Source organism: Sus scrofa, chromosome 6 (assembly GCF_000003025.6).
Source record: "Sus scrofa isolate TJ Tabasco breed Duroc chromosome 6, Sscrofa11.1, whole genome shotgun sequence".
Lineage (NCBI taxonomy): Eukaryota > Metazoa > Chordata > Mammalia > Artiodactyla > Suidae > Sus > Sus scrofa.
In genome coordinates this window covers 20,386,304-20,458,110 of record NC_010448.4, presented here as the reverse complement: position 1 = coordinate 20,458,110, position 71,807 = coordinate 20,386,304, and the positions used below count along the sequence as shown (strand labels likewise).

Sequence of the window (71,807 nt, the reverse complement as noted above, 5' to 3'; positions counted from 1 at the left end):
AGCTACAGCTGCCAGCCTACACCATAGCCACACCAACACAGGATCCAAGCCCCATTAGCGACCTACACCATAGTTCACAGCAACACCAGATCCTTAACCCACAACCTCATGGATATGAGTCAGGTTCTTAATCCACTAAGCCACAACGGGAGCTCCCTAAATTCTTGTTATGACAGTTTATGATAGGTTTTGTTAATCTAAAGAATGGGTTTGGGGAGGGTCCTTATGGCACAACAGGTTAAGAATCCAGGGTTGTCCCTGCAGCAGCTTGGGTCACTGCTGTGGGAGGGGTTCGATCCCTGGCCCAGGGCTCAGCCAAAAAAAAAAGAAAGAAAAAAAAAAGGAATGGGCTTTGATGCTGAGTTCTTATTATGACACTTTAGGGTGGGTTTTGCTAATAAGAGAAGAGGGATGAGGATGGTCAGGGGCTCCAGGCCAGGCATCCTCAGGGTCCTCAGCTGTTTTAGTCCAGACGGAAAAAGAAATGATTTCATTAGGGGGACAGAGCAGCTGTATGCAGATATGCAGGGCATTCGTTTTCTGGCTCTAGGGATCAGATGCAGGCCTCTGAAGAGAAGATACACAGACAGAGTTTATCTCACAAGGAAGAGCACTGTCCCATGTGGAACAGGGGGCCTCGTAAGGACATCAGTATTTGATGAGGTCCATAAGCAGGAAGCTCTTCCACAGGTGTGATATGCTATGCCAGATTCTAGATGCACAGTGGTCTCAGGCAAGCTGTCTCTGCCCTCTCGGGGTCCTCACAAAGAAAACAGATCAGGAAAAAAAAAAAAAACACATATGGCTTTAGGCATTCCCATCGTGGCTCAGTGATTAACAAATCTGACTAGCATCCATGAGGACGCAGTTTCCATCCCTGGCCTTGCTCAGTGGTTAAGGATCCAGCGTTGACATGAGCTGTGGTGTAGATCACAGACACAGCTTGGATCCTGCATTGCTGTGGCTGTAGCACAGGCCAGAGGCTACAGCTGTGATTCAAACCCCAGCCTGGGAACTTCCATATGCCACGGGTGCAACCCCAAAAAGCAAAAAACAAACAAAAAAACAAACAAACACACACGGTTTTAACTGCAAAGTATGAAATGTAGTGTAATAAGAAAAAGAGTTCAAAGGAGCCCATCCAAGGGGCACCTGACCCAGGCTCTGAGTACAGGGAAGGATCCCAGAGAAAGGTTACCTAATTTGAGACCTAAATAGTGAATGAGACCTCAGAGTTCCCGTCTTGGTGCAGGGGAAACAAATCCAACTAGGAACCGTGAGGTTGAGGGTTCGATCCCTGGCCTCGCTCAGTGGGTTAAGGATCCGGCGTTGCCATGAACTGTGGAGTAGGTCTCAGATGAGGCTCAGATCCGGCATTGCTGTGGCTCTGGTGTAGACCAGCTCCGATTAGACCCCTAGCCTGGGAACCTCCATGTGCCAAGGGTGAGGCCCTAAAAGGCAAAAAAAAAAAAAATTGTGAATGAGACCTAAATGAATAAAGAAAATAGGAGAAAGATAAGATTTTCCTCTGAACACAAGACTCCTTCCCAAGCACCGTTCTCTGTGAACTTCACATATGTGACCTTTATAAACACACGAAAAACAGCCTGTTGTTATCAGTTATCTGTTGCTACAGAACAAGCCATCTCAATATTTTATGGCTTAAAACTACCACCATGTACATGCTCATGACTGCATCTCGGTGGCTCCCTGGGCTCACTCAGGGGGCTGTAGTCATCTGATAGCTCCACTGGGGCAGACTTGCCAGGCGGCCTCAGCCCAGGCACCCTGGTTCTCCTCCCCTAGCCTCTGACCCTCCGGAAGCCTCGACAGAGCTTCTGTGCATGGTGGTCTCAGGGCTACATTCCAAGAGGACAAAGGACGTCAAGGCATCTGGGGACCTGGGCTCTGGAACTCATTCCTGGAGCCTCATTTCTGCCACATTCTATTGGTCAAAGCATGTCATAGGGCCAGTTCAGATTCAAAACATAGGGAAACTAAGTCTTCCTTTTGATGAAAAGAGCTGCAAAATAGGGAGTTCCCTGATGGTGCAGCAGGTTAAGGATCCAACACTGTCACTGCTGTGGCTTGGGTCATTGCTGTGGCTCAGGTTTGATCCCTGGCCTGGGAATTTCTGTATGCCACAGGTGCAGCCAAAAAAACGTGGCTCCGTTTTTCAACCTACCACAGGTATGCTGAGAAAACCCAAAATGGAAGAAATTAGGGAAGACTCCAGGGAAGAGATGGAGCTTGAGCTCAGTATTAGAAGATGAATGAGATTTTGCTGAGGACAAAGGGAGACGTGCTGAGCATGACAATGGCATGGAGGTGTCAGAGGGCACCTGTGACCTGCTTGGAGAACACAGGTTTCCACAGTGGACTCAGGGGACAAAATTGCGGGGAAAGACACATCTTCTGATGTGTCCAGAAAAGCATCATCACACCCAGCACTGTTCCCCATGCATGTGGCTGCTCATGACACCATTAATAAAGACTGCGTCCAATCAAGAACAAGATCATGATAAACGCAGGACTTTGCCGAGAAAAAAACTTTCAGTCGGGAGCTAGGCAATGAGACATTTCCTTGCATGTCTGAAATGTCATTTCGTAAACACTCTGCATCGAGTAGCATCCAAGCTATTGTGTTCCTGTGGATCTGGTCAAGACCCTCAACTCTCTATACTTCCTGTGTCCCCTAGACTTGATCATCTGTGTGAATTTGGATCCTTGTTTTTGGGGGTTGTTTGTTTGTTTGTTTTTGCTTTTTAGGGCTGCACTCGCGGCATATGAAGGTCCCTAGGCTAGGGGTCGAATCGAAGCTACGGCTGGGGGCCTACGTCACAGCCACAGCAACACAGGATCCCAGCTGCATCTGTGACCTACACCACAGCTCACGGCAACTCCAGATCCTTAACCCACTGAGCAAGGCCAGGGATCGAACCCACAACCTCATGGTTCCTAGGTAGATATGTTTCCCCTGCACCACAATGGGAACTCCCAGAGCCCTTGTTTTGATCACATCACTTCTCCCAGAGTAGAGGAAAAATGCAATATCCTCAACAATTGCAGAGACCCCGGAGTTCCCCTCGTGGCACAGTGGTTAATGAATCCGACTAGGAACCACGAGGTTGCGGGTTCAATTTTGCAACAAAGTACCAAAAATTTGTGGCTTAAAATAATGTTATATATAATATCTATCGATTTCAGTGTATCAGAAGTACAAATTGTTCTAGTTCTACTACAGCTGGTTCTTTGTGCTGGGTTTCACAAGGGTAAGGTCAACATGTCAGGAAGACTGTGTTCCTTCAATGAGGGTCTGGTAATAAATCCACACCAAACTTATTCAGGTTTGGCAGATTCAGTTCCATTTGTATTTTTTTTTTACATTTTATCAAATTTCTATAATGCATATTAGTAGAAAATGGCTGGATTCGCCTATCTGCCTCTGAAAAAATCCACTATGTACTTAAGAACTAAAAACTAGAGTAAAAGGCAGATAACACTGTATTAGTAGTAGTAGTATTAGTTCTAGCATTACACTTTTGATCCTATGGATCCCTTGAACGGGGCTCAGGGTTCCCCAGGAGTCCACAGAAAAAACTTTGGGAACCACTGTTCTAGGGGAACAATAGAAGAGATTACGTGATAGAGTGATAAATAAGGAAGAAGGTGATATAAAGTGTTCATTTGTGACTAAGGACCCAGATTATTACATTATGGAGGGCATCATTTGAAATATTAAGTTGTCCTCCCCAGTTCTGGGTATGAGAAGAAAAGATAAAAAACCCAGGGATGTATTTTTTTTTTTTGTCTTTTTTGTCTTTTTTGTTGTTGTTGTTGTTGTTGCTATTTCTTGGGCTGCTCCCGCGGCATATGGAGGTTCCCAGGCTAGGGGTCTAATTGGAGCTGTAGCCGCCGGCCTACGCCAGAGCCACAGCAACGCGGGATCCGGGCCGCGTCTGCAACCTACACCACAGCTCACGGCAACGCCGGATCGTTAACCCACTGAGCAAGGGCAGGGATCAAACCCGCAACCTCATGGTTCCTAGTCGGATTCGTTAACCACTGCGCCACGATGGGAACTCCCCAGGGATGTATTTTAATTTACTTTACAGTAAGTTTAAATTCCAATCTCTTAAAATTAGTTGTGTGGGAAAATGCATCAAAATTTCATTACTTTGATCTTTAGCAGTTTGTTTTTTAGGTTTCTGACCTGTAGTTTGGAAATGCTGATGTCTTAGGCTCTCAAATATGTTTAAAATCATTTTTTTTTCTCACAAAATTCTTAACAGGAATCAGGTTTTCTATTAGTGACGGGTGTAAGCTCTACCTACCTTCTATTTACAATAAGTTGTCCATAATTTTCTTAGAAAATACTTCGGGTCACTTCTTTTTTTCTCTGCAAAGAAAAAAGGAAAGACATTGGGTCAGTGAACATAATATTTTAGTGGGTAAATAATTTTCTTCATGATCACTGACAAAGTGGTCTTTGCCCTAAGCTCCACTGGTCAGAGTTCCATTAGAGTATTTAGTTCCTGAACATGATTTTCTAACTTTTAAGGAAAAAAATGAATCAAAAAACATAACGCCCATATATATTTAATTGCAATGATTTTGCACTCATATTACTAGTTTGTCAGGCCTTATACTCCATAATTTGTTTTATCTTCACCTATAATAAAGTGTGCTATGATTTATTTACTTACCTGACCTAACACTAGAATTCTTCACTTTGTTAAATGCCTTATAAACTAGAAAGTTAGGCATTGCTTAACATCCTTTGTAAATCATTAAAAAAAATGATGCTCTCAAAGCAGATGGGAAAAGAGCAACATTTACTAAGAAATGTGCACAGATACAGCACATGATGTTGGACAAAATATGTTCCAAAAATAAAGAAAATCAATTATAAATTACTCCCTTGATGTTGTAAGAGACTCCTTTGCCTGTTCATTTTCTTTGATTCATTAGCGATTTACTTATTTATTAACATCTCTCAGTCCTGGTTCCGGCACTGGGCTGGGCACCAAGATTATATTAGTAAGAAGACATACAATTAAGTCTTGCTAACTTAAGCTTGATGAGAGAACACCAAGCTGGTAGTATTCAAACTAAGTCTGGCCTAGAGATATCCTCAAACGCAGTACTTTGTGTATTAGATTTTTTAAGATTTTAATTTTTTAGATCAGTTTTAGTTTAACAGAAATATTGAGAAAAAGTAGATGTATATTTCCCATATATTCTCTGACCCAAAACACATGGAGCTTCGTCCATTATCAACATGACCCACCACAGTGGCACATTTGTTGCAATTGAGGTGCTATATTAACACATCTTCATTATCATCCAAAGTCCACAGTTTACACAAGAATTCATTCTTGGGGTTGTACATTCTATAGTTCTGGACCAATGTATAATTTCATATATCCACAATTATGGTATAATATAGAGTAGTTTCTCTGCCCTACAAATCCTCTGTGCTCCACTTACTCATTCTTCCCCTCCCTGCCCCTCAACCCCTGGCAACCACTGTTCTTTTTACTTTCTCAATATTTTTACCTTTTCCAGAATGTCACACAGTTGGAATCACATGGTATGTAGACTTGTCAGATTGGTTTCTTTAACTTACAATTAGTATTTAAGTTTCTTCTGTATCTTTTCGGGGCTTGATACATCATTTGTTTTTAGCCTTGACTAATATTCTATTGTTTAAATATATCCTAGTTTATTCATTCAGCTACTTAAAGACATCTTGGCTGCTTCCAAGTTTTGTCAATTATAAATAAAGCTACTATAAACATGTGAGTATAGGCTTTTGTGTGGACATAAGTTTTCAATTCCTTTAAGTAAATGCCAAGTAGCACAACTGCTGGTTTGTATGGTAAGAGTATGTTTAGTTTTGTAAGAAACTACTAACTGTCTTCCAAAGTGGCTGTAACATTTTACATTCCCACCAGCAATGAGAGTTCCTACTGCTCCATATCCTTGTTAGCATTTGTACTGTCTGTTTTCTAGATTTTAGCCATTCCAATAGGTGTGTAGTAGTTTCTTACTGTAGTTTTTATATGCATTTTCCTGATGATAGATGATGTGGGACATCTTTTAATATGCTTTTAACTATATGTATATCTGCTTTGAAGAGGTGTCTCTTAAAGTCTTTGGCCCATTTTTTAACTGGGTTGTTTGTATTCTTACTGTTGAGTTTTAGGAGTTCGTTTCATATTTTGGACAACAGTCCTTTATCAGATATTTATTTTGAAATATTTTCTCCCTGTAGATGGTTTATCTTTTTATTCTCTTGACACTGTCTTTTATAGAGCACAAGTTTTTAATTTTAATGAAGTTTATCTTGGACTGTACCCTTGGTGTTGTGTCAAAAGTCATCACCAAGCTCAAAGTCATCTAGATTTTCTCCTACAGTCTTGCATTTTACATATAGATCTGTGATCCATTTTGAGCTATTTTTGGGAAGAGTGTAAGGTCTGTGTATAGAATCTTTTTGTGTGTGTGTGTGTGTGTGTGTGTGCATGTGTAAGTCCATTTGTGCTAGCGCCATTTGTTGAAAAGATTATCTTTGTTCCACGGTATTACTTTTGCTTCTTTTTCAAAGATAAGTAAACTATATTTATGTGGGCATATTTTAAGGTTTCTATTCTGTTCCGCTGATTAGTTTGTCTATTCTTTCACCATCTTGTTTACTTAAGATTACTTTACAGTAATCTTAAAGTTGTTAGGGTAGTATTTGTTGATATTCACAAAATAACTTTCTGGGATTTTGATTGGGATTGCATTGAATCTATAGATCAAATTGAAGAAGTGACATCTTAAGAATACTGATTCTTACCACTCATTTTTTTTTTTAATTTAAGTACCTATAAGGGCTTTCTTTCTTTCACTTAAAATGTGTCCTCTGGACAAGCAGCACTGGCGTCAGCTAGGAACTCATGAGAAATGTAGACTCAAATAGCCCACACCACTTAGAAGTATGCGGCTGGGGAGACTGAAGTTGTCAGGGATCAATTTGTGAGCAGGAACAAAATTTGAAAGAGGCCAACATCAATAATGAAGGCAGTGAAATCTTATAGGATCTTGAAGTTTGTTTTTCTTTTGCTCGTTGTTCATATAATTGATACAATTATGAGGATTTCCATAAGTTATTATTTCTTTGTACTGATGAGATTGTGTTCTTATAGTGAGAGGAATGCTCTAATTTATTGTGCATTTGTAAAACCCTTCTACTGGTAATACAATGAGTTTCCTTTTACTTTGCTATTTTGCAAGACCTGTAAAATTGCTACATGATATTTTAGATGTTGTACATATGAATTAGTATTTCATGATGTCTCCAGACAATTGATTTAGCTCTGACTTTTCTTTCAGATTTGAGATTCTAGTTTCATATACTCACATGTCTCAAATATTTAAAACAAAGCAAAAGCAACAAAGACAATCATCCTTATTCCACAAAATATCAATGAGAAAAACTGAAGCTTCCAAGAAATGAAGGAATAAGTAGTACCTAAGAATGAAGCAAGTTTCCCCTTTGTTTTCTATCTCAAAATCCTGTTTCTTCCCTTTATGATGTTCACTAAATATGCAATTGTTATTTTCTTTTAAAAATTTTTGCCTTTCTTACCAGAATGCATATTCAAAGAGGTTTTGTGCTCTTTCTACTTTATTCATGATTGTATCCTGGACTTAGGTCATAGTAGGCACTTAACAAGTATGGTTTCATTGAGTTTAATATTTTAAACATAAAATTACCTTTATTAATATTTACCACTAGAGGGCATCTTCCTTCCACTTTACAATACTAGTTCTAGTCCTTGTTCTGTTTTTTAATTAGAGCTATTGAGCACACTTTATTAACCTGTAGAGATAAAATATTTCAATCTATCATATCAAAGTATTAAGAGCATAAATTCTTTATGGTACATATTATATTAAAATACATATATTAAAAAAAAAAGATTTTGTTTTTGTTTTCCACTTGCCCTCAGTCAGTAGAAAGACGTCATTTCACTGCTAAAAGGCTGCAGAGAGAAAGGACTGAGACTGAAATTCTGGAACTCATCAACTTTGGCAAAGTCACGACGGGATAAGTTGCCCCTGCAGTGGTACGGTCCCCAGGGTCACACGGACCCAGTGGTTTAAGCCACTAGGAACAGAGAATAACAGTTCCTCACATCTGCGGTTGCTCTGAGAGCAGGAACTAACATGACTCACAAAGTGTGGTCATAAAAGACCACGTATTAGTATTGAACGATTCCATCTGCAGGGAAAGATCCAGAAGAGGCAAATCTATAAAGACAGGAAGTAGATGAACGGTTACCTAGTACTGTGAGGGGTGAGGGGAAACGGAGGGCAGTTACTGAAGACACAGGGTTTCTTTCTTTTTGTTTTTTCTTTTTTTTGTTTTTGTTTTTGTTTGTACTTTTCTAGGGCCGCACCCATGACACATGGAGGTTCCCAGGCTAGGGGTCTAATCAGAGCTGTAGCCACCGGCCGACGCCAGAGCCACAGTAACACCAGATCCAAGCCGCGTCTATAACCTACACCACAGCTCACGGCAACGCCGGATCCTTAACCCACTGAGCAAGGCCAAGGATCAAACCTGAGCCCTCATGGATACTAGTCGGGTTCGTTAACCACTGAGCCAGGACGGGAACTCCAGACACAAAATTTCTTGGGGGGATGATAAAGACATTCAAAAATTGCACAACCAAGGAGTTCCTGTCGTGGCACAGAGGAAACGAATCCGACTAGGAACCATGAGGTTGGGGGTTCAATCCCTGGCCTCACTCAGTGGGTTAAGGATCCGGTGTTGCTGTGAACTGTGGTGTAGGTCACAGATGCAGCTCTGCAGATCTGGCCGTTGCTTCAGCTGTGGCACAGGCTGGTAGCTGTAGCTCCAATGAGACCCCTAGCCTGGGAACCTCCATATGCCAAGGGTGCGGCCCCAAAAAGACAAAAAAAAAAAAATTGTGCAACCAAGCAGGACCCTATGGGGCCTCCCCAGGATAGGACCCCCCCCATGTCCTCCACCTGCCTTTGTTTGTAGAAAAACTTTAGCCTCCTAGGCCTTCCCCCCCAGTGCCAAAGAATAAATTCAGAGAAGTAAAAAAGTACAGAAACAAAGGAAAACAGTCAAGCAAAACAAAATAATAATAGCTTAGCCATTAAACAAAATAAAGGACATTTAGTTCCTCCTCTAGGTACTGTAGATAATATTCTGAGTCACGCCCTTTGAGCTGTTTTGCAAACACTGAAACCTCAGCAGGTGGAAGAAGTTCACTATAGGCAGACCCCTGACCTGGTGGAGCCAGAAGGTTTATGATATTGACTCCTGATGACCTCACCACCAGCCAAACACATGAACGTCCACAAGCTGATCACACACACTGCAACCCTCTCCCTCACTGTCTAAACACTCACCGTCTAAACACTCACCGCCTTATCCTCTACCCCACTGTCTTGGGGAATCTCTCTAATGTAATCTGAATAAATCGGGGTTCGCAGTGCCCATCTCAGCTTGGTATGGCATTCAAGAAAACATACCCCACTTTAAATTACTTTAACATTCACTTGTCTTTTTTTTTTTTTTTTTTTTTTTTGCTTTTTAGGGCACTCGAGGCATATGGAGGTTCCCAGGCCAGGGATCAAATAAGAGCTGTTGCTGCTGGCCTACACCACAGCCACAGCAACGCCAGATCCAAGCCACATCTGTGACCTACACCCCAGCTCATGGCAACACCAGATCCTTAACCCACTGAGCAAGGCCAAGGATCAAACCTACGTCCTCATGGATGCTAGTCAGACTCGTTAACTGCTGAGCCACAGTGGGAACTCCTTCCTCACTGTCTTTAAAAACCACTCCCTGAAAGCCCTGGGGAATGTGGGCTTAGCTTACCTGCCTGGACTTCTTGCTCAGTGCCCTGCAATAAACACTGCACTTCCCTTCATCGCAAGCCAGTGTCAGTAGACGGACTTACTGCATGTGCACAAGCGGACCCTAGTTTGGTTTGGTAACAATTGTGGTGATGGTTATAAAACTCTGAATACACTAAAAATCATTGAATTGTACTCTTTAAATTGGGGAATATATGGTATATAAATGATGTCTCAATAAAGCCATTCCAAAAAACACTAAGCTAAATTAAAGCATAAACTCTCTTCATGCAAAACCTGTCCTTTGGTGGCTGGCTGGCAACCATCCTCTCATCTAACCTTTATGTTCAGAAAATCTTTTCAAAATCAAGAGGAGATTTATTCCCAGGGTAAAAACAAGTATAATAAATGCCTTCTGGAGTTCCCGTCGTGGCACAGTGGTTAACGAATCCGACTAGGAACCATGAGGTTGCAGGTTCAATCCCTGGCCTTGCTCAGTGGGTTAACGAGCCGGCGTTGCTGTGAGCTGTGGTGTAGGTTGCAGACGCGGCTCGGATCCTGCGTTGCTGTGGCTCTGGCGTAGGCCGGTGGCTACAGCTCCGATTCAACCCCTAGCCTGGGAACCTCCATATGCCGTGGGAGCGGCCCAAGAAATAGCAACAACAACAACAACAAAAAAGACAAAAAAAATAAAAATAAAAATAAATGCCTTCTGCTTCCTAATTATGTCCTTTTTTAAAGTATTATTTAATCCAAAGGGAGCATCTACAGAAATGCAGGTGAAAAATCCAATAAGTTCCGATAACTATCAACTGGAATTTACATTATCCAATTAATCTCAATGCTGGCAAAAACCACTCCTTTGTTTTGTTTTGTGGGGAGAAGTAAAATCTCTTGAGAGTGGCAGGAATGAAGACCTGTTCTTCAATGCACTTTGTGTTTGGTTAGTGAGACTGCAATGACACATCCCCGAGCCTCGGGCTGAGTGTTTTGCTAAAATAGGAAAAAATCAGAGTTCCCGTTGTGGCTCAGTGGTTAATGAACCCAATTAGTATCCATGAGGATGCAGGTTGGATCCCTGGCCTCACTCAGTGGGTTAAGGATCTGGTGTTGCTGTGAGCTGTGATGTAGGTCAAAGATGTGGCTTGGATCTGGCATTGCTGTGGCTGTGGTATAGGTCGTCAGCTACAGCTCTGATTCAATCCCTAGCCTGGGACCCTCCATCTGCCGCAGGTACGGCACTAAAAAGACAACAAAAAAAAGGAAAGAAAGAATCCCTCAGGGATACACAAGTCTGGGGTGGTACTTATGCTACAAGATGGGCTTCATCACTAGAATTATCTTTCTAACAAAGACAAATTACCTCCTAAGTTGTATAAGACCCTAAAGAATTAGACGACTGAATCTAAAGTCTGGCTAAGACTTGAGCTGAGATTCAGCAGGATGGCACCTGCCAGGAGACCCCTCTTGGCTGGTCTGCACAAAGGTGAGCAATGGCAGCCGTGATGGCACGTACTCCTCGAGGGACTGTCACACACCACGGTCTCATGTGATACACTCCACAGTCACTGCCGGGGAATAATTTAATTACATTTATTTGCAGATGCTGAAACTGCAGCTCAGGAGTTCCCATCATGGCTCAACAGTTAATGGATCTGACTAGTAACTGTGAGGAAGCAGGTTCGATCCCTGGCCTTGCTCAGTGGGTTAAAGATCCAGCATTGCCATGAGCTGTGGTGTAGGTGGCAGATGCGGCTCGGATCCCACATTGCTGTGGCTGTGGTGCAGGCCAGCGGCTACAGCCCCGATTTGACCCCTAGCCTGGGAACTTCCACATGCCACGGGTGTGGCCCTAAAAAAAGAAAAGAAAAGAAAAAAGAAAAGGAAAAAGAAAAGAAAGGAAAGGAAAGGAAAGGAAAGGAAAGGAAAGGAAAGGAAAAGAAAAAAGAAAAGAAAAGAAAAGAAAACGAAACTGTGGCTCAGAAACATCAGAATCACATAGTGGACGGGGCTTAGCCTTTTGTAGACAGAGCTCTTCGTTCAAATGCTTTAGTCCAACTTCTCAGCTCTATGACTTATGGCAAATTTTTAAGCCTGAGTTTCAATCTCTTCATCTTTATAGTGAAAATAAGAATGCCTCTCTCATAGGCTTGTGAGAACATGGGGTGAATTTACTCATACTCACACACACAAACACACACACACACACACACACACACAGAATGGCCTGGCACTTCAAAAGAGTTTAGCAAGTGGTTACTAAACTGTGGCCTTTTGAGTCCGACTACTTGGGTTAAAATGCCAGGCCTGCCCTCTGCTAAAATTTAGGAAGCTTGTTTTCCCTTATCTAGAAAATGGGGACAATGATAGCAGCTGTCTCATAGATTTGCTGTAACATTTTAACATGATAGAGGTACAGAAAGTCCATAATAAACAGTTGATAAGTGATGGAGACGAAGGGACAATGACAATAAAGGTAATGATTATCCTGACTCTCAAACAACCTGTTCAGGTCACATAACAGGTCCAGGCAGGGTGAAAGCAGATTCCAATTCTAGATCTTCTGACTTTAAACACTGATGTCTATTATTAGACAAGACCACAAAGTTAAGAGAAAGGGTGTGAAATATTTTGGGGTCCCAAGGGGTCTTTTTTGTTTGTTTGTTTTTTGGTTTTTTTTGTCTTTTGATGGCCGTACCCACAGCATATGGAGGTTCCCAGGCTAGGGGTCTAATCGGAGCTACAGCTGCAGGCCTAGGCCACAGACACAGCAATGCCAGATCTGAGCCACGCCTGCGACCTACGCCACAGCTCATGGCAACACCAGATCCTTAACCCACTGAGTGAGGCCAGGGATCGAACCCACAACCTCGTGGTTCCCAGTCGGATTTGTTTCTGCTGCACCATGACGGGAACTCCAAAAACCTCTTCTTAAAAAAAAGAAGGAAACACTTCCTAACTCACTGGAGGAGTTCAGCATTATCACCATGATTCCAAAACTAGACAAAGACATGACAGAAGAAGAAAACCACAGACCAATCTTTCATGAATATGGACAGAAAATCCTCAGCAAGAGTAGTAAAGTGAATCCAACAGCACATAAAAATAACTATATAGCATGACCAAGTGAAACTTATCTAAGTAATATAAGATCAGCTCATGACACAAAAACCCATCAAAATAATATACCACATATAGAATAAAAACAAAAGCCACATGACCATCTCTGTAGATTGAGAAAAAGCATTTGACAAAATCCAACACCCTTTTATGATAAAAACACTCAACAGGAGTTCCTGCTCTGGCACAGTGGGTTAAGTATCTGACTGCAGAGGCTCAGGTCACTGCAGAAGCATTGGTTTGATCCCCAGACTGCACAGTGGGCTCAAGGATCCTACGTTTCCGCAGCTGTGGCACAGGCTGCAGCTGTGACTCAATTTCAATCCCCAGCCCTGAGTGTGGCCATAAAAAATTTTTTAAATTAAAAGCCCTTAACAAACCCGGAATAGAAGGGAACTTCTTCAGGAGTTCCTTGGTGGCCTAGAGGTTAGGGATCCAGAGTTGTTACTGCTGTGGCACAGGTTCGATCCCTGGCCTGGGAACTTCTGTATGTCACATGCACAGCCAAAAAAAGAAAAAAAAAAGAGAGAGAGAAAGAGACAGGAACTACTCCACCCAATAAAAGGCATCTGTGAAAAATCCATGGCCAATATCACACTTAATGTTAAAAAATTGAAAGCTTTCCCCCTAAGATTAAAAACAAGATTGTTCACTCATATTCAACATTGTACTGGAGGTACAACATCGTACCAGGGCAATTAGACAGGAAAAGAAACAACGACATCCAGATCAGAAAGGTAGAGATAAAATTATCTCTATTTGCAGATGACATGATCTTATATACAGAAAAGAAAATTTGCTAAAAAGCCATAAGGTAATAAACAAGTCCAGTAAGTTGCAGGATATAAGATCAATATATAAAAAGTATTTGGGGAGTTCCCGTCATGGCTCAGTGTTTAACAAATCTGACTAGGAACCATGAGGTTGTAGGTTCGATCCCTGGCCTCGCTCAATGGGTTAAGGATCCAGCGTTGCCATGAGCCGTGGTGTAGGTCATAAGCGTGGCTCGGATCCCAAGTTGCTGTGGCTGTGGCGTAAGCCGGTGGCTACAGCTCCGATTAGACCCCTAGACTGGGATCCTCCATATGCCATGAGTACAACCCTAAAAAGACACACACAAAAAAAAAGTATTTGAGAACTACCATATGATCCAGAAATCTCACTCTTGGGCACATATCCAGACAAAACTTTCTTTGAAAAAGACAAATGCACCCATATGTTCACTGCAGCACTATTCACAATAGCCAAGACATGGAAACATCCTAAATGCCCATCGACAGATGAATGGATTAAGATGTGATACATACATATACATACAATACAAAATAATGCCATCTCCAGCAACATAGATGGAACTAGAGACTCTCATACTAAGTGAAGTAAGTCAGAAAGAGAAAGACAAATGCCATATAATATCACTTACATCTGTAATCTAATATACAGCACAAATGAACCTTTCCACAGAAAAGAAATGCATGGACTTGGAGAAGAGACTTGTGGTTGCCAAGGGGGAGGGAGTGGAATGGACTGAGAGTCTGGGGTTAACAGATGCAAACTATTGCCTTTGGAATAGATAAGCAATGAAATCCTGCTGTATAACACAGGGAACTATATCTAGACACTTGTGATGGAACATGATGGAGGATAATGTGAGAAAAAGAATGTATATATATATGTGTGTGTATGACTGGGTCATTTTGCTGTACAGTAGAAAATTGACAGAACACTGTAAACAAACTATAAAGGAAAAAAACAAAAATCATTTATAAAAAAATAAAAATAGGAGTTCCTGTAGTGGCACGGCAGAGGAACCATGAGGTTGCAGGTTCCATCCCTGGCCTCAGTGGGTTAAGGATCCGGCGTTGCCATGAGCTGTGGTGTAGGTTGCAGACAAGGCTCGGATCTCGTGTTGCTGTGGCTGTGGCGTAGGCCAGCAGCTATAGCTCCGATTAGACCCCTAGCCTGGGAACCTCCATATGCTTCGGGTGCAGCCGTCAAAAGACAAAAGACAAAAAAAAATAAAAAATAAAATAAAATAAAATAAAATGTATTCGTATTGCTATGCACTTGCAATAAACAATCCAGAAATAAATTTTAAAATCTACATGTAATAGCATCCAAAAGAATAAAATAATACTTAGAAATAAAAATTTAACCAAATAAGTGCAACATCTGTACATTGAAAACTACAAAACACTGAAATTTAAGATCTAAATAAATGGAAAGAAATCCCATCTTCATGGATCAGGAGACTCAATATTGTTCGGATGGCAGCATTCCTCGAACCGATCTAGGAATTCAACACAGTCCCTACTGACCAGCTCAGGCTTCTCTGCCACAGTTGACAAAGCTGATCCTAAAATTCATACAGAAATTTAAGGCACCCCAAATACCCAAAACAATCATGAAAAGGAACAAAGTTGGAGGACTCACATATCTTAATTTCAAAACTTACTTCTAAACCACAGTAATAGAGATAGGTACTGTTATAAAGATAGAATTCATTCATCCATTCATTTATTTTCCTAGTGCTTTCTCTAGCCCAAGGTCAAGTAAGTTACATACTAAGCTTCAATTTCCTTACCCTTATTAGGAGACAAGTCTCCCCGGATTTATCACTTTGTGCAAGGTCTGACCCTTCTAAGCAAGATACGTCTGAATGGTAAACTGGGAAGGAAGCTCAAGATGGGTATCTCCTGAGACATTTGGAGATTACCTCTCTGGAGATGCCAAAAGATAGTAAAGATATGCCTGTCCTTCCCTTGCCCTCAACGGACACTTGCTTACATTCCAGGGGAATAAGTAATTTCTCTTTCGATAGGGGAGGATGGACGGACCACCAGTTTCCTAATTTGAGGGTTCCTCTCCTATGGAGCCCCCCTCTACATGAGCAGGTAACCTCCTGCCCTCATCACCTTTTCCCGTGGAGCATGGGGCAGGGGAAAATGCTGTTCTGGTTGTGAGCACTAAATCATCTGGGTCTCTGAGCCAGGGGTCAAGTGTCAGCTGTCAGCATAGGTATGTATCTAAAAACTGTAGGGATGGAGTTCCCGTCGTGGCGCAGTGGTTAACGAATCCGACTAGGAACCATGAGGTTGCGGGTTCGATCCCTGGCCTCGCTCCGTGGGTTAAGGATCTGGCGTTGCCGTGAGCTGTGGTGTAGGTTGCAGACGCGGCTCAGATCCTGCGTTGCTGTGGCTCTGGCGTAGGCTGGTGGCTACAGCTCCGATTGGACCCCTAGCCTGGGAACCTCCATATGCCGCGGGAGTGGCCCAAGAAATAGCAAAAAGACAAAAAAATAAAAAATAAAAAAATAAATAAAAACTGTAGGGAGTTCCTGTTGTGGCTCAGCGGAAATCAATCTGACTAGTATCCATGAGGACACAGGTTTGATCCCTGGCCTCGCTCAGTGGATTAATTTGGCGTTGCCGTGAGCTGTGGTGTAGGTTGCAGACGCGGCTCAGATCCCGCGTTGCTGTGGCTGTGGTGTAGGCCAGCAGCTAAGGCTCCAATTCAACCCCTAGCCTGGGAACTTCCATATGCCACAGGTGCGGCCCTAAAAAGCAAATAAATAAATAAAACTGTAACAGACTAACTTCTAAGCTTGCAAGTAAGATAAAAATCTCACTTTTCTAAATTTCTTTTTTTTTTAAGATATTTTTTTCCATTATAGCTGGTTTACAGTATTCTGTCAGATTGCTACTGTACAGCAAGGTGACCCAGTCACACATACATATATACATTCTTTTTCTCACATTATCATGCTCCATCCTAAGTGACTAGATATGGTTCCCAGTGCTTTGCAGCCACAACACTTTTCCAAATTTCTTGACTTAAATTTTGTAAAAGGGATAATAGCAGAGCCAGTCCCTTAGGATTTTCATCAAGACTGTATGAAATTATGCATGTAAACACTTAGCTATTATTTGTCAGTCACTGTGGCTTACTCTATTTATTAATTACTCTATTGGAGAGACAATAGGAACTTGAAGCAAGAAAGGGACTTGATTCTTAGGTTTCTGTCTGAAAATCTGAGTCTGAGTCCTGGTTCTGCCATTAATCAGTTTTGTTTTGTTTTGTTTTTTGGTTTTGTTTGTTTGTTTGTTTTTGTCTTTTTCCTTTTCTAGGGCCGCTCCCGTGGCATATGGAGGTTCCCAGGCTAGGGGTTGAATCGAAGCTATAGCTGCCAGCCTACACCACAGCCACAACGCAGGATCCGAGCCGCGTCTGCAACCTACACCACAGCTCACGGCAACGCCAGATCCTTAACCCACGGAGCGAGGCCAGGGATCGAACCCGCAACCTCATGGTTCCTAGTCGGATTTGTTAACCACTGCACCACGATAGGAACTCCTGCCATTAATCAGTTTTGTGACCTAGGACAAGTCACCAGAGCTTTTGCATTCTCATTCGTAAAATGAGACTATTGGAAGAGGTCATCACTTTAAAAAATCCATTCCCAGGAACATAAGACTCATGAGATTATTCTTGGCTGAAAAAAGAGTACTGCGGACACAAGTCAACTTTGCGTCACATGTATCTCCCCTAGAAATCTATAATGCATCTATAGTAAAAACTCTGAGAAGCTTTTGGAAAGGAGATCTGATCGATTTGAATTAGGCCGAAGTTTCCAAAAGTCATTTGACCACAGGACCCTTTTTTCCTCATGACAGCAAATTAGCACCCCAAGGCTGGTGTTGGAGGAAATGCTGAACTAGGTGATCTAAGAGTCTTTCCAACATTAACTGTCTTCTGTCTACCATCATTACCTACATCGACTGCTTCTGTGACTTCAGGCTCAGTTCTAAGTGGGGATGGTCTTCTCATTGACAGAAGCCACATGTGTCACTTGCAAGTCACAGGGCGTAAGCAACGGACAGGTCTGTATTTACACAGAGCCATACTAGTAAGATACGCAGCCGTCAGCGAGTGCACAAGGAGACAATGCTATTGGAAGTTTGTAAATGAGCTTCCCAGTATTCCTGCTTTCCACTGTTCCTGGGAAGCCTTTGCTTTAACAATCAGATGGAAAGAAAAACTTGGAACCAGAAGTCCTTTTTTTTTTTTTTTTTTTTTTTGTCTTTTGTTGTTGTTGTTGTTGTTGTTGCTATTTCTTGGGCCGCTCCCGCGGCATATGGAGGTTCCCAGGCTAGGGGTTGAATCGGAGCTGTAGCCACCGGCTTACGCCAGAGCCACAGCAACGCAGGATCTGAACCGTGTCTGCAACCTACACCACAGCTCACGGCAACGCCAGATCCTTAACCCACTGAGCAAGGCCAGGGATCGAACCCGCAAACTCATGGTTCCTAGTCGGATTCGTTAACAACTGCGCCACGATGGGAACACCTCTCTTTTTTTAATACCACATCTTCTTCATCCATTCATTGTTTGTTGGACACTTCCATATTTTGGCTATTGTTAATAACGTTGCTACAAACACTGAGGTGCATCTATCTTTTCTTTTTTTTTTTAATTTTTTTTTCTTTTTAGGACCTCACTTGCAGCATAGGGAGGTTCCCAGGTTAAGGGTCCAATCGGAGCTGTAGCCGCTGGCCGACACCACAGCCACGGCAATGCAGGATCCAAGCCACCCCTCACGGCAATGCCAGATTCTTAATCCACTGAACAAGGCCAGGGATTGAACCTGTGTCCTCATGGATGCTAGTCAGATTTGTTTCTGTTGAGCCACAATAGGAACTCTGCATCTATCTTTTCAAATTAATATTTTCATTTTCTTTAGGTATATACCCAGCAGTGGAATTGCTGGATCATATGTCACTTCTATTTTTAGTTCTTTGAGGAACCTCCATATTGTTTTCCATGGTGGCTGAACCAATTAACAATCCCAGCAGTGTAGGCGGGTTCCTGCTTCCCCAGCACCTTGCCAGCATTTGTTATTTGCGGACTTCTCGATGATGGCCATTCTGACTGGGATGAGGTGCTATCTCATTATGGCTTTAGTTTGCATTTCTCTGATGATTAGCAAGGTTGAACATTTTTTCCTGTCCCTGTTGGCCATCCATTTATCTTCTTTGGAAAATCCAGGTGGTTTTTCTCGACACCCCAGGATGTTGTGTTTCTATTCTGTACTCCTCTAGCAGTGGCATCTATATTTACATTTGCCACCATACTTAGAAAAACCAAATCACAGTTCTGCCCTTAAGATGCTCACAGTCGCATAGCAGTTGCGGTATATTCTTTTATAATTGGCCTTTTTTGCAATGTCCCCCTAGGGTGTTCACGTGTTTTAGAAGGATCCTGCTGGCTCCTCTAGGGGCCTATCTTGAAGGGACAAGACTGGAGTCCAGCAGTCCAAGGAGGGGCTTTTTGGTGTGACCCAAGAGGACTATGATGTGGCCACGTGGATGAGAGAGGCAGGTGGCTTCTACTTCCTGTGGTCATGAGAGCTGGGCCTCAATCCTGGCTCAGCTCCCCAGACTACTGACTTTGGTAACCAACTTCCTGGCATGGTTGTGAGGAATAAATGAGGGAAGAAATGTGTAGTAGCAATTGCTGTTGTTGCAGTGTTACTGACCGACTGTGGAGGTCGACTGGGGAGGGTGGGAGGTGATGGATCAAGGATGTCCTGGGGTTTCTGGCTGAAGGAAGTGGATAGCTTAAGTCGGAAATGACTCAACACCAAGCATGTCAGGTCTTGATGAGATGAGGGCATATTTGGGATCTGTGGGTGGAATATATTCAGGCCTTCACATCTCAGTCCTGGCTGGCTCTGAATCCTGGTCTCCACTCCCATGGGCAGGGCAGGCTGGATCCAGCACAGGCAGCCAGAAGGACAGAACTGATTGGAAAAACAACAGGCCAACTATCCGAAAGGCGAGACCCCCTCACAGGTGCTGTGTGTGGCCCTGGGTAAGTCATCTTACTGTCTGTGGGCTAAGCTCGGACATACGTGAATGTGGGAGATATCTGTGCCCAGCCCTGGCCGTGAAGTACAGATGACAACGATGTTGAAACACCTCCTTTTCCTTCAAGGTCCCACGTGTCACTTCCTCCATGTCACCTTTCCTGGTTCTACAGCCTGAAGCAATTCCTCTCCACTCTGGGCACTTAATTACAGGACTGTGTCTGGCCATTGCCCACCCTGCAGCCCTGGCACAGCCTGGCATCAACAGGCCACACACTGCCACGTCTGCTGCTCCCCTTTCCTGCAGGGGCCAGGATGAGCCCATGGCTGGTCCAGAACCCAGAGCCAGTCATGATCCTGGCTGATGGGGCCACTGGGAGTCTTCAGGTAAGGTGTCTGAGTGTGAAGGAGAACAAATGGAATCCAGACACACCCAGGGGCCACACAGAAGGAGCCACAGACACAATCAGTGAAGGATTTTTAAAAATCATTTATTAAACCCTTACAGTTACCAGTGGAGGTGGGTGGGTGTGCTTTTCCAGAACAATTTCACATGAACAAAAAAGTGTTTGGAGACATTCTGTGAGCCAGTGGAAGAGGTTTCCAGAGGGTTCACCAGTCAAAGACCAGTCAGTCTGTTCTGTGGGGGCTCTGGAGAGGCTCGCTGACTCTGAAGAGTGGAGTCAGCAGAAACTGCCCCCCTGCCAGCAGTGGTGAGGCAGTGCCTGCATCCAGGCCTTCCGCAAGCTCTTCTTCTGAGGCTTTGCACTTCCCAGGGGCAGGCTGGGCTGGGAGGACAAGGGTCAAAGGGATATAAAGGCCCAGGTAGGTCCAAAGAAAGGGCTACTTCTTCAGATGAGGTGGCCTCCGCCAGTTCCTTCCACTCCCCACCCAAGGCCACTTAGGCAGCCCAGCATCCCCTACCCTGGCTCAAGTGGCCTCCTCTGTCCTCTTTTAGGAACAGGAGGTCACAGGGCTTCCCATCTGATGAGTCTGGAAGCTGGTACACATCCACGTGCCAGCGCTCCCACATATAGAGCACCCACATGCAAACCGGGCACAGCTGGACATCTGGGCAGAGCCACACACAGCTCCCCGACTTCCACACATGCACACAAGTGCAAGACACAAGGTCACACTCCAACACTGTCACCCCAAGTGCATAAAAACATTCCCCATAGACGTCAAAGACAGGCATGTTCATATACAGCAATTCATACACACACACACACACACACACACACACACCGCACATACACACGGGCCCTCATAAATACTCTCTGCTTACACACTTTATATAACATCTATGTAGCAGCTACTGTGGGCTTCTGCTCAGATCCCCTGCTTCTCTCTGCACTGAAGCATCCGCTCATCCAGGCAAGGTCACCCAGCAGGACAGAGTCCAAAAGCAGAGGTACAAAAGCCAGGCCCCCCTGCCCTGGTTCAGGACCACTCTTCAGGGCCATGATAGCTTCAGAACCTTTGTTATTGCAGCAACACAATTCCTCCCCTTACCCAGTCCTGCTCCTGTCATTTCCAGGAGGCGAGGGCCACAGTGCTCCTCCAAGAGGTACAAGTCTGAGCAGAGCTCTCTCTTTTCTTAAGGGTCTTCAGTCCTCTAATCTGGACATGATTAGAACTTTTCTTCCTGCAGCCTGAAGTTGACCTGCAGCCTGGGCCTGGAGCAGAAGCCCCAAGATGATTCCTGGACAGGCCACCAAAGAGCTGACTCCAGGTTTGGAACAGATTGGGGGAGCCTCCCTAATATCTGCATTCAGTGCTGAAATTGGTAAAAGGAATCCCCGCTCCACCTGTGCTTCTGTTCCTCATCTCAAGCCCCAGTTGGCTCTGTGACTGCGGGCAAGACTTCCCTCCTTTGGCCTCAAGTTTTCCATATATACAGTGGGACACAGGCTTCCTGCAGTATCTCTAAAGGGGTGCAAGGCCTGGTCTAGACCTATGCTGCTCAAAATGGGGTCCACTGGCCAGCAGCACTGGCCTCACTGGTTAGAGAAGCTGTATCGCAGGCCCCACCCAAGACTTGCCGCGTCAGAATCTGCATTTTCACAAGATCCCTGGGTGGTTCCGATGAAGTCCCAGAGAAGCTCCAGACACCGTGGAACAGAGCACAGTATCCAGTCATTTCTAACTGCTGGAATCCAGGGCCTGTGAATGTCTGAACCCAAACATCAGCCAGACTGCCCAGCGAGGGGCTTGCATGTGGTTGTTTTTCTTTTTCTTTCTTTCCCTTTTTTTTTTTAGGGCCATAGGTGCGGCATATGGAAGTTCCCTGGCAGAGTCGAATCAGAGCTACAGCTGCCACCCCATGCCATAGCCACACTAACGCCAGATCCAAGTCAGGTCTTCGAGCTACACCACAGCTCACAGGAACGCTGGATCCTCAACCCACTGAGTGAGGCCAGGGATCGAACCTGTATCCTCATGGATACTAGTAGGAGTCTTAACCCTCTGAGCCACAACAGGAACTCCTGTGGGCATTTTGCTCAAACCATTTTTTAAAATCAAAGTATAATTAATTTACAGTGTTGTGTTCATTTCAGGGATACAGCAAAGTGACTCAGTTATACAAACATACATATATTCTTTTTCAGATTCTTTTCCATTATAGGTTATCACAAGCTACTGAATATAGTTCTCTGTGCTACACAGTAGGTCCCTATTGTTTATCTATTTTATACAGCAGTGTGTATGTTAATCCCCAAATCCTAATTTATCCCTCCCCCAACCCCTGCACATGGGTTGTTGAAATTTATATTTTTTAAAAAACTCATGGACTATAAGCATATACACATGAGTGCTTACTTGGAAGTTTCCATGTAAAACACAGAGACGTATAGCTATCATGACTGACTCTAGAGCAGGGGTGGCTGCTAGGGGACTCCCTGATTGGAACGGCAGGATGGCTTAAAGGATCTGCAGCTGCTAATTGGCAGATGATGACCAAAACCTGAAATGCAGGATTGAAGAATCCAGGTAATTAACAGTAGGACTCAGGGGGTAGGAGGTGGAAGATTAAAAAAAATAACCCGGGAAATGGCCAGAAAAGATGATCAGTCAGAAGAGGGAAGCTGGAGTTCCCGTCGTGGCTCAGAGGAAACGAATCTGACGAGTATCCATGAGGGCGCAGGCCAATCCCTGGCCTCACTCAGTGGGTCAAGGATCTGGTGTTGCCGTGAGCTGTGGTGTAGGTCACAGACAAGGCTCGGATCTGGTGTGGCTCTGGCTGTGGCGTAGGCCAGTGGCTACAGCTCCGATTCAACCCCTAGCTTGGGAACCTCTATATGCTGCGGGTGCAGTCCTAAGACCAAAAAAAAAAAAAAAAAGAACAGGGAAGCTGACGAGTCGCCACCTTCTCCTGGAGGTAGAGGCAGCAGGTGGAGAGCCACCCTGACTGTGGTGAGAAGAAAGACAGGGGATAGTGGGGGCAGAAGGGACAGGCTAGACAGTGAGGAGGGACACAAGCCATGCTTTCTCCCTCCTTCCTCCCCCACATGTGAAATATGCTACATTCTGCAAAGGTCAGATCAAATGCCACCTCCTCCATAAAGGCCTCCCTGATTTCCACAGCTGGTACCGAGTCCTCTCTCTTGTCCCCTCCCCTAGCTCTCCATCTGATCTTGGCACACTGTGCCTCCTCCTATTCTAACTCCCTTAAAAGGTAGCTAGTGTGTACCCTTTACACTTGGTTTCTGTGCTCCTTCCTTTAGACCCCTGCCTGGAACGGAGACACAGTGGCTGAAGTTGTGACTACATCTTGGACCACTGGTTGAGGGCCACATCTTAGGAAGGCTGGAGGTCAAGCTGGGTCCCTGAGGATTTTGTGTGGCAAAAATGCCACGCCAGGCCTGGACTTCCTATCTCCAGATTTTTATGTGAGAGAAGTACAGTTTACCTTGTTTAAACCAATTATTTTGGGTTTCTATTATTTGCAGGCAACCTCATTTTTAACTGATACACTGGGAATTATTTCAGACTCCTTTTTTACTTCTCCTTGCATTTAATCACCCAATTTTTTGTTGTTGTTGTTGTTGTTGTTGTTGTTTTGCTTTTTAGGGCCGCACTCATGGCATATGGAGGTTCCCCGGCTAGGGGTCTAGTCAGAGCTGTAGCTGCTGGCCTACACCATGCCACAACATCACAGGATCCAAGCTAGGTCTGTGACCTACACCACAGCTCGCGGCAACGCCGCATCCTTAACCCAAGCAAGACCAGGGATTGAACTTGTGTCCTCATGGATGCTAGTCAGATTCGTTAACCGCTAAGCTATGACGGGAACGCCCACCAAACACTGTTGATGCTTCCTCCCTGATACATCCCAGATCTGTAACCTTTTCTGCACCATTTATTGCTACCTCTACGTGAACTCAGACAGTCAAGACTTTCTTACTTGGATTATTGTGTCAGCCTTTTTTTGACCTAGTCTCCCTACCTCTTAGGATTTCCTTTCCAGTCCACCTTTCATACCAGGGACTCGAATTAACTTTCTTATGAGAAAGTTAAATGCACGTATTACAGAGACCCACACCCAGAATGGTGATGTGTTAATATTATCTGTCATTTTTTATGAGGCAAATATGACACTCTCTTGTGCCCTCCTGATCCTGAACTGAACTGTATCTCTGGTGTATTCTTTCAGATTTTTTACATACAGTTTTGAATGAACAGTATGGTTTTGTGTATTTAACAATTTGATCTAACAGCACCATACTATACCTAGAGTTCTGTGACTTGCTTTTTTATGTTTTTGAGGTCTATACATGTTGATATCTGTAAACTGAGCTCCTTTATGTCAGTAGTTTATAATGCTTCATTGTGTGACTGGAACAGCCCATCCACCTATTTCGCTATTGATAAGCAACTAGGTTGCTCCTGTGTTGTGCTTTCATAAACAATGCTTCACAGACATTCTTAAACCTATGAGAGGTCTCTAGGATCTATACCGGGAAGTATAACTGCTAGGTCCTAGGGATAGTGATTGCTATGGGTTGAAATGCATCCTCCAAAATAAGATATGGTGAAGTTCTAGCCCCCTGTTCCTATGAATGTGACTTATTTGCAAGTGGGGTCTTTGCAGAGGTCAGCAAGTTAAGACGAAGCCATTAAGGTGGTGCCTGACCCAATATTATCAGCATCTGTGTAAGAAGAGAGACACAGGGAGAGAACACCAAATGTAGAGGCAGAGATGAGATGCCTCAAGTGAGACGCCATTCAGCTCCAGTGAGATGTCAACAAGCCAGGGAACAACAAGACTGCTGGCAACTGCCAGAAGCTAGGAGAAACACAAGGGACAGATTCTGTCCCAGAGACTCCAGAAGGAATGAACCCTGCCTTGATTTTGGACTTCTGGTATCTAGAATAAATTTGTGAAAGAATAAGTTTCTGTAGTTTTAAGCCATCAGGTTGTAGTAATCTGTCACTGCGGCGCTGGTAGCAAACTAACACAGTGGTGGAACTGAAGTCATGGCAGGTCGGGGCATAGGCTGAGGTCTGAGAGAGTGCAGAAGAGTCTGAGGCAATAAGTTGGGGCTGGACTGGGAAGCGCCTAAAATGTGACCCCAGAGAGGCATCTACACTGATTCATTCAGGCAACAGGGGACAGGGTTCTACTTGGGTTTTAGAGAAGAGGGTCAGAGAAACCGGCATTGTTTTGAGTGGACCTGTGTAAATCGCTCAACTTCTGAGGTCACAAATTCACTCGCTTTTTCCTTTCAGAATGATTAATTCCCTTCCACACACAACTGCAAGGACTTGGCAAAACAAGTTTGTCATTAATAACCACGGTTTGTTTCGTGCCTAGTAAACCAGGCCTGTTTTTAGACATAAGCGGCTAATCTCACTTAATCCTCACAAGTGCTCCCGAGAGACAAGGCATGTTATCTTCTCCGCAGCAGAGATTAGAAAACATTTAGGAAGAAGGTGAGGTGATTCGCATTTAGGAAAATATCTGGCTAAAGATTTAACATCGGCCACTAGGTGACAGGCTTTATGGCCTTAGGCAAATTACTTCACCTACGTCAGCCTACCTTTTTCCATCTTTCAAACTGGCATAATAGCAGCTATCTCTTCAGTCTGGTCCGTCGTGACTAGATGACTGATGCTCGTCCAGCGCTGCGAACTGCGATTAAACTGCGCAGTCACCGTTCTCCGAGACCACGTGGCCCGGCGGTGCAGACTCCCTGGCGGGCGGACTCCAGGCCGCACCGAGGCCAAGCCGTTCCGCTCCGGCCGCCAGGGTGCGCTGTGACGCGCTTTAGGGCCTGGAGGGCGGCCGCTCTAGCCTCGCCCAGGGAGTTAGCTGTCCTTACCTTCAGCAGGAGCCGGCGCCTCCGTGTCCGCCCGCCTGGCATCTCCGCTCCGTCCTGCAGCTACCCACTGCTCTCTTGCCGCCCACCATGGCCCTGCTGCACTCCGGCCGCGTCCTGTCCGGAGTCGCCTCCGCCTTCCACCCAGGCCTCGCTGCTGCAGCATCTGCCAGAGCCAGGTAAGCAGGGAAGAGAGGAACCAGGGCGACGGGCCTGCCCAGCCGAGCTGCTGGCACCTCAGGACATCTAACCTGCCATCAAAGCACACGCGTGCACCCACACACACAAACTTTCTCTGCTACCGCCTGCTTTGCTGGGGGCTGAGGATTGAGCGTCTGCGCCTCTCAATGACCCGACCAACCGGTCCTACATCCCTCCCGGCCCGTGCCCCTTGGACCGTAGGAGAGCATTCCAACGCGTTCCCCTGGGTTAGGAAGTGTGGCCCTCTACGGCACCCGGACTCCCATTCAAGGTTGGGGGGTCAAGACACGCAGATTAGGCGCTGTCGGGGTAGAAGGCAAGGGGAGAGCACCCGGCCCGTGGCTCCGAGCTGGCCTCGCGCGGATTGGCTGCGGCGCAGGGATAGTCTCGCGCCGATTGGCTGTGATGACCGCTTGTGCCCTTGACCCGCTGCCCTGTCTTGGCCTCCCTCCAGCCCAGAGGAGTTAAAAGGGCGGCGGGTGGCACGGTTGTGTGTCGGGGGAAGGAAGCTGAAGGGAGGAAGGTTCCTGGAGCTCCCGGCTTTCGGGCCTGTCTACACATTCTGCGTCCTGTGACCTTGGCGCGCGGCATCCTCCGGCCAGTGTGGCGGCCTGGCTCACCAGTGATCTCCCCAGCCCGGCCCTTTGGCCTTTGGATGGAAGAGTCAGGGTGTAGTGCCCCCCCACCTTTGTTCTAATTATTTTTATTTTATCCCTTAGGAGATCTGGCGGTAGGGACGTTGCTTTTCTTCCCCCTCCTTCTCGCTCTGCTTTTTCGTTTAGTGAGAGTTTCACAGAGCCATGCACTGGATCAGATAGATAGCTTGTGCTAGATTCAGCGGTCAACACCTGAGGGAAGGACCGGTGTCATTCAAAAAATTACAAATATGTAATTTCAAACTGTGTGATGTGTTGGCGGAGAAAAGGTTACAGAGCATTAAACAAGGTAGTAATCCCTTCCTAGTGGAGAGACCTAAGCCAGGCTATTTAATTGACTCAAAAATCCGATTTGGGACGGTGCCCCTAATTACTACCTAATCAGGAACCGAGTCTTTATACCACCCCAATCAGATATTAACTCCAAAGAGCAAAGCCTTGACCTCTCCTACACGTCTTGGCCTTTCATTGACCATGTCTTTAAGTCAGCAGAACAGTGTGTCCTTCCTGAGCCCCACACTCTTGGCAGTACAGCTTTGCCCAGGCTTTCACACTTTATTCTCTCCCTGATTTGGCTCCTTCTTGGCCCACTGTCAAAGTGTGCTCTTTAAGGTATCTTATCTAGGAGTTCCTGTCGTGGGTCAGTGGTTAACAAATCCGACTAGGAACCATGAGGTTGCAGGTTCAATCCCTGGCCTTGCTCAGTAGGTTGAGGATCCCAATTGGCCCACTAGCCTGGGAACCTCCTTATGCTGCAGCCCTAAAAGGACCCCCCCCCAAAAAAAAAAATTGGTAGTTTATTTAGTGGATTAGAATTAGAGAGTATTATTTATGCAGCAAATTTGGAGAACTGAAAATGATGCCTAAAATGGGCAAGTGAAAGTCTGTTTCACCACTGTAGTAATCTTAAAATAATCTCTTGTTCTATGGATTTGGCTGGGTGGCCTATAGCTATATTTCAGAAGTGCTAGTGAAAAATCCCTATGGGTGTGACCTTTCAGTCATTCTTTCCCTTTGAGAGCCTGACTCATTTTTCTTTGTCTTTTCCCCAGTAGAATGTGAATTCCCTGAGAACAGAGACTGTACCTACTTTGTTCATTGCTATATCTCAGCACTTAGAACATTGACTGTCATGTCTTTCAAATTGAATATTTTAATTTTAAAACTTGATTTTTTCTTTTTCTTTTTTTTTGCCTTTTATCCTTTTTAGGGCCGTACTGCGGCATATGGAGGTTCCCAGGCTAGGGGTCTAGTCAGAGCTGTAGCCACCGGCCTATGCCAGAGCCACAGCAATGCAGGATCCGAGCCGCGTCTGCGACCTACACCACAGCCCAGGGCAACACCAGATCCTTAACCCACTCACTGAGCAAGGCCAGGGATTGAACTTTCATCCTCATAGATGCTAGTCAGTTTCTTTAACCGCTGAGCCACAACAGGAACTCCCATGGAGAACATTTAAAATAAACTTAACTAATTGAGCTTTCTTTCTTTCTTTCTTTTTTTAAACAGTTCATTCTAATACAGTGAAACATTGGTAGTTGGTATGAGGATTTATTCTATGAAATACTTAATTTTCATACTTTGGTCATTTAACTGGAACTAAGTTCAAATGTTTCCTATAGCTGCATTTTTTATACAGAAAGCACTAAACATTTACCCTTTTCTTGTTTACCTGTGCTTTAAAAGCATAGTAGCATGAAATCAGAAATAGTCACAGATCAGTGAAGAAAGGAAACTATGCTAATGTATTTTTATTTTTAGTTATCTGTTCTTAAGTAATTATTTAATTCTGATCCTCCGGTCTGTAGTGAAATAACTAAAGAAGTATTGTGAGACACTTTAGAAAGGCAGTGTGCAACAGTAGTACAGTGACCAGCAAGATCATAATTGTAGTACCGTCTTTAGTTTTATGGTCGTGAGCAAGTTAACCTCTCATTTCATTTTATTTGTATTTATTTATTTAGTCTTTTTAGGGCCACACCCGCAGCATATGGAAGTTCCCAGGCTAAAGACTGAATCAGAGCTGTAGCTGCCGGCCTACACCACAGCTCACGGCAACGCCAGATCCTTAACCTACTGAGTGAGGCCAAGGATCAAACCTGGATATTCATGGATACTAGTGGGTTCGTTACCCCTCCTACACAAGGGGTACTCCAGCCTCTCATTTTAAAATAAGAGTATGAGGGAGGAGTTCCCACTGTGGCTGGCAGAAATGGACCTGACTACTATCCATGAGGATGCAGGTTAGAACCCTGGCTCAGTGGGTTGAGGATCCAGTTGCTGTGGCTGTAGTGTAGGCCAGCAGCTGCAGCTCCAATTCGACCCCTAGCCTGGAAACTTCCATATGCCACACTTGTGGCACTTAAAAAAAAAAAAAAAAAAGTAGAACGTGAGGGAAAACATTTTAAAGACTATAAAGCACTAGGTAGGTGCCCAGGAAAATTGCAAGGTATTTGAGTTGGAAATGCTTATCTGGATACTTTGTACCTCACATTTTTTGGTTGGTAGGTCAGTATTGCTCAATGGCTGAAGCTTTGCACTTTTGTCCAAAGTACATAGATAGGAATGCTCTGTCGGCCACAAGTTATCAGCATCAGTTTTGTCCCTAGAGCACTCTTGGTTCCATCTAGCACAATCCCTTATAAACATTAGAGCTCTTAAAATGTGAGCATGATCTTGACCCTTTTAAGGAATAGTAAAGGGCATGGGGTCCTGTCATTACTGAGATAGGATTAGCCAAATTAAGCACCCCTGCTCCTTTATCTGGATTGTTAAGATTTAATATTTTGATAAGTCAACTATAATAAAAAAACTTTTTTTAAGATTTAATATTTCGGGAGTTCCCGTCATGGCACAGTGATTAACGAATCCGACTAGGAACCATGAGGTTGCGGGTTCGGTCCCTGCCCTTGCTCAGTGGGTTAATGATCCGGTGTTGCTTTGAGCTGTGGTGTAGGTCGCAGACGCGGCTCGGATCCCGCGTTGCTGTGGCTCTGGCGTAGGCCTGTGGCTACAGCTCCGATTCGACCCCTAGCCTGGGAACCTCCATATGCCATGGGAGTGGCCCAAAGAAATAGCAAAAAGACAAAAAAAAAAAAAAAAAAAAAAAGTAATAAAAAAATAAAAAAGAAAAAAAAAAGATTTAATATTTTGAAATTCTTTTAAAACTCTTCCTAAAATAAACCACTCCCAATCTGCCCTCTGCAGTTATTTGAGAGAATTCCTGTACTGGATAAACTTTCTAAAGAACTTGACATGTAAGTGTTTTTCACCCCCTTCTTGTGGTTTAGGGGCAGCTCTGTCGTTAATCGGAGGCATTGGAGACAACCATCTTACTAAAGGTTCTCTCTGACATGTCCTTGAGCACTCAGGGCGTTCCGTGCACTCATCGGTTAATGATAGTGATGTTAGGTGAGCAGGTGACTACATGTTCTCAGGGTCTGAACGGTGGGCAGGACGTAACGAAAGCTTTCTTCAGACCCAGTTTAGAAGTGGCTTCCCCGTTTCTGTTTCTTACTTACTGTTGCTTAGATGCTGGAACAACCAAGCAGCCTAGAACAGTGAGAAAGAACGAGAAGGATTTTGAGTCCTGGCAGAGCCAAGTGAGGAGGAAGAATGATAGTATCTCCCAAGACTACAAAAAACTAAGTGGTGATAATGGAAAACCAGAAAAGACCCACATCTGCATCAGAGTCTTGACTTAGGCTCCTTGAATTCTTTACATACTTGCCTCATCAGTTTCCATACCAGTGGCAAGGCTGTTATAAATACAACTGTCGTGGTAATAATTTAGTAACAGCGATACCAGCTAACTTCAACCACTCACTGTGTACCAGCCTCTGTTTTGACTGTTTTATATTTCATAACTGCTTTCATCCTTTTTAACAACCTTATGAGATAGGTACTGTTGTGCCCCCATTTTACAGGTAAAAGTTGAGACTTGGAGAAGTTAATTGATTTGCCTTTGCTCACACAGCTGGTAGGTAGCTGAGCATTTGAATCCAGGCAGTTTTCCCAGTATGGACATTGCCCAGGGCAAGCCATTAAAAGAAATAAAAGCCTGGGAAATCTAAAATGAGATAATCCACCCTTTCATAATAGAGAATTCATTGTTCATGCCAATTACAGCTATTGAGACTGAGGCAGGTTTCAACTTGTCAGGGGAGCTTAACTTTTAACTCTGTACTGCCCTGGGGGACCAGTCATCCTGTGTGCCTCGTGTGCCTCATGGAGGAGAGAGGTATGTTAGTTCGGACTGGCCACAAGTTTTACAAGAGAATGATTGCTGGGAAAGAATGAATGAATGAAATGATTCATCTGCTTTCAGAACGGATGGTGTGCTGGGTTGTGCTGAAACATTTGATTGGTTGATTGGATAAAGGCTTGCTGAAAGAATGGGGGCTATTTGATATAAGTCATTGGGAAATTTGCTTTTACTTTCTACTGCAACACTCACCCCTGACTGTTTCTCACCTTTAGCCTTTATTTTATGCCCCTGCTTAGAATGCCTTTTTCCTTCTTAAATCTGTCACCTCCTCCTGGAAGCCTTCTTAAGCCTGTACTTACCTGCCCTTCCCAGTCTATCAGGTCTCCTCCTCGGGAGCCCCCATAAATAATGGATGCAGCCATCAAATATTAAAAAAAAAAAAAGGAAGGAAGAAAAAGAAATTATCTAGGTATCCAATGATTAAGTAATTGACTCATCATGTGTACGAGATTTTAAGTTATTTAAAGATCTTGGAAATTGTCTTCAAGCTGACATATTACAAAATACAATCACTGTTCTCTCAGAAACCTGTAACCCCAGTCTAGTCATGAGACAAATTTATCAGACAGATTCTAGCAGAGGGACATCCTACAGTAACCCCAACAGTCAAGGTCATTAAAACAAAGTATATCTGATACTGTCACAGCCAAAAGGAGCCTAAGGAGACATGACAACTACATGTAATGTGATGTCGTGGGACAGACAACCTCATGGTTCCTAGTTGGATTCATTAACCACTGAGCCATGACAGGAACTCCTATAATTTTTTTAATTTAAATCTTTGGAGTTCCCATCGCAGCTCAGTGGAACCAACAGGTTTTGGGTTCAATCCCTGGCTTCATCCAGTGGGTTAAGTATCCGGCGTTGCCGTGAGCTGTGGCGTAGGTTGCAGACACAACTTGGATCCTACATTGCTGTGGCTGTGTTGTAGGCTGGCAGCTGTAACTCCACTTGGACCCCTAGCCTGGAAACCTCCACTACATGTAATTTTTTTTTTTCATTTTTACAGCTGCACCTGTGGCATATGGACATTCTTGGACTAGGGATCCAATCAGAGCTGCAGCTGCCAGCCTACGCCATAGCAATGTGGAATCCAAGACTAATTTAGGACCTGCACTGCAGGTTGCAGCAACGCTGGATCCTTAACCCACTGAGCAAGGCCAAGGATGAAACCTGCATCCTTATGTACACTGTATCAGGTTCTTAACTCGCTGAGCCACAACAGGAACTCTGATGTTAGCTTATTTTATCAGTGAACCAGTATAAGTTTAGGAAAAATGGAACCATAAAGAATAAAATATATGTTTTTATTATACTTAACATAAATAAGTATGTTTTTTCAGTTTTGGGGGTTTTTTTTGCCATTCCCACGGCATGTGGAAGTTCCTGGGGCCAGGGATCGAACCTGTGCCATAGCTGCAACCTGCACCACAGCTGTGGTTAATGCCAGAGCTCTAAGCTGCTGCACCACAAGGGAACTTCCAACATGGCTGGGGGTTTTTAGTCACAATAAAACTAGTCTCGGTTATCAAAGATTTACCTTATATGAACTTGAATTTTTTTAAACGTTTCTCAGTTGCTTTAAGAAAAAAGGTAAGGAGTTCCCGTTGTGACTCAATGGTTAACAAACCCAACTAACATCCATGAGGATTGTGCTTCGATCCTTGGCCTCATTCAGTGGGTTAAGGATTTGGCATTGCCGTGAGCTGTGGTGTAGGTCACAGACATGGCTCACATCCCACGTTGCTGTGGCTGTGGTGTCGTCTGACAGCTGCAGCTCCGATTCAGCCCCGAGCCTGGGAACCTGCATATGCTGAGGGTGTGACCCTAAAAAGACGAAAGACAAAAAAAGAAAAATACTAAGTCTAGAGCATTTTAAGCACTAGAAATTCAGTTTCTAAAACAGAATAGGAGTTCCCATCGTGGCTCAGTGATTAATGAATCTGACTAGGAACCATGAGGTTGCGGGTTCGATCCCTGGCCTTGCTCAGTGGGTTAAGGATCCAGCGTTGCCGTGAGCTGTGGTGTAGGTTGCAGACGCGGCTCGGATCCCGCACTGCTGTGGCTCTGGTGTAGGCTGGTGGCTACAGCTCCGATCAGACCCCTAGCCTGGGAACCTCCATATGCCGCAGGAGCAGCCCTAGAAATAGCAAAAAGACAAAAAAAAAAAAAAAGTAATAATAATAACACAGAATACAGCACTCTTACTTTGAGGTTTTTTTATAATCTAACTTATCAGTACTCTCCAGAGATGGAAACCATTCCACATTCAGCTACTCATAAAATGCCAAAAAAAAAAAAAAAAAAGCCTTTCTGAATTGTACATAAAGAGCTTATAGGAGTTCCTGTCATGGCTCAGCAGAAACAAATCTGACTAGCATCCATGAGGACACAGGTTCAATCCCTGACCTTGCTCAGTGGGTTAAAGTTCCAGCGTTGCCGTGAGCTGTGGCAAAGATCATAGACATGGCTCGGATTTGGTGTTGCTGTGGCTGTGGCATCTACAGCTCCTATTCGACCCCTAACCTGGGAACTTCCACATGCTACAAAAAAAGCTTATAACTCTTAAGATCCACAATGTAAGCCACAGATAAAGACACACTATATCAGGTCTGATTAAAAGGGTGCAAAACAACAACAAACTAGATTATCTTTCATCTCTCCCAGCCCAAAATAGATCTCTACTATCCATTTCCAGAGATCCCAAAATGGTCATAGCATAAAACCAAATTCACGGTCAGTGTTGCTAACAGGGACTAGCTTATCGACCATAAATGAACCAGAAACCCCAAATTAGTTAAGAGTGGGGAACAAGCTAGAGAAACAGTTATTCACAGTTACATTTCCTCTTGGGATTCACTCGGCGTGCACCGCCCCCAGCAACAGTTTACCTGGCCCCACGAGGTGAATCCACTGGACATTGGTGGATGACCCCTAACGCTGTTAAAAGATACTTTTTTCTTTTTAATGGCCACACCTGCAGCATATAGATGTTCTGAGGCCAGGGGTTGAATCAGAGCTGCGGCTGCAGCCACACGGGATCCTTTAACTTATTGCAGGGATCAAACCCTCACCTCGGCAACAACCCAAGCTTCTGCCGTCTTTTTTTTTTTAAGGGCCAAACCTGCAGCATTTGGAAGTTTCCAGGCTAGGGGCCTAATCAGAGCTGCAGCTGCCACACAGCCACAGCATCTTGGGATCCAAGCCACATGCCACATCTGCAGCATATTACCGCATCTTGCAACAACGCCAGATCCTTTTTTTTTTTTTTTTTTTTTTTTAATATTTTTGGTCTTTTTAGATCCATACCCACGGCATACGGAAATTCTCAGGCTAGGGGTCAAATTGGAGCTGTAGCCACTGGCCTACACCACAGCCACAGCAACACCAACACCAGATCCAAGCCTCGTCTGGGAGCTACACCACAGTTCTCAGCAACGCCAGATCCTTAACCTGCTGAGTGAGGCCAGGGATTCAACCTGCATACTCATGAATACTACTCAGATTCATTTCCACTGAGCCACGACAGGAACTCTTCCTTTTTTTTTTTTTTTTTTTTTTTTTTTTAAGTATAGCTGATTTAAAATGTTGTGCCAATTTCTGCTGTAGCAGTTAGATTCTTCCTGCTGCACTACAGCAGAAACTCCAAGGATAAATTTTTTTCTTATTTTTAATACAGTTTTAAGGGTTACTTTCCATGTATGTTACTACAAAATATTGACTTTATTCCCTGTGTTGTTTAATACATACTTGAGCCTGTCTTACACCCAGTAGGCTGTTATCTCCCCTTCTCTGCTGGTAACCACTAGTTTGTTCTCTACATCTGCGACCCTGCCTTTTTTTTTTTTTTTTTTTCTGTCCTTTGTCTTTTTTTTAGGGCCGCATCTAAGGCATATGGAGGTTCCCAGGCTAGGGGTCGAATCAGAGCTATAGCTGCCGGCCTATGCTACAGCCACAGCATGGCCTCACTCAGTGGGTTAAGGATCTGGTGTTGCCGTGAGCTGTGGTGTAGGTCATAGACGCGGCTCGGATCCCGCGTTGATGTGGCTCTGGCGTAGGCAGGTGGCTACAGCTCCGATTGGACCCCTAGCCTGGGAACCTCCATATGCCGCGGGAGCAGCCCAAGAAATAGCAACAACAACAACAACAACAAAAAGAGACAAAAGACAATAATAATAATAATAATAATAATAATAATAATATGCATGCAGCATCTGCATTGATTTTATTGGTCTTCTTCAAGGTGCTTTGAAGTCTTATGCAGTGTTGGATTATTAGTGTCTATTGCTGTACCCTGTGCATAGCAGACATGCACGTATTTATTGAAAGGGATTTGGGGCAGATCCAAGATCTCTCCGGCCAGGGAAATCTAGCTGCTGTGACTGATAGCTCGTGTATCCCATTTCAGCTCCTGGTGGGCTCATGTGGAGATGGGGCCCCCAGATCCCATCCTGGGAGTCACAGAAGCCTTTAAGAGAGACACCAACAGCAAAAAGATGAATCTGGGAGTTGGTGCCTACCGGGATGATAACGGAAAGCCTTACGTGCTCCCTAGTGTCCGAAAGGTAAGCTTGCCAGATGTCTCCGGCGAGATGAGGGTAAATAACTAAAGGGGCTCCTGAAGAGAGGCAGAAAGACTCCTGGACTGGATGGGAGTCAGGAGACCTGGGTTCTATGCTGGATACTAACTGCTTGAGTCAAGTACTTGTCTGGGCTGTAGTCTCCTTGGCTGTAAAAAATGAGAAGTTGGGGAGCTCCCATCATGGCTCTTCAGTAACAAACAATGGGAACTCCTGTCCTTTCTTCTTATTGAACTGTAGAATAGTTTTCTTTATTTTCTTATTTATTTTGGTGCTGTGCTTCAGCATGCAGAAGTTCTGGAACCGCTGCAGTGACAACACCAGGTACTTAACCCACTGCACCACAAGGGAACTCCATCATTTTCTTTATTTTGTTGTATTTTTTAAAAATTTTTATTGGAGTTCCCATCGTGGCGCAGTGGTTAACGAACCCAACTAGGAACCATGAGGTTGCGGGTTCGATCCCCGACCTTGCTCAGTGGGTTAAGGATCCAGCGTTGCCATGAGCTGTGGTGTAGGCCGGTGGCTATCGCTCTGATTGGACCCCTAGCCTGGGAGCCTCCATATGCCTCAGGTGCAGCCCTAAAAAGACAAAAAAAGACCCAAAAAAACAAAAACAAAAACGAAAAAAACTTTTGAAGTTCTTAAACTGACATATAGCTTGAAATAATTACTGCTGTATTTAGTAGTTTGACTGTACCATCGCAAAGGTTGCTCTAAAACCTTGTTCTTATGCAGCCTGAGAATGCCATTTTATGTTAAACCAAGAGACACAATATACTCATTTATATAAAACTTAACTTAAAAAAAAAGAAAACATGATTAAAATTTTTTTTTCTTTTTTAGGGCTGCAGCCAAAGCACATGGAGGTTCCCAGACTAGGGGTCCAATTAGAGCTGCAGCTGCCAGCCTACACCACAGCCACAGCAACTCAGGATCCTTAACCCACTGAGCAAGGCTGGGGATCAAGCCCTCAACCTTATCGTTTCTAGTCGGATTCGTTTCTGCTGTGCCACAAAAGGAATTCCAAAATTTTTTCATATTTCTGTTCCATAGTTACAAAATGTGAAGGATTCTACTTACCCTTCTTCTTGGACAGTATCTCCAAATTTTAAAAAAGGCTCCACAATTTAACTTATAAAATATTAAATATTATTCATGGTAATTCCAGGTGAGGAGAAGAAACTAAATTATGCACTTTCTCTTGTTTAGGCAGAGGCGCAGATTGCTGCAAAAAATTTGGACAAAGAATACCTGCCCATTGGAGGACTGGCGGAATTTTGTAAGGCATCTGCAGAACTAGCCCTGGGTGAGAACAATGAGGTGTTGAAAAGTGGCCGGGTAAGCAGGAAACAGACTCTGGCATCATATAGAATCTGTTTTGTTTTGTTTTTATGTAGCCACTATTCCGTATTTTTTAATGAATTTTATTGCATTTATGGTTGTACAATGATCATCACAACCCAATTTTATAGCATTTCCATCCCAAACCCCCAGTGCATCCCCCACCACCCCCAACCTGTCTCATTTGGAAACCATAGTTTTTCAAAGACTATGAGTCAGTATCTGTTTTGCAAAGAAGTTCATTGTGGGAGTTCCCGTCATGGCGCAGTGGTTAACGAATCCGACTAGGAACCATGAGGTTGCGGGTTCGATCCCTGCCCTTGCTCAGTGGGTTAACGATCCGGCGTTGCCGTGAGCTGTGGTATAGGTTGCAGACATGGCTCGGATCCCGCGTTGCTGTGGCTCTGGCGTAGGCTGGCAGCTACAGCTCCAATTAGACCCCTAGCCTGGGAACCTCCACATGCCGTGGGAGCGGCCCAAGAAATAGCAAAAAAAGACCAAAAAAAAAAAAAGAGAGAAGTTCATTGTGTCCTTTTTTTAGATTCCACATGTAAGTGATAGCATATGATGTTGGTGTCTCACTGTCTTGCTAACTTAGCATGATAATTTGTAAGTCCATCCATGTTACTGCAAATGCCATTATTTCTTTCCTTTTAATGGCTGAGTAATATTCCATTGTGTATATGTACCGTATCTTCTTGATCCACTCTATCGATGGACATGTAGGTTGTTTCCATGTCTTGGCTATTGTATATAGTGAGGATCTGTTTTTAAATTTAACGATTTTTTTTCTTTACTTTTTAGGGCTGAACCCACGGCAAATGGAAGTTCCCAGACTAGGGGTCGAATCAGAGCTGTAGCTGCCGGCCTACACCACAGCTCATGGCAACGCCAGATCCTTAACCCTCTGAGCAAGGCTAGGGATCAAACCCGAGTCCTCATGGATACCAGTCGGAGTCGTTTCCACTGCGCCACATCGGAAACTCCCAAAATTTAACAATTTAAACAAAATTGAAAATCATTTAAACAAATAAGTAAAGAAACATCACTTGTTTGAGGTGGCTCCATGATTACTAATAGCTCTTCTTCAGATAGTAAATTGGCACTAATTAAATAAAAGATTTCACGTAGTACCAATTCTAAAAATGTAGTAGTAATCCTGAAACAGTGATTTCATTTAGACACTGCCTTTCCTTTTTTTTTTTTTTTTTTCGGCTGTGCCTGTGGCATGTGGAAGTTCCCAGGCCAGGGATTGTGACTTGAGTGAAAGTAGTGACAACACTGGATCCTTAACCCACTGAGCCAGCAGGGAACTCCTTGACACTGCTTTTGCTGTTAGAATCTCTATGTGCTTATGTTCGTTTTACATTGAATGGCTTCTAGGAATGCCAAACAATGCTGAGTTTTAAGGCCTGTAATTAGCCCCTCTCCTCATGCTCAGGCTACCAGCTTAGGTGATGGAAACAGGCAGAAAACAAGCCCCAAGTGGACTCGTAGGGCTCAGACAGGTCTGGCGCTCCTCCACTGTCCCTTCACACCAGCTTGGACGTGGAAAGACAGCAAACCCTGCTCCCTTCCTGCTGTCTCCTCCCTCGCTGCAGCCGTGAGGGGAAGCACAGGTGGGTCCCAGGTGTCTCCTGTTCCTGCTCCTTATTGTGAAAGGAAGATGTCCTAAAGGTCCCTGGACAAAAGCTTTTAAGAAACACATTCTTGCAGGCCCACCGAGTTACACAGGCCCAGCGCTTAGAGTAGCCCAGCATCAAGCAGGTAGGACGCAGCCAGACCACTGAATAGCCAGCCAGCCTGAGGTGTGGGCCTTATAGTTTGTTTACTTTCTTTTGAAGCAAATGTTTTTGTTTTTTTTTATTTCTGGCCACCCCTTGGCATATGGAATTACCAGGCCAGGGATCTGATCTGAGTTGCAGTTGTGACCTAAGCTGCAGCTGTGGCAACATAGGATCCTCAACCCACTGGGCTGGGCCAGAGGTTGAACTTGCGTCCCAGCACTTCCAAGACACCGCTGATCCCGTTGCACCACAGCGGGAACTCCACAAATGTGGTTTTTAATAGATACATTTGTATGTTTAAATACTTTTCGGAGTAAGTCTGGAGGAAAACACACAAAATGGCAAAGCTAAGCCAACGTGTCTCTTCTCTCTAGTCCCAAGGCCAGAATAAATAGTTTATTCACAAAACTGGTCTAAGTCCACTCATTAGTTCATTAACTCAGAGAAAAGCATACCACCTTGGCCCCTTGGTAATGGGATAATGATCCTAATTCATGCACAGAATATGGTTTGATTGGTAGTCAGACACTCAACCACCTGTTAACCACTCAGGAGAACACCTGTATTTTTCTGTAATTTTTGCTTAGTCTGTGTCCATCTAGCAAATTATAACCTAAGTATAAGACTGGCCTTTCTTAAAATAATATCAGCTTGTTTTTTATATATTGCTGTACCTTCGTCAATCTTACTGCCACATCTATATTAGCGTTTCATTTCTGTCATACAAGAGTTTCCACAGACAAACTCTGTTTACTAAGGAGTTTATTAGTTGGGTCCCCCCCACGTTTAATCTACTACCTCCCAGTCCAGAAAATAGATTTATGTTTTGTAGAGTCTTGTACGTCTATGGTACCTTAAAAAAAAACCTCCACTGGTGTTTTTTACCCATCTCCTGAAGTTGACCAATTTGAAGATCTACCTAAGGCCATCTCTCTGCTCCCCAAAAGATACTACTTTCAAACTATGACAACTCATAGAAGAGGACCTCTTATATAGCCTTTAAAGTGTAATAATGGGAGTTCCCATTGTGGCTCAGTGGTAGTGAACCCGACTAGCTACCATGAGGACGTGGGTTCCTTCCCTGGCCTTACTCTGTGGGTTAAGGATCCAGCAGTGCTGCAAGCTATGGTGTAGGTCACAGACATGGCTCAGACCCCAAGTTGCTGTGGCTCTGGTGTAGGCCAACAATTGCAGCTCCAATTTGACCCCTAGCTCGAGAACTCCCACATGCTGCAGGTGCGGCCCTAAAAAGACAAAAAATAATAATAATCAGGTGTCATCATGTTTTTCTAATATACTTAGTGACTTTTCAAGATGACATGCTTTTTGATGTCATTCAATTTTGTGTAAGTCTAGACTAATATTTTAATATAGTACTTGTTCATTTTGTCCTTTTTACTCTATATAAACCACGCCTTTTTCATCTCCGATGGGGGGGTTGTGTCCTGAAAGTTTCTCATGTAACAGTTACGATACTGGAGTTCCCGTTGTGACCCAGTGGTTAACGAATCCGACTAGGAACCATGAGGTTGCGGGTTTGACCCCTGGCCTTGCTCAGTGGGTTAAGGATCCGGCGATGCCGTGAGCTGTGGTGTAGGTTCCAGACGCCGCTCAGATTTCACGTGGCCGTCACTGTGGTGTAGGCTGGCGGCTGCAGCTCCGATTGGACCCTTAGCCTGGGAACCTCCATATGCCGCAGGAGCGGCCCAAGAAATGGGAAAAAGACCAAATAAAAAAGAAAAAAAAAACTGAAGAGACAGCTCTTTTTTGAGAACCCATGAGCAAAGTCAGTCCGTCTCTTAGAAAATAGAAACAGTGGTCCTGTTCTCTCATTTCCAACACATCTCCATTTGGAAAGTGTCTTCCTCCTCTGAAGGGGGAAGGGTGCTGTCTGTGGGCCTGAGCTCACGTTTGGTGAGTCCTGGGCCTGAGGAGCGTGCCGCTCCTCCCTGACCAGAGTGTCTCTCCCTCAGTATGTCACCGTGCAGACCATTTCTGGGACCGGGGCCCTGCGGATCGGAGCCAATTTTCTGGTGAGTGTGCAAACTCCTTCAGCAGAGAACTGTACGCTGGGGATGGTGGAGGTGCCCCGTCCCATACGTGTTTGACTTCTGCCCCGGAAGTCAATTTCCTCTTTCCACCAAACTGGAAGATGTCCTGTTCTCTGATAAATGGAGCTGGAGGGGAGAAAATGACAAAAAGTACTTAGAAGAAATTATGAGGAAGAGATTATTATAGTGATAGTAAGATAATAATAAACTGAGTACAAACTGCAACCAGGAGCTTTTGCATTTCAACGTGTTTAAGCTTTCTGAGGGAGGTTGGCTTAATGCCGGTGTGCAGGGGAAGAAAGTGAGACCCATTTAGGGCCTTGGCTACACTGCCCGAATAATGGTCAGAGCCTGATTCCAACCCAGGCAGTCTTGCTGCTGGGTCATTGCTATCTCTCAATCATAGAGAGAATCTGAGTTTCCCATACAGAAGAATGTCCTCTCAGTAAAGTATATCTTTTTTTTTTTTTTTTTTTTTTTGGCCTCCTCCTTTCTTCATTTTTCCATTCCCTCTCATTCCATCTTTTAGCAAAGATTTTTTAAGTTCAGCCGAGATGTCTTCCTGCCGAAACCATCCTGGGGAAATCACACCCCCATCTTCAGGGACGCTGGCATGCAGCTGCATAGTTACCGATACTATGACCCCAAGACCTGCGGCTTTGACTTCACAGGTGCTCTTGAGGACATTTCAGTAAGTGTGACTTTCAGGGCAAGAGGGGAGGGAATAGGGGATAAACTTCCTTGTCGAGATTTGATGTCTCCCCTTTGGGTCTGAGGATCCGACTTAAAATACGGGAATGAGTTAATTGCCAGACCCAGTTATCTTTGTTATTTAGCAAATAATGGTGCCCCTACGGCATTCAGATAAATGATCTTCTTTCAAACTGCAAAGTCATTTCTCGGTTGTTTTCCTCTTTAGAAAATACCAGCTCAGAGTGTAATTCTCCTGCACGCCTGTGCCCACAATCCCACAGGAGTGGACCCTCGTCCTGAGCAGTGGAAGGAGATGGCCACACTGGTGAAGGTGAGACGGGCGAACTGACCGCTGACAGTTCTGCATTCAGTAACTAGCCTTGGATGCTTCACTTGGCAAAGTCTTCACAGTGAAAATTAATTAACCTTGGGGCTGCATGAAATTTCCACACATTGTGAAGTTGCTAGGAAAGAACTCATTTGCATAATTAGCGGTTCTATAATTGATGATACATGAGCAATTTGAAAATAATTTTTGTTGCTCAGCCAAGATGTGTGGAATTCTGATAAACTCGTTACTGGCTAGTCTGTACAAATAGCATCCCCTGGCCCAGGATGTCTGCTGGTGGTGCCTACACTTGCCTGATCAGTGATTACTTGTTCATCCTTTTAGCCACTTTTTTTTTTTTTGCCACATCTGCGACACACGGAAGTTGCCCAAGGCATGTAGAAATTCCTGGGCCTGGGATCGAACCCAAGCCACAGCAGTGACGAGAGCCACCACAGTGACAACACTAGATCCTTAACCCACTGAGCCACATGGGCAAACCCCAAGATTATCTTTTCTTGATGTCTTCTTGAAGGCCCATATCCACCAAAGTAAAAAAGAAAAGAAATCGCTCTTTTAACTGCAGGAAGATTAAACATCTCCAAACTGCCATGTGGGGAGAAAACTGCTGACTGCCTGAGTGAAGCTGGCATAGTCCTGACAAGCACAAGTAACCATCTAGGGCATCTTGAGGGGGACTGCCTAAAGCTTTGGTCATTTTTTCTTTCCTTCCCAGAAAAACAATCTCTTTGCATTCTTTGACATGGCCTACCAAGGCTTTGCCAGTGGCGATGGTAACAAGGATGCTTGGGCAGTGCGCCACTTCATCGAACAGGGCATCAATGTTTGTCTCTGCCAGTCCTATGCCAAGAACATGGGCTTATACGGTAAGCCAGGGGACCTAGGGTGAGGTGTGTCTGTTGAGAAGGAAGAAGTGCTGGGAGAGGCTGCCTCAGAGGCGTAGATTTGGGGGGAGGGTGGGTGCATGTGCGTGTGTGGTCCATGCCCCTCTTACCTAGCCAGAAAGATCCGGTAAAGCTGATCTGACTGCTCTTAGCCGTACCTTCTTCAGTGTCCCTCAGTTCCTCCAGCAAAGAAAACTGAGCACTGCTTCTCTAAACAAAAAGTGATTGCCCCATGAGCCAAGACAATAGATCCAATGAAACCTGACCTTTCTTCACTCCTGAGTACTCGAAATAATCTGTTGTACTGGATTCACCGTACTGGTTGTTGAAAACTTATTTGTAACAGTTATTTTCGTGGTGCTTCTGGTGGAAACAGATAATACGTAGCAATTTCTTTTTAATTTTATGGCCATGCTCGCAGCATATGGAAGTTCCCTGGCCAGGGATTGAATTGGAGCCACAGCTATGACCTATGCTTTTAACCCACTGGATCCTTTAACCCACTGCTGGAGGCTGGGGATCCAACCCACACCTCTACAATGACCCAAGCCCCTGCAGTTGGATTCTTTTTTTTTTTCTTTTCTTTTTTTTTTTTTTTTTTAAGGTCCATTTGTGGCCTACGGAAGTTCCCGGGCCAGGGTTCAAATCGGAGCTGCAGCTGCCAGCCTCCACCTTAGCAACACCAGGTCCAAGCTGCATCTACGACCTACACCAAAGCTTATGGCAGCACAGAATCCTTAACCCACTGATCGAGGCCAGGGATCAAACCCCCATTCTCATGGATACTAGTCGGGTTCTTGATCCACTGAGCCACAACAGGAACTCCTGCAGTTGGATTCTTAACCCACTGTGACACAGTGGGAACTCCTACCACGATTGCCTTTAGCGTTTTGGATGGGAGAACCAGAACACCGGGTCCCTTTTTTCTTTTTCAGGTGAGCGTGTGGGAGCCTTCACTGTGGTCTGCAAAGATGCTGAGGAAGCCAAAAGGGTGGAGTCACAGTTGAAGATCTTGATCCGTCCTATGTATTCCAACCCTCCTGTCAACGGGGCCCGGATTGCCTCGACCATCCTGACCAGCCCGGATCTGCGGCAACAATGGTAAAGGCGCCTCGCTACTCCTCAGCTCTGCCTTCCCCATCACTCCTCCTTCCGCCCTCCTTTCCAGTTGGCTTATAGGGACAAGCAGTGTTGCACAGCTGCCGTGGGGAGAAGGGGGAGAAACTGAGAGGAGTGTGCATTTTGTCAGTACTTTCAACTAAGTTAGTCTTTCTCTGTCGGAGACAAACATAATTTACAAGTGGCAGTTTGTTTTAGTCCATCATCCCCATATTAAGTAAAACCAGCCTTTTCCTAGACTTGAGTTCAAATTGAAGTATCTTACATAGGAAAACTTTCTTATACACATCCTATTTTTTGGTTTTAGCCAATAATAGCTAGTATTAAATCAGTATTTCTGCATATTTTGGGGTTTTATTTATGTGATTCTCATGGCTCCTGTGCTCAAAATCCATGTTGTTCAATTTTTTTTTTTAATCGCAGTCCACATAAGCTTATATTTACATCATGACCCTGAACACATATTACCTATGAAGATATGTGTATATAATGGAAACAGTTTTCAAAACTTCATACTTGGGCTTCATGAGTTATGCTCCAATTATTGTTTGAATGCCAACTGTGTCCAGCGATATTGAATTTGTGACCTACTCATGGGTCCCCATCCATAATTTAGAAAACATTACTTTAGAGCCGGGTGGCACACTCTGTTCTTCAGGTCAAATCCAGGCTGCCCCTAATTCTTGTAAATGACATTTTAGTGTCACACAGCCATACACCTTTCTTGCTGAATTGTGTACGAGCGCTTTCATGTCACAGCAGCAGAGTTCAGTAGTTGTGACAGAGTATACAGCCCGCAAAACCTAATGTATTTGCAGTTTAGCCCTTTAGAGAAAGCTTGCCAACTCCTGCCCTATAGAATTCAGAGTTATGGAAGATGTGATTGGTTATATAAGAGTTTATCCTCTGTAGCTGATTAGCTGAGGGGTAGATCTCTAAGGAGCTTACTGGATGGAAAAGCTAAGTCTGTAAGAAACTTCATCCGCAGCTCACCTAGTCCTCATGTGACAACTATTTTTTTCTATCTTAGATTAATCCTAAGAACACTGGAGTCTATAATAAGCATCTGGTTCAGGATTTTTCTTTTCAGTACAACAGGTCCAGGCTGAGCTTACCAAAAAATCAAGTACTTCTTAAGTTAGAATTTTTGTTGTTGTTATAAAATTAATGTGTAAGTACATTTCAGAAAGTTTGGGAAAGTCACTATAACTCAGCTTTTTTCTTTGCCCGTTATCACAGTCGTAACATGAATAATATGTACATGTATTTTATTAGTCTGTGTATGTGTGTGTGGAGGGGTTTATTTGGGGTTGTTGTTGTTGTTTTGTTGGGTTTTTTTTTTTTTTTGTCTTTTTAGGACCACACCCGAAGCATATGGAGGAGGTTCCCAGGCTAGGGGTCAAATCAGAACTGGAGCTGCTGGCCTACATCACAGCCACAGCAACAGGGGATCTGAGCCAAGTCTGTGACCTACACTACAGTTTACGGCAATGCCAGATCCTTAACCCACTGAGGAGGCCAGGGATCAAAACTGCATCCTCACGGATGCTAGTCAGATTTGTTTCCATGGAGTGACGATGCAAACTCCGGTTTTACTTTTATCGCAAAGAACTATACTAAGATTTTTTTCTTAATATTTTAAGTCGTTTTTTTGTTGTTGGGTTTTGTTTTGTTTTAATATTTCCATAGTCCTTAATAGCCATCAGGATTTTTTTTAACATGTGCATTTCAATACTCTTTTTTTTTTTTTTTTTTTTTTTTTTTGCTATTTCTTTGGGCCGCTCCCGCGGCATATGGAGGTTCCCAGGCTAGGGGTCGAATCAGAGCTGTAGCCACCGGCCTACGCCAGAGCCACAGCAACGCGGGATCCGAGCCGCGTCTGCAACCTACACCACAGCTCATGGCAACGCCGGATCATTAACCCACTGAGCAAGGGCAGGGACCGAACCCAAAACCTCATGGTTCCTAGTCGGATTCGTTAACCGCTGCACCACGACGGGAACTCCGTCAATACTCATTTGATGTCGGTAATGTACAAAGATGACCGATTCTTTGCTAGATGACTGAGATGTCTCTCCCCTTGGGGAGTTTATAATCTAGTAAGAAAAATGCACATGTGACATTGATACAAGACAGGTGGAATAAATGCTGCAAAAAGGCAGAGCTACTTATGAGTGGGGAATTGGGGAGGATGTAATGCAGACAGCAGCATTTGAGCTGGGCCTTGAAGAGAGAAGGGACTTTTTTCCAAAGGAAAGGCAGAGAAAGGAAAAACCAGGTAGAGAGATGTGCGTGAGGAGCAGCCCACGCTCGTGACGTGCATGGTGCAGGGTGTGCTTTAAACGTCCGAGTGGTTTTTGTGGCAAAAACCCTGAGGATAAGGACAGTGGAAAAGGCAGAAGAGCTCGGAAGAGGGCAGCAGATCATGAAGCTCCTAGATTCTGTGAGAAGTCAGAACTTCATTCTGTGGGCAACAAGGAGCGTGGGGCGGGGAGCCGTGGTTGCAAAGGTGGCCCCGGATTTGGCCATGGTCATGCCTCAAAGTGAGTGGAGCTAGATGGATGGGACTACAGGACATTTGAAATCAAATGCCATCCTGAGTGGCGCTGGGGGCTCCAGCTCCAGACAGTGCTCACACTGCCGCTACAGTGTTGCCAGCTTCTCATTTCTCAAGAGAGGCTACGAATCCACGTTTTTATGTGTAAGTGCCAAATTTAAAAACGTTGGAGTTTCTGTCGTGGCATAGCAGAAACGCATCCAACTAGGAACCATGAGGCTGTGGGTTCGTTGCCTGGCCTCGCTCAGTGGGTTAAGGATCTGACATTGCCGTGAGCTGTGGTGTAGGTCACAGACATGGCTCGGATCTGATGTTGCTGTGGCTGTGGTGTAGGCTAGCAGCTACAGCTCCGATTTTACTCCTAGCCTGGAACTTCCATGAGCTGCACCCGTGGCCCTAAAAAGCGAAAATAAAAAATGTTTAACTGGGTCTAATAAAACATGACTAAGAGCCTTATTTGGCCTTTAATTGGCAGTTCATAACTTTTAGTTCTCACTCTGCATGACATCATCATAGGGAAATGGTTTGGAAAGTGAACACCTAAGAACAAGGAGATAAATTACTTAGTCATCTAGTTGGTAAGAGCCGACAAGAATTTCCCCACAGCTCCTCAGGAATGGAATGAAAGGGTAGAGGCTGAGGAAGGCGAAGACTGTCCTGAATCCAGGGCACTGCCTTCTCTGCCTGCAGACAGAATTAGCTGTCTCTTCCTGAGGCTCTTTTTTTTTTTTTTGTCTTTTCTAGGGCTGCACCCCCGGAATATGGAGGTTCTCAGGCTAGGAGTCTAATCGGAGCTGTAGCCACAGGCCTATGCCACAACCACAGCAACGCGGGATCCGAACCACGTCTGCGACCTTCACCACAGCTCATGGCAACGCCAAATCCTTAACCCACTGAGCAAGGCCAAGGATTGAACCGGCAACCTCATGGTTCCTCGTCAGATTCGTTAACCACTGAGCCACGACAGGAACTCCTTCTTGAGGCTCTGTTAGCACAACACAATTCTTTTTTTATTTTGGTCTTTTTTTTTTTTAGGGCCGTACCCACAGCATATGGAAATTCCCAGGCCAGGGGTCAAATCAGCTGTAGCTGCCAGCCTACACCACAGCCACAGCATCGCAAGATCTGAGCCATGTCTGCAACCTACACCACAGCTCATGGCAATGCCAGATTCTTAACCTAATTAGCAAGGCCAAGGATCAAACCTGCATCCTCAGAGTTCCTGCTGTGGCTCAGTGGTTAACGAATCTGACTAGCATCCATGAGAACGCAGGTTCGATCCCTGACCTTGCTTGGTGGGTTAAGGATCTGACATTGCCATGAGCTGTGGTGTAGGTCGCAGACGCGGCTCAGATCCCGTGTTGCTGTGGCTGTGGTGGAGGCCGGCAACTACAGCTCCCATTCGACCCCTAGCCTGGGAACCTCCGTATGTCTCTGGTGCAGCCCTAAAAAGACAAAAAAAAAAACCTGCGTCCTCGTGGATGCTAGTCAGATTCGTTAACCACTGAGTCATGACGGGAACTCCTCATTTTTCTTTTTTTTTTTTTTGGTCTTGTCTTTTTTGCCATTTCTTGGGCCACTCCCACGGCACATGGAGGTTCCCAGGCTAGGGGTCCAATCGGAGCTGTAGCCACCGGCCTACACCACAGCCACAGCAACGCGGGATCCGAGCCACGTCTGTGACCTACACCACAGCTCACGGCAACGCCGGATCCTTCACCCACAGAGCAAGGTTAGGGATCGAACCTGCAACCTCATGGTTCCTAGTCGGATTCGTGAACCCCTGCACCACGACGGGAACTCCCATTTTTCTTAATAACTCAATTATGTCAGCTATTTTAGTTGCCTGATCAAAACAGGACTTTGATATAAAGCAGAATGCTATGAAATAGCTTTCTTCCCAGGCCAGTGACAGCGTGGCCAAGAACAGAGAATTGAGGCACACTAGGGGAAGTACTCAAGGGAGGTAAAAATGCCGGGAGCTGACCTCCCGGGCAGCACTTGGCCAGAATTGAGCTGTATCCGGGCGGGGTTTTACAGGTTGCAGGAAGTCAAGGGCATGGCCGACCGCATCATTAGCATGAGGACCCAGCTGGTCTCCAACCTCAAGAAGGAGGGCTCCTCCCACAACTGGCAGCACATCGTTGACCAGATCGGCATGTTTTGTTTCACAGGCATAAAGCCTGAACAGGTGAGTGGACTCCACTTTCTCCGCAGCCGACCGCTTGCTTGGTCCTTGCAAATCCGAGTTTCTCAAAGGTCACCTGCCTGTTGATTTGATTACTCTAAAAACATCCATTTTGGAGCCCTCTTAGGTGAAAGAAGTCTGAAACATTGATTTCATTATCATTTTTATGACCGCTGCTGTTTCTCTAGAAGATTCCAGAACAGCCAGGAGCCAGAATATTGCTAGGAGAAGTAGCTGTTCCATAGCTAGATTTTGGATCACCTTTTCTACAAAAGCTGAAGCTAAGATTTTCTTTCACCTGTTCACACCTCCGAATTCAACATCCTACTTTAAAACAATAGCTTTTAGTGGGAGTTCCCTGGTGGTCCAGTGGCTAGGACTCAGCGCTTTCAGTGCCCCACAGCCCAGGTTCCACCCCTGGTCTGAGAACTGAGATCACAGATCAAGCTGCTATACACTGCCCCCCCCCAAAAAAATCACACACACACACACACACACACACACACACACACACACACACACTAAGCTTTTTTATTCTTCTTTCATTCTAAACTAAACTAGCACACCAAATTCTAGGAATAGGGTTTGAGCAAGAAAACAGCTTCTGTTTCTTTTTCTGTTCTAAGTGTTGGCTAACTGTGCCCTGTCGGGGCTGGCGAGAGCCCCCTGACTAGGAAGTGCCCACAAACTCTTCTCTCTGCAGGTGGAGCGGCTGACCAAGGAGTTCTCCATCTACATGACAAAGGATGGCCGCATCTCTGTGGCAGGGGTCACCTCTGGCAATGTGGGCTACCTTGCCCATGCCATTCACCAGGTCACCAAGTAATTCCCCTGGTGAGAAGGAACAGAGACAACCTTCCTGTCTTCAGGCTCTGCTGTTGTGAGATTCGCAGGGAGGAAGAGAGAGGGTGGATGGTGGTGAGCGGATCGTTTTTTTCAACCACAGTACTTAATGCCCAGCGATTGAATGTGTTTCTCAGAAAAGAATGTGCAGTGAAATAGGGCAGATGCACCAGTGGCTGGTGTCTGGAACTTCGTGGCTGTAAACCAAACTCGCCCTCATCCTTTTTATCTCCAGTTTTTCCAACAGAGTTTACATGTGCAAGAACAACGTAAGCCCCCCCAAAAAAATCTGTCACTATTTCAGAAGCTTTAACTGAGCACCTCATGGTGTTGCGGGTTCCTCTGTAGAACCAACATGAAAATAGCACCTATCAAAGGCTTTGTGAAAAGATCTAGTTCTAACATTAACAGCCTCATGTTTGCCCTCCTGTGATTGAGCAACCGTATCAGCAAACTATTACCGAAATCTGTTACCACTGCACCAAAGAAAACAAAAGATGCTGTTTCCTGTCTTATTTAAGAAATAAAGAGGAGCTCCTTTGCAGCACAGTGGGTTAAGGATCCAGTGTAGTCACTGCTGTGGCGCGGGTTCAGTCCCTGGCCCAGGAACTTCCACATGCCATGGGCACAGCTTTAAAAAAAACGAAAAAGGAAGAGGCGCTTTTTTTAGCACATGGAGGCAACTTAATGTTCCTTTTTTCTCCCTCGTCACTGCTGTTCTGTTCCATAGGCACAAAGACCTGTAACTACCTAGGTTTTCATCCTGTTCTACTCTTTGACTGACCATCGGTCCCATCCCATAGGATTTACTTACCTGAAGAGTGAAGAATGGTATTTACTGCTCATCCCATACCCTCACTTTTCTTGGCAAAGAATAGCAGAGAGTAGGTCACTGCCCTTTACTCCAGCATCCTCTCCAGTGATTATTTAATTATCTCCTGTTGGGATGTTGCCTCTGCCCGGTTGGACCATGTACCTTTTCTTCAGTGTGGTTGTGCCATCGCTTACTTCGTATTATGAGTCAGGCAATGCAGGGTAGGACCGGGAAAGAGGATACGCCGGGCTTTGGTTTTAACCTTTGCATGCTGCCAGCTGGGCTCAGGCTTCACCCTTTGGAAGGATAACCACCATTCGCTTTAATCATGTAGACTTACTGCTGCCTGGTTTCTCTGTTACAATAAAGTTACTGTAGACCCAGCCACTGTCTACTATGTTATCTTTCTTCTTTAATGGGGTGAAAAAGTAAGCATATATATCCCCCAAATCTGGAATCGTGTCCAGATGACCACATAAGCCACTAGACGTTTTAGCTGCTCCGACTGTAAACTGAAGCCACATCTTTGTCTTGTCATTCTTCATGTCCCATCCAACATTGTTGAAAATGCGGGTTTAATCCTTTGGACCTTGGGGGACATGTGGAGTCCCTCGAAGAATCCCATGGCTGTAGGCAGTGATGAGGAGATGGAGAGGAGGTGGCAATTTCAGGCTCTACAGGAATGAAGTAGGAAATATAAATAAACGGCATATGTTAAGTAAAAAGGGGCTTCAACCTGGATGTGAGATGGTTGATGATGATCAGCCCACATCCTCGGCGATGAGGCTTAACAGGGAAGTAAGTGACAGGCACTGTGAAAATGAAAGCCCAGGGTTGCAGGTCTTCAGATTTTCAAATAAAATGGAAATCCTGATTTTATGGAAGGTCTACGGCTAGTTAAAAGCTGGCAACTAAAAAAAATACAAAAGACAAAAAAAAAAGGAGTTCCTATCATGGCTCAGTGGTTAATGAACCTGACTAGTATCAGTGAGGACACGGGTTCCATCCCTGACCTCGCTCAGTGGGTCGAGAATCCAGCATTGCCATGAGCTGTGGTGAGGTCGAAGACATGGCTCAAATCTGGTGTTGCTGTGACTGGCATAGACTGTCAGCTGCAGCTCCATTCAACCCCTAGCCTGGGAACTTCCATGTGCCACAGGTGGGGCCCTAAAAAAAAAGGCAAAAGAAAAAAAAAAAGCTGGCGACTATTTTTTTTTTTGTAAATGATCTGCAAGCAAGATGCGAACAGTAGATTGCCAGTGGACAATCTCTAACATAAAGTCATGTGCTCTGTCAGCAGACATCCCAAGGTTATTCCATCACCTGCTTAATGCCAGGAGCCATTCAAGACAGGTCAGCTCCTGGACAGACAGGCAGTGGAGCAGGAGTCAGGCCCAGAGCCCATCCACAGAATTTTGATCATTGCTGGGAAGGGAAAGCAGGCTCAACCTGTTCCTTGTACTTTGCTTCTCCTCACTCAGTGCATGATGGGCTTGCTCCTGCCTTTGGCCTTCTGTGCTCCTGTTGCTAATGGATATACCAAGGCAGTGAAAGTTTAAGTGAATGGACTGGTTCACCAAGTGTCTGGAAAAGTGTCTCAAATGGGAAAATAATAAGCATATTAGTAGCTGCTCTGTAAATGAGCTGAATGCTTAGGTTTGAAGAAACTTCCCATTATGGTTCAGCAGGTTAAAAACCTGAGTAGTATCCATGAGGATGGAGGTTCAATCCCTGGCCTCCATCAGTGGGTTAAGGATCCAGCATTGCTGAATGCCGAGGCGTAGGTCACAGATGCAGCCTTGGATCCTGCGTGGCTGTAGCTATGGCATAGGCCGGAAGCTGTAACTCCCATTCAGCCCCTAGCCTGAGAACTTCCATATGCTGCAGGCGCAGCCTGAAAAGAAAAAAAGAAGTAGAAGAAGAAACTGCTGTAAGTCTCCCTTTCTGGAGCCAAAACGGTTGAAAGTTGGCTGCCACGTCTTCAAGTGGAAAAGGAACTTCACCACCCTGCTGACCTTGTTATTTTTAAACACATGTATTTCCATCTCACCCTGGAGCAAGTCCCATTCCTCACTGAAAAGTCATGTGGGGTGTGAACCTATTTTTCTCACAGTCCAATCTGTTTGCCATCAACCTTTTTCTAGTTTCCTTCTTAAGAAGCTGTCAATGTTCTTCCACCTGATGGGGGAGGTAGTTGACCCACTCATGCCTTTGTTTCACTAAAATTTAAGGCAGAATAGTCCCCGAGTCCGTTTTGTTTTGTTTAGTTTGGGTTCCCTTTGGGCATTCTGACTCAGTACGTAGAAGATAAGGTTGAGGAATTTTTTCGTTTGTTTTTTTTTTTTTTTCTTTTTTGGCCACTCCTTGACATATGGAGTTCCCAGGCCAGGAATCACATCCCAGCCACAGTTGTGACCTATGCCACAGCTGCACCAAGGCTGATCTTTAACCCACTGTGCTGGGCTGGGGATCGAACCCACATCCCAGCACTGCAGAAATGCTACCAATTTCATTGCACCACAGCGGGAGCTCCAGGAATCTTTTGTGGGGTTTTTGTTTGTTTGTTTGTTTGTTTGTTTTTTAAGTATAAGGCAAAAGATTTATTCAATCTGAAGAGAAACCAGAGTATTCCAGGCAACTATTTTTTAAAATAAGAAAAAGAGTTCCCTGGTGGTCTAGCAGTTAAAGATCCCATGTTGTAACTAACTAACTGCTATGGCACAAATTCAATCCCTGGCCCAGAGAATTTCTGCATGCTGCAGGTGAGGCCAAAAAATAAGAAAAAGGAAAAGTTACCCAGTGACTCAATGAGCTAAGGATCTGGTGCTGCCACTGCCATTGTGCAGGTTCAGTCTCTGGCCCAGGAGCTTCTGCATACCATGGGTATGACAGAAAAGAAAAGAAAGAAAAAGGAAACTTTCTCAGGAGGGCCGATATAACTGACCCGTGGGCCAGCCATTGGGTTCTATTAGACCAAGCAGGCTTACATCTAAACAACGAAAGTCCGGCTCATTTGGCCAACCTGAGAATTTTGTTTTAAGCTGTACTTACTTCTAGCTTTTGGAATTTTCTTTTCCATGAAAATTATTGGCTTGGGAGTTCTCCTTGTGGCGCAGCAGAAACATCCTACCTGGTATCCATGAGGATGCAGCTTTGATCCCTGGCCTCGCTCAGTGGGTCAGGGATCTGGCGATGCCATGAGCTGTGGTGTAGGTCCCAGATGCAGCTCAGATCCTGTGTTGCTGTGGCTGTGGTGTAGGTTGGTAGCTGTAGCTCCGATTTGACCCCTAGCCTGGGAAGTTGCATGTGCTGTGGATACAGCCCTAAAAAAAGAGAAAAAAAAATTATTGGTTTATTTATATCTAATAACTGAAAGACCAACTTTTTCTTTTTTTTTGAGTGATAGCCTTATAAAAATGTTGAGAATTGGAGTTCCCATCGTGGCACAGTGGTTAACGAATCCGACTAGGAACCATGAGGTTGCAGGTTCGATCCCTGCCCTTGCTCAGTGGGTTAACGATCCGGCGTTGCCGTGAGCTGTGGTGTAGGTCTCAGATGCGGCTCGGATCCTGCGTTGCTGTGGCTGTGGCGTAGGCTGGCAGCTGCAGCTCTGATTAGATCCCTAGCCTGGGAACCTCCATATGCTGCGGGAGCGGCCCAAGAAATGGCAAAAAGACAAAAAAAAAAAAAAATGTTGAGAATAGTATTGCCAATCACATATTGATGAGGCATTTGCATCCAGAATATATTAAAAACCCTTAACAACACAATAATAAGATAGGTCTTCCCATCATGGCTCAGCGGAAATGAATCTGACTGTTATCCATGTGGATGGAGGTTCAATCCCTGGCCTCACTCAGTGGGTTACGGATCCAGCATTGCCATGAGCTGTGATCTAGGTCACAGACATGGCATGGATCTAGCATTGTGGTTGTGGCATAGGCCGGCGGCCTGTAGCTCCCATTCAACCCCTAGCCTGGGATTCTCCATATGCCGTGGGTGTGGCCCTAAAAAGACAAAAAAATAATAGAAGGCAATTAATACCCAGAAAGGGGGTCTGCATAGATACCTTTTCAGGGAAGCATACTAATGGCCAACAAGCACATGAAAAGATGCTAACATCATGAGTCATGGGGAAAATATAAATCAAAACCACAATAAGAATCACTTCACACCCACTAGGATGGCTATAATCAAAGATATATTAAGGGTTATCAAGGATATGGAGAAACTGGAACCCTCATACACTTCTGGTCAGAAGGTAAAATGGTACAACTACTTTGAAACAGTGGCACTTCCTCAAAAGGTTAAACCAGGTCGAGTTTCCACTTGACTCAGCAATTCTACCTCTGCAATTCTATGTATATACCCAAAATTGAACCCCCTGCTGACTCAGCAGGTTAAGGATCTGGTGATGTCACTGCCATGGATCTGATTACTGCTGTGACACAGGTTTGATCCCTGGCCCAGGAACTTCTGCGTGCTGGCATGCTGTGAGCAAAGCCTACACACACACACACACGCCCACACATACACACACACACACTGATGTACACAACAACTTGCATGAGTCTCTGGGCAATTATGCTTGTTGAAAATAGCCAATCTTAAGAGGTTACAACTGTAGAATTCCATTTATATAACATTTTTTGAAATGACAGACTTTTAGAAATGGAGAACAGATTAGTGGTTGCAGAGACTTACAGAAGGAAAGCCTTGCTGGAGGGAGGTGAGTGGTTATAAAAAGGCAGTAGGAGGGATCCTTGTGTTGGAAAGGTCTGGAATCCTGAATGTGGTGATTTATAAACCCTCCCCATGATTAAGCTGAATAGAAGTAAACACACACCAAAAAATGACTTCAAATAGAACTGAGGAAATTCGAATATGATCAGTGGATTGTGTCATCAATATCCTGGTTGTGATATGGTACTATGGTTTTGCAAAATGTCACCACTGAGGGAAACTGGGTAACCAATACGAGGCTCTCATCAGCAAGGACCTTTGATGCATGAAGAGGTAGGTGGAATGGAGAGCAGGTTCTCCTAACATAGATGAGGACATTGGAATGCTAGTGACTATGTGACAGCTTGCAAGTGGCACACAGTCACAAACAGAAGCCAGGGCTATGGACACCCATTCATTCAACCAATACTTAATTATATGAGTGACATCAGTGCCTCAGTGTTCAAGAATCTAGGCCCTGGGGTTAAGGCCATGAGCAACACTCAAACCAACCACAGCTCAAGGAGGTAAAAATGGCCCCTCACTGTCCTCAGTGAAAAAGTCCAGGGTCAGCAGTTCCCGTTGTGGCGCAGTGCTTAACGAATCCGACTAGGAACCATGAGGTTGCGGGTTCGGTCCCTGCCCTTGCTCAGTGGGTTAACGATCCGGCGTTGCCCCGTTAGCTGTGGTGTAGGTTGCAGACGCGGCTCGGATCCCGCATTGCTGTGGCTCTGGCATAGGCCGGTGGCTGCAGCTCCGACTGGACCCCTAGCCTGGGAACCTCCATATGCCGCGGGAGCGGCCCAAGAAATAGCAAAAAGACAAAAAAAAAAAAAAGTCCAGGGTCAGAGCTGTGGGTGCGAAGACAAGGGAAACAAAGGAGGATTAATGAGGCCAAAGATCTATGGCCCATGGCATCCAGACTGGCAAAATCATCAATTGCTCTTCCTAGGAGTAGGAAGGAGTGTGTGATTTGGCCAAGGGGCCAGGACTAAAAGTAACCGGATAAACACCGGCGGGCAGGCTGCCAGGCTGATTCGGAACAGTGCCATCCCCTCGGGCATAAGGAAGCTGGTGTCCAAGATTGACACCTGCAGAAAACTACAACTCCCAGCATGTCCCGCGGCCCACCCAAGGCCAGAGTCATGTGACCGCTGCTCACGTGTCGCTGCAGCCGGCCGGGCTTGAGGCACCGCAGGTAAGTGACAGGAGGTACAGGTTGGTGAAGGGTGGAAATATTAGGTCCCGGGGTCCCCAGGGCCCCCACTGAGGAAAAGCCCTGCCCACACCCTCAGGACTCCGCAGCCCGGTGTCCTCCGCCACACGCCCGCGCTTGGTCGGACTGGCCCCACCTAGTCTCCTTAATCACTCCTAGGCCGGATCAAGCCCCGAAGCCCCTCCCTAGTTTACCCGACAGCAACCCACTCGCCTCGGGCCTGTAGATCGTCCCTGCCCTGGGTGCGCGCTGACCCACTCCCAATGAGCCCACTCCTCATATTTCTGGGATCCAGTCCCAGGCTGGCCTGGCAACCTGCTCCAGTTGGGGTCTGAGGGGGCCTACCGCAATGGTTAAGCCCCTGGCCTGGGCACGTGGGCGTTAGGCTTCTGTCTCTGGCTCTGCGGTCTAGTCCCTGTGACATTAGTCTAGACTCTTTCCTTCCATGGGCATGTTCTGAGCTGCTGTTCCATTCTGTGAGTTAAAACGCCTCAGTTCCCCTCACTCCGCTCACCAGCACAGAAACAGCTCAGCCCCTTCTCACTGTTGACAGCAGATTTTCTGTGAAGTTTTAAGAAAGAAGACATCGGGGGCCGGAGAGAGAAGTAAGGAGACTCAGATCCCAAATCTTTGGGGAGAAGGAGGTGTAAAGAGCAGCTCTCCCTCCACCACAGCCAGACAGGTGGAAAGAGCAGGTAAGCTGGGTACGGTGGTGTGGGGGTAATATGCAGCGAAGGGGAGCTGAGAAATCTTGGGCTAATGTGGAGACCTCTGTGTCTTCGACATGAGCAGGAAGACATGGTCTCACAGCTTCAGTAAGCACTAACTTTGCAGAGCTCTCTGTGGGGCTACCCTGGAAGCTGGAAGCCCCAAACTGCGTCCACTACTCACTGGTTTTTTGCTGAGTTGCTGACTGGGTGGCAGGTTGCGTAAGAGGAAGCCCTGCGGCATCTGACTGGTCTTTCTGGACTTGGAGTCAAAGAGGAGACACTTCCCCTGGAGCTGTGTCCCTTGGTTGCATGCTTGGTGACAGATGTCTGAAAGCACCTAAACTCCCCCTTTCCCCTCTACTGAGTATGAGGCTCCAAACTTTGTTCAAGCAGTGGGACTCACTAGCCATTCTAAACCCATCAGTGTGCTGAGGGCACGGGAAGGGATGCTTCTGTGATGGGCAATGGTTAGGTCAGTCATGTGGGAGAAGAGTAAGAACTGCCCTGAATTTTTTTTTCATTAAAGCAAAAATAAAACCTTTTTGGAGTTCCCGTTGTGGCACAGTGGAAACGAATCCAACTAGTAACCATGAGGTTGTGGATTTGATCCCTGGCCTCGATCAATGGGTTAAGGATCTGGCATTGCTCTGAGCTGCAGTGTAGGTCGAAGACACAGCTTGGATCCTGTGATGCTGTGGCTGTGGCGTAGGCCGGCGGCTACAGCTCTGATAAGACCCTTAGCCTGGGAACCTCCATATGCCATGAATGCAGCCCTAAAAAGCAAAAAACAAAAAACAAACCAATAAAAAAAAACTTTTCATTGGAGCCCAAACATGGGTTATTCATATATTTGGCTTTCTTTGTTATCTTCTTTACTTAGCAGTCTTCTGAGGGGATGTTTCTATTGTATCATATGTGGAAATTAATTGCTAAATGTAGAACAAAAATAATCCTGAGTGGCACATGAATTTTCAAGTCATTTCACAGAGAAGCAGACAGAATTGGCCTGGATTTTGAAGGGCCTTGAAAGCTCCATAGAATTTAGATTCTGGGTGGGAGCGAGAGATGCTGGACTGTAAGAAATTGAAATATCCACGGTTCTGGGTGAGGACTGTTCTTGGAATCCTGTGGTATGGAAACAAGCTGGGAAGCCAGACAGATCTGGATCTAAATCCTGCTCTCCACCTTGCCTGCTGTGTGACCCTGGATGAGTGATTCGATCTCTCTGAACCTTATGACCACTGTCATAAGGAATAAATGCGATAAGATATGTCCATGACCCTCCAGACCGAGCGTGGCTCTAGTGCCAATGTGTTAATGCCCCCTCTTCTGTGTTTATGTCTTATTTACCTGATAGGTCTGTAAGCCTGAAGCAGGCAGGAGTTGCATCTGACCTATTTCTGTCTCTGCCATCTCACACCATGGCACCCAATGCATTGTTCTGCACAGAAGCTCCCCGAGGTGTAGATCTCAGCCATCTGAGCTGGGGGACATTGTTTCACCTTTCCGTGCCCATCCTGTGATAACAGTAGTACCTGCCTTTCCCATCTAGGTTGAGGAGATCCATAGCCCACAGGCCTCCTAGGATCGAAGCCCCAAACAGTCTGGTGTCACCCTGAAGCTGAAGGTGTTCCCTCAGCTCCCCAGGAGATGTGGCCGTGAGACAGAACCCAGAGACCCTGCAGGAAGAGGACTTCCAGGGCCATGGCCCAGGTCAGCATCAACAATGACCCTGGCGAGTGGGGCTTAAGCACGGACTCCGGGGAGCGTGCCCGTCTCCTGCAGAGTCCCTCTGTGGACATAGTCCCCAAGAATGAGGGGGAGACCTCTCCTGGGGGTCTGGACAGAGGCACCACTTCCACACTTGGAGCCGTCTTCATCGTTGTCAATGCCTGCCTGGGCGCCGGGCTGCTCAACTTCCCAGCAGCCTTCAGCACTGCTGGAGGCGTGGCAGCTGGCATCGTGCTGCAGATGGTGAGTGCGCAGACCGGGAGGGCAGAGGTGCAGTTCAGGTGGTGAGTCTGGGCTCTTTGCCTCAAAAGGGAGACTTTGGATCAGGGATGGTCAGTCCGTGACACACCCCTCTCCCTTCTGTCACACGTGGCAGACATCACTAATCTATTGCAGCATTCTTTCCTCTGAGGCCAGACGAGGCTTCAGAAGCCTTTCTAACAGTCAGGGAAGTTTGGACATCACCTGCCTATTTAATAATTTTGTGATTGTGTTTAAAAAGCAGGCCTATACCTTTTAGAACTACCTAATGAAATCCTGACTGATGAAATGATATAGTAGATTTTATTTTGTTCAAAATAATCCAGATTGGGAAAGGGCATAGATGAAAAAAGATTGGCTATGAATTGATGGGGTTTTTTTTGTTTTGTTTTGTTTGTTTTTTGGGTGCACCTGCGGCATGTGGAAGTTTCCAGGCAAGGGATCGAACCCGTGCCGCAGTTGTGGCTTGTGCCACAGCTACAGCCACACCAGATCCTTAACCTGCTGTACCACAAGGGAACTTTCATGAACTGATGATTTTTTTTTTTTTTTTTAGTGAGACAAATACGTGTTTATTAAGAGAGAAGAGAGAGAAGATAGATGTGGAGGAAGCACAGGCATGCTCCAGTGGTGAGGGGGGAGCAGAGGGAAAGCGGGGAGCAACAGAGAGAGAGAAAGAGCAGGAGAGGAAGAGTGGATTGATGTTTATGAAGTTGACTGGTGGGTTCTAAAGGGTCCATTATACCATTCTGTCTACTTTTGTGTATGTCTGAAATTTTCCTCAAAACTTTTGTTCTTGAAGAAAATCTCAGCTCAGCAGCCTCCAGTAATCTATTAACACTGCCCTGCAAAATGAGGCTCATTTGCCAGATCGGCTTTGGGCGCTGGCCCAGTAAATGCCGAGCAAGACCAGGCTGCTCTTTGCTGCCAGGCCTTTCCTACACCCTCCTGCTCTGCCCCTGCCTGCAGGCCATGCTGGTTTTCATCATTAGCGGCCTCGTCATCTTGGCCTACTGCTCCCAGGCCAGCAATGAGAGGACCTACCAGGAAGTGGTGTGGGCTGTGTGTGGCAAGCTGACGGGCGTGCTGTGTGAGGTGGCCATTGCCGTCTACACCTTTGGGACCTGCATTGCCTTCCTCATCATCATTGGGGACCAGCAGGACAAGAGTGAGGTCCCCCCTTACCACCTACCTCCTCCCGCCCCCTCGGCCCCAGGGTCCCTGGGGTGGGAGGGAAAGAGCATGAAACATCTGCCCAAGACCTAGCATTCATCTGGGGGTCCTCCCTCCTGGCTGCTGGGCCTCTTAGACAGAGGGCCTCACCCTGTAGTGGCCTGGCATCATGTTCCCTCCTTCCTCCCTGTGCAGTTATAGCCGTGATGGCAAAGGAGCCTGAGGGGGCCGGCGGCAGCCCCTGGTACACAGACCGCAAGTTCACCATCAGCCTCACTGCCTTCCTCTTCATCCTGCCCCTTTCCATCCCCAGGGAGATCGGCTTCCAGAAATATGCCAGGTTCGGAGGCCCCACCCCAGCCTGCGCTGGACAGAGGCTATGATCACAGGCAGCTGGAGACCCAAGGGCTGCTGGGGAACCCCCCCTCCTCCATGCCACCCTCCCTCCTGGGGGCGGCAAGAGTGGGCAAGGCAGGGCAGACCAGGGCTGGCAAGGGTTCTGGCATAAGACCTTCTTCTTGTGTCAGCGGCAAGGGAGACAGTGGCTCTTTGCGTCAGTGCGAGATTCATTTGCAAGTGTCCTTGTCAGAGAAGGGACAGGGATATCAAGAATGCGAAGGCAGTCTCCCAGCCTGGGCTTTGTCTTTCCCACAGAGGATGGGACTTCTGATCATTTGGGATTGTCAGCCTGGCAAGATTTTCCATACACCTTGGTATGAAAGGAAGACACTAGCTTCCAGCCCCAGAGTCTGAAAAGCTGTGGGATTCTAAGCTGTTTCCTGTGATCCATAATGGAAGGGGCCACACTCAGTGTCCCCAAGGTCCCCTTCAGTGTTGACATTCCAGTGTTGTGCCTTCAACTCTTTTACCTCCCGCATCTCTTCCTTCTCAAAGGCCCTGCTCGCAGCTCTCGCCAGGCCTGAGCTGCTTTGATTGAAGTAACAGATGCGCTTTGAAGCCCAGCCCCCTGCTATGGTCCCTGAGCCATGGAGCTAAACCACCTCATTTCCCAATGGCTACAAATGTCAATCTGGTCCCCTGTTGGCTTCCTACCTGTGACTTATTTCTCTGAAATGTATTTCTTATGCATTACTTGAGTCTTTGTTTGGATTAGTCTCCCAATTCATTCATTAGACACTTCTGGTGACTAGAGTTAGGGGAGATGTCCCTGGGGATGGAATCAGAGAAAAGGCAGCTGGGGGCTGGGGAGGAGGAAGCTGAATCGATCCTTCCTGGCAGCTTCCTGAGCGTCGTGGGCACCTGGTATGTCACTGCCATCATTATCATCAAGTACATCTGGCCCGATAAAGAGATGACCCCAGCGGACATCCTGAACAGGTGGGTCAGGGCCGCCAGGAGACACATGGGGTAGCAGCAGCCACTCGGGCCCCAGGAGGTATTGGGTCAGGCATCAAAAGGCTACCCAGGTGCTCTTCCCAAGGCTCACTAGCTCCTCAGGGCTTGACTCATTGGCCATTGTAGGAAGGAGGCAAAAGGTCCTGGTATCTTTTTACTGCAGAAAAGAGGGCGAGGCAGAGATGGGGGAAAGTTTGCCATTAATATCCAGCAGATGAGCCAGCATGAGGCTAGGCCTCGGGTTGTGGAAAATGCCAAGGTGAAATTGCCCTTTTTTTTTTTTTTTTTTTGCTTATCTGTAATATCTGTGAGGATGAATTGAGGAGATAAAAATTCTGGATTTTGGTCCCAGAAGGTCCTTCCAGAGCCTCAGTTTTACGGACCTTTGAAATGGCCATGTGTCCTCTCCCAGTTCCCAGACTTATGGGAGTTGAATGTGTGCAGCTGGCAGGGGGATGGGGGCTGTGCAGTGGGCTGAATGAAGAATACAGGCATGGAGGAGTTCCCTTGTGGCTCAGTGGGTTAAGGATCCAGTGTTGCTACTGCAGTGGCTCAGGTCGCTTCTGTGGTGCGGGTTCAGTCCCTGGCCCAGGAACTTCTGCGTGCTGGAGGTGCAGCCAAATGGTAAAGGAGTACAGGCACGGGGGTGGTTGGTGACTATGAGGGGCTCACGAGCACCAGCATCTTGTGTGTTTGTCCTCAGGCCAGCTTCCTGGATAGCTGTGTTCAATGCCATGCCTACCATCTGCTTCGGATTTCAGGTGCCAGTTGCGAGGTCCCTTTTGTCCCCTGAGTTCACCCCCCACGCTGAGGTGGACTCCACATTACCAGCAGGATGGGGGGTGGACCTTGGAAGGAAGGATAGAGGGGGGACCCCAGGACTTGCCCCTGGCCCCTGGGGGTAAGGTCACTTGCCCACCACAAGCCTGCCCTTCACCCTGACAGTGCCACGTGAGCAGTGTGCCCGTCTTCAACAGCATGCAGCGGCCCGAGGTGAAGACCTGGGGCGGGGTGGTGACGGCCGCCATGGTCATAGCCCTCGCGGTCTACATGGGTACAGGTGAGTGATCCCCTCTGAGGGCCAGGCTTAGAGGGCTCCCGCTTCCCCTCTCTGTCCCCAAGTCCTCTGGCCCAGGTTTTCCATGGGACAGCCTTGCACTCCGAATACCTCTGTAGGCATTGACTTGAACTTGGGCTGCCTTGGGTCTCCTCCTGCCCAAATCATGTCTTCATTCATTCAGCAGCTTTCAGTGGGTGCCTGCTAAGTCCCAGGACCTTTCTCAGCATGGGGCTTCCATGGAGATAGGTAGACCTGGGCCTGTCTATAGTTGGACAGACAGTCTTACAAGAGTAAATCGGGAATCAGTAAGGAATCCCAGACAGTGGTGAGTGCCGCCATGGGAACAGTGAAAGGGGAGCTGTGAGTGGCACTGGGTGGGGCTGGCTTTGGGGGGTGGGTTATAGCCTTTGGGGAAGCCTAAATCATGAGGACGAGCCAGAATCTGAAGAGCTGGGGGGAAGAGCGTTCCAGATAGAGGCACCAGAAAATGCCAAGTCCCTGAGGCCAAGACAGAAGGTCTGGTGTAGATGGAGTGGAGCAAGTTGGGGGTGGGTGGCAGGCAGCGAGGCCAGACAGGGAGCAGAGCCAGATCCTTGAGGACTGTTGGGAGCCAGAAGGAAGCGTTTTTCAGTAGGGGTGGGGCTCGGTGCAAGATGGCTGTGGATGCTGTGTGAGAATGCTTGGGATGAGGCAGCAGGACTGGGAGGCCAGATACTGTGATTCCTTCCATAGATGGTTCTCAGGCCAGCACTGTTCTAGCCTCTGCAGATAAAGCCAGGAACAAGGGAGGCAAATGAGCAGAGTCCCCATTCTTCTGGGGCTCTTTTTCTGGTTGGGGAGACAGACAATAAACAAGGGAAAAAAGATTCAGAGAAAGAGGGATGTTATGAAGAAAGCAAAACAGGGCAATGAGCGAGAGGGCTGGGGGTATATAGGGGGAGCGGTTTGTGGATGGGCGGGGCAGGGAAGCCCATCTCTGGGGAGGGGGCATCTGAGCTGAGACCGAATGATGAGGGGATGGCAGCGTGAAGGACTGGGCACACAGAAGGGTAGTCCGCAGCCCTGAGACGGGATCTGCTGGGTGAGTTCAAGATCGGAAAGGTGACGGCGTGGGGCTGGGCATGTGAGAAGTCGGGGAGGGAGGCTTCCGATCCCAGCCTCTAAGCCTCAGTCTAAGTCTCCAGAGCTGTTCTGACACCTCCCCGTCTGCTTTTGGACCGAGCAGTGGATGGTCCATCCCCCTGACCCTCTGAGGCCCTCTTGTCCCCACCCTCAGGCATCTGTGGCTTCTGACCTTTGGAGCTGCCGTGGACCCTGACGTACTCCTGTCCTACCCCTCGGAGGACGTGGCTGTAGCCGTCGCCCGAGCCTTCATCATCCTGAGTGTGCTCACCTCCTACCCCATCCTGCACTTCTGTGGGCGGTGAGTCCCCTCCTGCCCCGTGGGGCGCTCCCTCTCTTCAGGGCCCCTGAAAGCCCTTTGAACATGGTCCTCAGGCCTCATGTAGAATCTGTTTTATAAAGGAGTAACTAAAGCCAAAAGGAGTCAGTGCCTAAAACAGCGCTATGAGAATCCCCAGCCAGGTCTTGAGGAGCCCCTTTTTTCTAGAGTCACCAGAACATTCATGAGCCCTCTGAGAACCTCTAGTCCAGATCTGTTCCTGAACCCCCTGCTTCCTGGGTACTCCAAACCCATCCTTTTCAGGAGCCTAGTAGTGTTGGGGCCCATGGGTGTGCACATCCTGGGCCAGGCAAGGCATTCCCCTTCAGCGTCCCATCCAGTCCCCACAGCCACCCTGAGAAGAGTGCTGCTAGGCCCACTTCACAGACAAGGAAACCGAGGATCAGAGATAGTCTTACCTACAGTCTGCCCTGCAGTGGGGTGGGGGGGGTCTGGCTCCACGGCTGGAGGTGGGGGGCTGTTAGCAGGGCCGCCTCTGAGCCCCTCTCCATGCGTGCGGACAGGGCGGTGGTCGAAGGCCTGTGGCTGCGCTACCAGGGGACGCCGGTGGAGGAGGACGTGGGCCGGGAGCGGCGGCGGCGCGTGCTGCAGACGCTGCTCTGGTTCCTGCTCACCCTGCTGCTGGCGCTCTTCATCCCTGACATCGGCAAGGTCATCTCAGTCATCGGAGGCCTGGCCGCCTGCTTCATCTTCGTCTTCCCAGGTGTGGACCCCGACACCCCCGCAGCGCCGACTCCCCAGGCCTCCCAGGTTCAGCTCCTCACTTGCTCACCCTCCAAGGAGGACACTCACCAGCGTTTATCGATTACCCACTTCAGGCTCCACGGAAACCCTTTAAGCATCATCTCCATTTTACTGAAGTGGAGGTGTGAGGTTCAGAGAGGGTAACAAGCTTCCCTGGAGGTTAACAAATTCAGCAAAAGAATAACAGAACCGGAGTTCCCATCATGGCACAGTGGAAACGAATCCAACTAGGAGCCATGAGGTTGCGGGTTCGATCCCTGGCCTCACTCAGTGGGTTGAGGATCCGGCGTTGCCCTGAGCTGTGGTGTAGGTCACAAACACAGCTTGGATCCGGTGTTGCTGTGGCTGTGGTGTGGGCCAGCAGTGTAGCTCCGATTAGACCCCTAGCCTGGGAACCTCCATATGCCACAGGTGTGGCCCTAAAAAGACCAAAAAAAAAAAAAAAAAAGAGAAAAGAATAACAGAACCTTTTCAAACCCAAGTCTGTCTAGGTCCATAGCCTGTACTCCTAACCTTTCATTCAAGTACCTGTTACTCCCCGACCATCAGGGATCTGGCTGGTTCAGACTATGACAGTGTAATAGGGTCTGGTGGCAGCGCCCTGACACGGAGGTCACAATACCTGAGCTTCAGACACTGTCTGCCACCACTACAAGGCGGAGGCTGACTGAGCCCACCCCCTTCTCAGGGCCACCTCTTCTCTTCCAGGTCTGTGCCTCATTCAAGCCAAACTCTCTGAGATGGAAGAAGTCAAGCCAGCCAGGTAAAAGCAGAGCCAGTCTGTGGTCCTCTCTGGAAGGTGCTAAATGGGGGGTTGCCTCTAAATAGGTAGGGATCAGGAGTTCCCATGGGGTTCATTGGCTCTGGCTGGGTTTCAATCCCTGAGCCAGGAACTTTCACATGCTGTGGGTGTGGCCAAAAAAAAAAAAAAGTAGGAGTCAGGAGACTTGTGTACTTTGAAAAATATGAGTTTTTAAAATACTTCTTTTAAGGAGTTCCCTTCGTGGCTCAGCAATTAACAAACACAACTAGGATCCATGAGGATGAGGGTTCAATCCCTGGCCTCGCTCAGTGGGTTAAGGATCCGGCGTTGCTGTGAACTTTGGTGTAGGTCGCAGATGCGGCTCGGATCGGATCCTGCGTGGCTGTGGCTGTAGCGTAAGCCAGCACTTGTAGGTCCAATTTGACTCCTAGCCTGGGAACCTCCATATGTCGTGGGTGCAGCCATAAAAAGACAAATAAAAATAAATAAAATACTTCTTTTAAAATAAGTAACACGTGGTAGTTGTAACAGTTCAAACACCGCTGGAGGACTTTGGAGAAAAAAGTGGAAGTCCTTTCTCCACAGCCCCCTCCCCATCTCCTTTCTGAGAGAGCTCCGTGTCATCCACATGGTCTGTGCCCTTGTGGACTGTTTCTGTGCGTAATCTGTGTCTGGGTACACAAAGCTATGCGTGTGTACACACAAACACGTGGCTTTTTTCAAAAATTGGTTTCATGCTGGTGTTCCCATCATGGCTCAGCAGAAATGAACCTGACTAGCAGCCATGAGGACACAGGTTCAATCCCTGGCCTCCTTCATTGGGTTAGGGATGGGACGTTGCCGTGAGCTGTGGTGTAGGCTGAAGACACAGCTCAGATCCTGCGTTGCTGTGGCTGTGGCTTAGGCCGGCGGCTACAGCTCCTATTCAACCGCTAGCCTGGGAACCTCCATGTGCCACAGATGAGACCATAAAAAGACCAAAAAAAAAAAAAAAATTGGTTTCATGCCAAACACACTTTTCTGCCATTTGCTTTTATCCCCTAACCGTGTATCTTGGAGATTGCTCTATGTCAACACATGAAGATCCACTTCTTTTTCCAGTGGCTATAGAATATTTTGTATGAATCTGTCCCAAATGTGAACACACTTCTACATTACCTTGGCACGCCTGGTCAAGGATCTTAGTAGCATCAACTCTTAGAAGGAAGTTGCTCTATCACAAGGCACACTCATTTTTACTTTGGCCCATGGATTCAGATTACCCTCCAAAAAGGCAGTACCAGTCAGAGACCCAAGAGCAGTTAATCAAAGTGCCCTGTACCCTGTACCCCTGCAAACACTATATATAGCAGCTTTTCAGTATTTGTTAGCTAATGAATATAAAACATTTTTTTCGGGGTTTTTTTTTTTTTTTTTTTTTTTTTGGTTCATTTGCTTGTTTCTTTGTTTGTCTTTTTGCCTTTTCCAGGGCCACACCTACGGCACATGGAGGTTCCCAGACGAGGGGTCTAATCGGAGCTATAGCCACCAGCCTACGCCACAGCCATGGCAACGCCATATCTAAGCCACATTTGCAACTTACACCACAGCTCATGGCAACACTGGGTCTTAACCCACTGAGCGAAGCCAGGGATATAACCTGCGTCCTCATGGATACTAGTTGGGTACGTTAACTGCTGAGCCACAATGGGAACTCCTGTTTTGTTTTTTTAATTTACTGTCTTTCCCATTTTAAAGTGTACAGTTCAGTGGCATCAAGTGCATTCATATTTTTGTGCAACCATCACCACCATGCATGCAAAACTGAAACTCTGTACCCATTAAACAGTAATTCAGCACGCCCTGTCCCCACAGCCCCTGGTTACCACCATTCTATTTTCTGTCTTCATGAATTTGACTCTTCTAGGTACCTCATACAATTATTTGTCTTTCTGTAACTGGCTTATTTCACGTGGCATAATGTCCTCAAAATGCATCTGTGTTGTAGCATGTGTCAGAATGTCCTTCCTTTTTAAGGTGAATAATTTCCCATTGTATGTATAGAGCACATTTTGCAAAATACTACATTGTTTTAACATGTACGTGTTCCTGATTAGTAGAGAGGTTTTGACAGGTTCGTGTTTTAAAAAAATACATTGTGCAGGATATACTCATTCATTATAGAAAACCTAAAAAATACAGACTAATTGGAGTTCCTGTCGTGGCTCAGCAGAAGTGAATCTGGCTGGGAAGCATGAGGTTGCGAGTTCGATCCCTGGCCTTGCTCCAGTGGGTTAAGGATCTGGTGTTGCTGTGAGGTGTGGTGTAGGTCGCAGATGCCTCAGATCTGGTGCTGCTATAGCTCTAATTCGACCCCTAGCACGAGAACTTCTATATACCATAGGTACGGCACTAGAATTAAAAACAAACAAACAAACAAAAAACTACAGACTAATCACCCTTAATATATCCTGTAGCTGTTTTTGATATACAGATATGCAGATGTCTGCTTATTTATTTATTTATTCATGTTCACTTTTTATAGCTGTACCTGTGGCATATGAACATTCCCAGGCTAGGGGTCAAATCAGAGCTACAGCTGACAGCCTACACCACAGCCACAGCAACTCAGGGTTCAAGCTTTGTCTGCGACCTACACCGCAGCTCATGGCAACACCAGATCCTTAACCCACTGATCGAGGCCAAGGATCGAACCTGCGTCCTTATGGATACTAGTCTGATTCCTTTCCGCTGAGCCACGACAGGAATTCCTACTAGTTGGTTTCTTAACCTCTGAGCCACTGCAGGAATTCCCTTTTTTTTTAAGAAATGGATCACACTACATGTAACCTGCTTTTTCATGACCGTCTTTCCATCAGGAGACATGCCCTTGGTATGCTGTGACCAGTTAATCCCATTAGGTCTTGGTCTCCTTACCCATGGACTAGGGGTCATACCCCTGGCCCTGCACGCCTGTGTATGGAAAGTTGTTGAGAAGTAAGAAGTGCTCTATGCACAGGAGAAGTGGTATAAGTAATTACCATAATTAACTGAGATATGTATATATATGTGTATGGAAGTTGGCAAAGTCGTATGTGGGTTGACTGACCAGGCCTTCTCTCACTGTCTGCTCTACAGCTGGTGGGCAATGGTCAGTTACGGAATCCTCTTGGTCACCCTGGGAGCCTTCATCTTCGGCCAGACCACAGCCAACGCCATCTTTGTGGACCTCTTGTCTTAACCAGTACCTCCCAGGGAACACTTGGCCTTTGCCATTGGACCCCGGACCACCTCATAGACCTTTGGGGCCACCTGAGTCTGGCAACACTCCCCTCTACTGGTGGGATGACACCTGGACATCCTTCTTCAAGGACGATCTGGGATGAAACCAGGCCCCACACCTCTGGACAGCTCAAACCCAGCTCCCTTCCTGCTCCCCCATCCTGGCTGGGCTGTGGATAGTGGGAGGAGGTCTCGTGTCACAGAGGAACCTTCTCCCCTTCTTCACCTCTCAAATTCTCCATGCCTGGAAGTCATGGGTGAAGAGGGTCATGTCTCCAAAGAAAGAGCCCAGTCTGACTTCCCTCTGCAGAAGGAATGTGGACCAAGGGCTGCTCTCTCCACAGAAAAGCCCATCCTGAGTAGGGGCCGTGCTCCTTACCCCTGACTCAGTGCCTGCTCCAGGCTGTCGGCAGCTCAGCCAGCATGGCTTCCTCTGGCAAGTTCCAGAAGTAGCGCTGAAGTCACACAAATGTGCAGAAGCAGGCAGACTGATGCCTCTCTGCTGCCTCCCGAGGCCACAGTGAGCCCTCTTTCCCATGGCCGACTGACATGTCCAAGGCTTTTGGGGCCTCACTCTTTCTCTTTACCCAGACCTGATGGTCCAGGCATCCCTCTGCTTCTCCACCCCTAGACATCACCAAGTCTAATGTTTACAAACGGTGCCAGCCCAACTCTGCACCAGGGGCCAGGGGCCGTGCCACGGTGCTGTGAGTACTCCCCCCCCACTGCCCCCCTCTCCCGCACCTTCCGCATGGCGGGGAGTCTGCTCCTCTCTCTCAGATTCCACACAGGCCCTTTTCAGAGGCACAAGGGTGGGTGATGGTGAAGGCTGGGGATGTTTCAGACCCATGCAGGCTGGGCTGGTGAGAATCAAGATGAACCTTTCTGGAATCTTCTCTTGCAGTGGTGGCTTTTCTCCCTGCCCTCCATGTCCCCCCTACCCTGCTAGCCCTCCCCTGGTAGCCTGCAGACGAGGAAGGCAGCCGAGCTGTCACTGGGCAACAACTGCGTGTAGTCCTGCCAGCCTGGAAGTTTCCCTTCAATCTGGATCTTGTCTGCTCCTTCTCATCATCTCTCCAGCCTCTACCCCACTTCTCCACATTGCTCGATCGCTCCTGCTTACATAAGTATGGGGTGAGGGTGGACCAAACCCTCTCGTCCCGTTCCCCAGCTCCTCATGTCCACCAGGCCTGGCCTGTCACACCAAGGTCACACCTAGGTTGTGCAGGGTGAGAAGGGATGTTGGAGTTCCCGTCGTGGCTCAGTGGTTAACGAAACCGACTAGGAACCATGAGGTTGCAGGTTCGATCCCTGGCCTTTGCTCAGTGGGTTAAGGATCTGCTGTTGCCATGACCTGTGGTGTAGGTCTTAGAACAGCTTGGATCCGGCATTGCTGTGGCTCTGGCGTAGGCTGGTGGCTACAGCTCCAATTAGACCCCTAGCCTGGGAACCTCCATATGCCGCGGAGCGGCCCTAGAAAAGCCAAAAAGACAAAAAAAAAAAAAAAAAAGAAGGGATGTTATTTGCCCCCTTCATGTTCCCATTTTGAACACCTTGGCCACTCAGGCCACCCAGGTACCAAATCAGGCTTCCTCTGCTTGGACCCCTCAGCATTTTCCCTGGCCCCTCCTGTCCCAAACCTCTGAACCCAGGGGCCGGGGGTTGGGGGGGGGCACCCACCCTCAGGGCAGTGAGATAGAAGACGCAGGGGCAGCTGGGGGTGGACCCTCTCGACCCCTGGGGCTGTTTTCCCTCAGCCTGCTGCTCGGCACCAGGCCCTGTAGCGCCCAGCCTCCTAATGTTGGATTTCAGTGGAGGGGCGCGGGGTGCCAGGGGAGTCATTGCACAGCAATGGACCAATCAGGAAAAGGAGCTGGAATCTGGCCTCTTGGCCGAACCTCAGGAGCCCCTTCCCCTGCCCTCCCTGCCAGGGCATTTTACTGTTTCTCTTCTACCTGTGCACATTCTGACCAGAGAGGATGGCTAATAAAAAGGGACTTGTGCTGCTGAGCGGCGTGGCCCGTGTCATCCCGGCAACAGTCCAGGCTACTGACAAGTCAGGTGGGCTGGGGTGGAGGAAGGGGTTGAGTGGGGTAAGGCCCTTTGGCCTCACCCTCTATGACCCCTGACTTGAGAAGGGGCCTGCCGCACTCCTGTTACCTAGCTGGAAACCTACAGGTGGTTCTTGACACCTTTGTCTGCTTCCACATCCCATCAGCCCTTCCCGGCTGACGGAAATCTGCTGGGTCTGTCCCCAGCCTCTGTCTCGGCTCGAGCCCTCACCGTTCTGCCCCTCACCACCCCAGCCACAGACTGGCCTTCGGGTTGCATGTCCCTCCCTGACCTCTCATCTCGGGGTGAGACTCAAACTCCTGAGCAGGCTCTGCTGTCCTGGTTGTGAAGCCAGTCACTGCGCTCAGTGCTGCCAAGAAGATGCGCAGCAAAGCACCAGCTCTGCTCTCAGCCTGCAGGGAAGACTGATGCTTAGCAAGTGGTCACACATGTATATCTGCAAGTTGTGATGTGTGCCAAGAAGGGGGAAAAACAGAATGTTATAGGAGTTCCCGTTAACGAACCCAACTAGGATCCATGAAGACATGGCTTGGATCCCGGGCCTCACTCAGTGAGTTGAGGATCCGGCATTGCTGTGAGCTGTGGTGTAGGTTCCAGACACAGCTCAGATCCCACATTGCTGTGGCTGTGGTGTAGACTGGCAGCTGTAGCTCTGATTCAACCCCTAGCCTGGGAACTTTGGTATGCCGCCTATGAGGCCCTAAAAAGATGAAAAACAAAACAAAACAAAAAAATAGAATGTTATA

The 71,807-nt window shown here is 46.5% G+C and overlaps 2 protein-coding genes across 2 annotated transcripts; both read left to right on the top strand.

The window, feature by feature from the left end:
- GOT2 (glutamic-oxaloacetic transaminase 2) lies at positions 26,262-50,908 on the top strand. Its single transcript, NM_213928.1, is given in 10 exon segments — positions 26,262-26,375; positions 35,729-35,885; positions 37,113-37,241; positions 41,005-41,064; positions 41,612-41,773; positions 42,002-42,106; positions 42,840-42,990; positions 43,944-44,109; positions 48,725-48,875; positions 49,576-50,908. Coding segments are annotated over 10 exon segments (1,293 nt in total). The 5' UTR covers positions 26,262-26,286; the 3' UTR covers positions 49,699-50,908.
- On the top strand, positions 56,378-70,998 carry SLC38A7 (solute carrier family 38 member 7). The gene is given in 13 exon segments (XM_021097090.1): positions 56,378-56,449; positions 57,037-57,162; positions 58,730-59,151; positions 60,139-60,337; positions 60,538-60,682; positions 61,582-61,680; positions 62,402-62,459; positions 62,644-62,758; positions 64,035-64,046; positions 64,049-64,181; positions 64,724-64,923; positions 65,673-65,727; positions 68,845-70,998. Coding segments are annotated over 11 exon segments (1,389 nt in total). The 5' UTR covers positions 56,378-56,449; positions 57,037-57,162; positions 58,730-58,881; the 3' UTR covers positions 68,948-70,998.